This window comes from Camellia sinensis, chromosome 7 (genome assembly GCF_055761805.1).
Source record: "Camellia sinensis isolate YWXY chromosome 7, ASM5576180v1, whole genome shotgun sequence".
NCBI lineage: Eukaryota > Viridiplantae > Streptophyta > Magnoliopsida > Ericales > Theaceae > Camellia > Camellia sinensis.
The window spans coordinates 1,459,023-1,531,111 of NC_138967.1; the positions used below are offsets into that span (position 1 = coordinate 1,459,023).

General features: G+C 37.8%; 4 protein-coding genes and 1 long non-coding RNA gene across 6 annotated transcripts; 4 read left to right on the forward strand and 1 right to left on the reverse strand.

The window, feature by feature from the left end:
- Positions 1-33,023: 33,023 nt before the first annotated feature.
- LOC114257154 (uncharacterized) lies at positions 33,024-36,653 on the forward strand. Its single transcript, XM_028196926.2, has 5 exons — positions 33,024-33,270; positions 33,584-33,832; positions 34,023-34,918; positions 35,073-35,256; positions 35,356-36,653. The coding sequence occupies exons 1-5, from the start codon at positions 33,024-33,026 to the stop codon at positions 36,651-36,653; spliced, it is 2,874 nt and encodes a 957-aa protein (XP_028052727.2).
- A 3,130-nt stretch (positions 36,654-39,783) lies between these two features.
- On the forward strand, positions 39,784-40,633 carry LOC114257110 (ubiquitin-ribosomal protein eS31 fusion protein). Its single transcript, XM_028196842.2, has one exon. The coding sequence runs from the start codon at positions 39,830-39,832 to the stop codon at positions 40,370-40,372; it is 543 nt and encodes a 180-aa protein (XP_028052643.2). The 5' UTR covers positions 39,784-39,829; the 3' UTR covers positions 40,373-40,633.
- A 3,110-nt stretch (positions 40,634-43,743) lies between these two features.
- LOC114257109 (inositol transporter 4) lies at positions 43,744-47,084 on the forward strand. The gene is made up of 6 exons (XM_028196840.2): positions 43,744-43,979; positions 44,151-44,221; positions 44,386-44,721; positions 45,483-45,590; positions 45,702-46,313; positions 46,399-47,084. The coding sequence occupies exons 1-6, from the start codon at positions 43,844-43,846 to the stop codon at positions 46,873-46,875; spliced, it is 1,740 nt and encodes a 579-aa protein (XP_028052641.1). The 5' UTR covers positions 43,744-43,843; the 3' UTR covers positions 46,876-47,084.
- A 35-nt stretch (positions 47,085-47,119) lies between these two features.
- LOC114257111 (uncharacterized) lies at positions 47,120-51,254 on the reverse strand. Of its 2 annotated transcripts, XR_003627467.2 has the most exons (3): positions 50,332-51,044; positions 49,429-49,495; positions 48,430-48,927 (listed from the first exon to the last, which is right to left on the reverse strand). It is a non-coding gene; the product is annotated as an uncharacterized LOC114257111 (long non-coding RNA). The 2 variants fall into 2 exon arrangements; XR_003627466.2 differs by lacking the exons at positions 48,430-48,927; positions 49,429-49,495 and adding an exon at positions 47,120-47,891 and having other exon boundaries at positions 50,332-51,254.
- A 1,218-nt stretch (positions 51,255-52,472) lies between these two features.
- Positions 52,473-52,892, forward strand: LOC114257156 (putative invertase inhibitor). Its single transcript, XM_028196928.1, has one exon. It carries the CDS (start codon positions 52,473-52,475, stop codon positions 52,890-52,892), a length of 420 nt encoding a protein of 139 aa, XP_028052729.1.
- Positions 52,893-72,089: the final 19,197 nt, after the last annotated feature.

Genomic DNA, 72,089 nt, shown 5'->3' on the forward strand with positions numbered 1-72,089 from the left:
GCATGGTGTTTTCGGTAGGCATGATGGAGTCATCATCCCCAGCTAGTTTCAGGTGAACATCGACAGGGACGGAGAACTCCTGCCTAAAGTACTCAAGTTTGGACGGGGTATCAACCCTATGTCTCCACATACCCATAACGTCGGCCTAAAGACAGAAAGCTAGGTTTCATAAAGAAGGTGGTCTTAAGGGGTTATCGGGACCTCGGCAAAACCCTAGGAATATACTGGTAAGGGTTGTTTCAGTTTTCCCTAAAAATTGAAGGTTCTATAGACAATACCCAAAACTAAATCTATGGAGGCAAAGATTGAAAGCAAAAATTAAAGGCAGAAATCTGGAAAACAAGAAACAAAGAACGACGTTTCAGAAACAAAGAACAGAGGTATAGTTCTCAAAAGCGAAAGAAATACAGAAGTAAAACGTCAAAAATAGTGGCAAGAAAAGTATTAAAAACAGTGCAAGTGTTCAAGATATGAGTAAAATCATGGAATAGACACATCCAGATGAGTAGTTCAGCAAATCAAAGGTTTGAACAGCGCAATAAATGGCAGTAATTAAACGAAAGCACATAAAAGAAATTGGGAATAAGAAGAACAGAGGCTTACCAGAACAAATAAAGCCGGAATGAAAGTCGCCGAAGTAAGGCAACGATTGCAGACAAAACGGAACGACGAAAGCTTCATTGGAATGGAAGAATGAAGACAGTTGCAGAGCTTGGAGCTAGAGCAATGGCGGGTTTGAGAAAGTTTAGAGGGACAGAGAGCCAGAAAATCGAATGCAAAAGTAAAGGAATGAGGATGGAAAGGAAAGTTTTATCAAAAACTTGAAACGGCGGCAAAACAGGGCATTTATTGCGCCTGGAGGAACGAATGCGTCAGACGGCGCAGACAGGTGAAAAGGCGGTTTACAAGCGCATCACAGACATGGACCAATAAAGATAAAACACGTAAGGGGAACGGTTGAGAAGAAATGCGTGACAGCTCATGCGCGTGAGGGAATTTGTTTAAGTTCTTGTTCTCCGAAGAGAACACGTCGGCCTGAAATAAATGATCTCGGCTAAACAGTTTTTTTGAGCCAATATGCAGAAAGAAATATCGATATAGGTTCCATCACCTCAGAATGCCGAGGTAATAGAACCTAGAGGGCAGTTGTAGGGATATATTTTCTGAGTACCAACACGTGGCAAGGTGACGCCGACGTGTCAGCCGAGGTGCCACGTGTCTTGGTCGTTGTGCCGAGGTCATCTCGGCTAGGCCGAGGTTGCCTCCGAAGATATCGGAATCCGAGATAAGCGGATAAGGGACAAGAGTCCTAGAATGAAGAGGGAACTCAACTTGGATATGGACAAGAGTCCTAGAGAAAAGAGAAGACTTCTGCTAAGATAAGGATAAAGCTCTTAGGGAGTTTATCTTTATCTCTTGAGGAATCCAAAGTAAGTACTAAATTGGAGTCCACAGAAGTCAGGCTTCTAGTAGGACTTGGATTGAGTAAACTATAAAAGAGAGGCACCCCCGTGGGTCTAAGGTACGCAGTTTTATACTCAAGCTTGTGAGTTTAGCACTTGATTATCTTTGAGAGATATACTGACTTGATTGTCGGAGTGCCCCCGGGTGGAAGAGCCACCGCCGGAACCTTTTCTTTCTGTCGCAGGTTCACTGAAGCCATCTATTCTGCCAGTGCTCTCCAGCTGATTACTAGGTGGGCAGTGTGGTTAGAAAATCACCCACACAAAAACAATGCATAAAACTAGTAGAAATATCTCCTCAATAACTAGTTTGAAATGGTTGATTCAAAGAGAAAATAAAGAAAATGAGAATGTCTTGAGCTTAATCACTTCTTTGAATAACTAAAGTTGAAAGAATAGAGTAAATGAGAAGAGAGATACTTTTATTTTTATTTTTTTGTCTCCTTAAATCCATTTCCAAAAGTGATTAATTTTGGAAACAAAAGAAATCACTTAATACTGTTTAACTTTTTATATTAACTCATCTCAATAAAAAATAAAATTTAAAAAATAACATGAGGTGTGATTAAGATTAATTTGGTGAAACAATCTAAGACTTTATTCTTCTCTCCCCCTCTCCCCTCCCCAAAAAAAAAAAAAAAAAAAATTTGAAAAAGGAAAAAGAGAAGAGTAAAGATTAGTTCCTTCCTATTGCTACCATCGTGGGTTTTTTGGTAACAATGATAGGTGGCCCGAAAATTCATAGCTTGAAACATCCAAGTTTTGACACATTCGAGCCATTTGAGCCACACAAATTTGGGTCACCAAACATTTTTCCTCTATTAATAAGGCAAAAGTGTAAATTAGCTATTTCCGAGGGTAGAACTGAAAATAAATAAAATCAACATTACATTTACATACACGATTCGATTATATATGGGAAATTCTATTTCCACACATCACATTGTCTCTGTCTACATCATTTCTCACTCCACACACTTAACAATTTAATTCTTAGGTATTTATCTTAGTTCACACACCCCACAATCCAAATATACCCATTTAATAAAAGATGTGTGCACAAACAGCTCTCTATTGTATTCTTTGCCTCTTTTGCTTTTTCTAAAAAATTGGAAGTGTTTCTTGAGTCCGGATTTAGCCCTTCATGCTGTAGCATAAAGATTTTGTATAGTGGGTTTCTCCTTTGTTTTTATTTATCACCACTAATGCTTCACCAACTGGGTTTCTCTTTGATCTTTAACGCTATTGGCTTCAGCAGTGTTTTGCAAGGCATAATTGTGTGCTCTTGATGCTGAGGCTCTAGGTGTACGACTTGTGTGCGTCGCTTAGATTTTTCTCTAGCCTATGTTCCCTTTAAGTTACAGGATTTTATTGTCTTCTTCCGAAAAGCAGTGGCGAAGCTAAGAAATTAAATTAGATGGGACACTTATTAATTATAATATTGAAAATTTTTGTTAGACAATCTTCACTGTATTTAAAAAATAAATTTTGTTTGTGTGCAAATTAATTTGTTAAACAAATTTTATGATCAAGTCCAGTGTTTAACACTATATCCTTAAGACAGATTCATCATCTCCACGGTGCTTTTAGATTATGGATGTCTATCTCCTAGGATAAAATTATCAATAGTGAATAGTAGCAGTACTACACACTATTTACACAACGAACATACTTTGTGTATACACTCTTTCTCATAAAAAATTAAGTACACCCTTTCTCATAGAAAATTAATGCAGCAAAGTGCAGAGATGAATGACAGTAGAGAAGAATGAAAATTGGAGTCTGTCAAAATCAAATGAGAGACCTGTCTATTTATAGATGCAGTGGTACCCTTTCAGTTTGAATCAAACAGGTAGCATACCAGTTTCAATCAAACAGGTAGCATACCTGTTTGAATAGGTACTAAACCTGTTGGGTTTAAATTTGAACAGATACGAAACTGTTTGGGTTCAAATTTGAATTCGGACAAATATAAACCTGTACAGAATTCCAACTGAATTTTTGAAACCAACAACCAAACAGATTTTTGAATTTAATTTTCGAAATTCAAATTCCAAAAAATTAGAATTAATTTTAGAAGAATAAAATTCAAATGTTTTTGGCCTAAAAAAATAAGTATTAGGTCGGACAAGCCCAACCCAATATCACACCACGCACCAACGCCCAAGCCCAGCTCGACTGACCGACCAGACAGACGGTCGGCGCGCGCGTGTGTGTTTATTTTTTGGTCCAATGGGTCTAGCCCAATTTGCCTATAACCTCTCACTTCTATAAACTTGGGGTGCCCCTTGGGGCCCTCCCCAAGTTACAAACCCATACCTTATAAACCCACAAAATTCTTCCCACCAAACCAATGTGGGTCAAGCCTTTCTTTAAACCTTAAGGAATTTTCACGAAAAACTCCATTTCTATAGAGCTCGCTTTGGCTTCAATTTCTTATTCACCTGATAATGGTTTTGAGCAACCAAATATCTCACGTGAATCACAACGCAGTATAGAACATGTTACCACTTAGACTCACCAACTTTGGCGCATGGGTCTCACCTAAAAATTAGACTAATATTGAGAAAAAATTCTGTTTTTTCCAAAACTTTCAAAACCCATTTCTAACAATCCCCCACATAAATGGAATTTGATGACAACGGCAATATAACAATATGCAAAATTTGTCGAAAGAGTATAAATCGAAAATATCTTGCATCAGGATAGGTAGGATTCGGCCTCGAACCTTCCCTAGTGATAACCTATCGAACTTACTAGCTAACTAATGGGCGCGATGCCTTAAATTGTTCAACCGTTTGTGTAAGCCAAGACAATAGATTTCACATGAAATATCTTCTGATACATCGTGGTTCTCACGGTTGTGTTCATTTTGGCCTTGAACGTTCCTGGTTTTCATGAGTGCTTCTAGAGAATTTAGCCTCTTTATTCTCATCGAACCGGCCCCAGTTCGACACTCATATAGGTAATTCTTATTGTAAGTACCTCCTATACTCGTCTTGATTTTATGCCTAAATCAAGATATAAGTAATTATTAAAAGCAAAGTTTATCCTTAAAACCCCTACATACAATATATGTTGCAGATATTACTCTCACCATAGGAATGGGTAGGGAATTTTAATCCCTTGGTGATTTCTGGAGAGCCACGCATGACTTAGTTGTCCTTTTGAATTTAGTTCTTGGAATCTCCAATCATTTAAGTAGGGTTACTATTATGATGACTCTTTTGTAATAGGCATTAATCTCATCCCCTTCGATGAACTATACACTTACTCTTTAGTCAAACCTTTTGTTAACGAATCCGCAATATTCTCTTTAGATTTTATATAATCTATTGAGATTATTCCATTTGAGAGCAATTGCGTTACGGTATTATATCGACAACGGATATGTCGTGACTTACCATTATACATATGATTTTGTGCTCTACCTATTGCAGATTAACTATCATAATGAATGCAAATATCTGGCACAGGTTTAAGCCACATTGGAATGTCTTCTAAGAAGTGATGAAGCCATTCTGCTTCTTCTCCTGTTTTGTCTAAGGCAATGAACTCAGATTCCATTGTGGATCATGCGATGCATGTTTGTTTCGTGGATTTCCAAGAAACAGTAGCGCCTCCTAGAGTAAAGACATATCCACTAGTAGATTTTGAATTTTTAGTATCCGATATCCAATTGGTGTCACAATAACCTTCGAGTACTGCAGGATATCGCGTGAAGTTCAAACCATGATCACGGGTAAATCTTAGATATCTAAGAACCCAAATGACCGCTTTCCAATGGTCTTCTCCCGGGTTACTAGTGTACCTATTCAATTTATTGATAGTATAAGCTATATCAGGACGAATACAATTCATCAGGTACATTAGGCTTCCAATGATTTGAGAGTATTTTAACTGAGACACTGCATCACTTTTATTTTTCGATAAATAAAGACTGATGTCTATAGGTGTTCTACCTACATTCATATCATCCTTAATAAATTTACCAAAAAATTTCTCGATATAATGTGATTAAGATAATGCATATCCGTCAGATATTTTAGTAATTTTCATTCCTAATATTACATCTGCGACCCTCATATCTTTCATATCAAATCTTTTGTTCAGCATTTGCGTAGTTGATTTGATCATGTTTTGGCTGCTTCCAATGATAAGCATGTTATCCACATAAAGACAAACTATGACATATCCTAGGTCAGTGTTTTTAACATAGACTTACTTGTCATATTCGTTTATCTTAAACCCATTAGTAAGCATAGCATGATCAAATTTTTCATGCCATTGCTTATGTGCTTGTTTTAATCCATAAAGAGATTTTACAAGCCAACAAACTTTCTTTTCTTGCCCTGGCACTACAACCCCTTCGGGTTGCTCCATATAGATCTCTTCATTTAGATCACCGTTTAAAAAAGCTGTCTTAACATCCATTTAATGTATTTCTAAATTACATAACACTGCTATAACAATACGCATGAGAATGGATGTTATTCTTATCACAGGGAAATATGTGTCAAAATAGTCCAGACCTTTCTTTTGTCTGTAACCTTTTACTACAAGTTTTGCTTTATGCTTGTCTATTGAACTATTTGTTTTCATTTTTCTCTTGAATATCCATTAAATTCCAAAGGTTTAGAACCAGGTAGAAGATCTAGCAATTTCCATATGATTTTGCATAACGGATTCAATTTCATTACTAATAGTCTCTTTCCACAAAGGTGCTTCAGGACCTGTCATTGCTTTCTTAAAGCTTTGAGGTTCATTTTCTAATAAGTATGTCCGAAAATCTGGACCAAAAGATTTTGATGTTCTTGCTCTCTTGCTTCGTCTTGGTTCACCATCAGTTAAATCCTGCTGGTCGAGACCATTACTAGTCTCTTGTGTTTGATTGTAATTAGTCTCTTGACTTTGTGTATAATCATAAATTCTTTTCTATGAACTTAATTCCTATCCTTTCTTGTAAGGAAAGACATGTTCAAAAAACACAGCATTCATTGACTCTATATTAGTGTTCACATTTATATCAGGTATTTCTAATTTATAAGTCAAAAACCGATATGCACTACTATTTTGAGCATAACCAATAAACACACAATCCACTGTTTTTGGTCCTATCTTTGTCTTTTTTGAAATAGGAACTTAAACTTTTGCCAAACATCCTCACACTTTAAGTATTTATAGGAAAGTGGTCGACATTTCCATAATTCATAAGGAGTGTTATTGGTTTTCTTGTGGGGTATTCTATTAAGAACATAATTAGCAGACAATATTGCTTTCCCCCATAAGTTTTGCAGTAAGCCTGAACTTAGTAACATGGCATTTATTATTTCTTTAAGGGTTCTATTATTCCTTTCAGCAATTCCATTTTGCTGTAGAGAATATGGTACTGTAGTTTGGTGAATAATGCCATGTTGTCTACAAAATTCATTTAATGGTGCATCATTTCACCCTATCACTTCTAACCATTTTAATGGTTTTACCAAGTTGATTTTCAACTTCAGTTTTGTAGAGTTTAAACATTTCTAAGGCTTCATCTTTACTTCTAAGTATACATAATAGTATCTTGTGCAATCAACGATAAATGTTATAAAATACTTCTTGCCTCCTCTAGTTTGAACAAATTTAAGATCACACACATCAGTATGAATTAATTCTAGAGGTTCGGTTTTTCTTTCAACCGATTTAAATGGAGCCTTAGTTAGTTTCGCTTTTACACAAATCTCACATTTGTGACTATGATCAATTTCAAATTTTGGTATATAATCCGAACCAATTAATCTACGCAAAGCATCAAAATTTACATGTCCTAATCTACAATGCCAAAAATTCGACTCAAGAATATAAGCAAAAAATGAGTTATTCTTATTAATAGCAAGTTTTGGTACAACCGTCATTACATTCAACTTAAAGAGACTATCACTCATATATCCCTTACCAATATGCATACCACTCTTTGTTAATATAAATTTATCAGACTCAAATACAAGCCTAAAACCATTTTTACTTAACAAAGAATCAGAAACTAAATTCTTCTGAATGTCTGGTACATATAGTACGTTGTTGAGGGTAAGTTCTTTCCCTGATGTCATCTTTAAGATCACCTTTCCTTGTCCAGTCACAATAGAAGTAGAAGAATTTTTCATGAAAATTTGTTCACCATTTGCAGCCTCATTGTAAGTTGTAAACATCTTCTTGGCCGCGCAAATGTGTTGAGTTACCCCAGTGTCAACCCACCATTCTTTGGGATTTCCAACCAAATTAGCCTCAGATACCACAGCTTGTGAGATTTATGTCATTTACCCCATCAGAGATGTAATCTAATTCTGTCACATTGGCTTGATTGGTGGTCTTCTTGCTTGTACTTCCACTATCCTTCTTAGGATATCGACAATCAGAAGCTTGATGTCCGATCTTGCCATAGTTATCATATTTTCCTTTGAACTTCTTATTGCCATTGTTGTCGCCTTATTTAGGACCATCTCCAGCAAACTTCATCTTTTTGTTATGTGGTTTGTGCACTTGCTCAACCACATTAGCCTTGGACTCAATGGGATTTTTATCATTCATCTTTTCAGCCATCCGGTTATCTTCGTCAATTCTCCGTCTTACAATAAGTTCATCCATGGTCATCTTTTTGCGTTTATGTTTTAAATAATTTTTGAAATCCTTCCAAGCCGATGGTAACGTTCCACTAAAGCAACGACTTGAAAAGACTCGCTAAGAGACATACATTCAGAATGAATATCATGTAAAATTAATTGAAAACTTTAAATTTGAGAAATTACCGTATGGGAGTCTACCATAACGAAATCTAAAAATTTACCCACAACAAATTTCTTTGTGCCGGTATCCTCTGTCTTGTATTTTTTCTCTAAAGAATCTCACAATTTTTTTACTATTTTCAGAGGGTTGTAAACATTATACAACATGTTGTCAAGGCCATTGAGGATGTAGTTTCTGCACAGAAAATCAGATGTTTCCAAGCATTTACAGCGGCAACAACTTGCCGATCACTTGCATCCTCTCTAAGGCCAAGTTTGGCAACTTTGAAAAAAGCAAAAAAGTTAAAAAGTTACTCAAAAAATTAAAAAGTTATCACTATTCACCAAAAGTCAAAAATTACGGCTGCACAACTCTCAATCCTAATTTTTCCCTACACACTAATTTATACAATTTTTTAATACACATTTTTTCATAAAAAGTCAAAAAGTTAACCCAAACATCCATATTTTTTTCCTCAATTTTTTAGTCCAAAAAGACAAAAAGTGCACTTATTTAGGACACCCCAAACAACCCCTTAAGTACTGGAGCCTCTTCACGAAGAAACTGGGCCAAATTTAGAGTTGTAAGATAAAACAACATTTTCTGCTGCCGTCTCTTAAACTTAGTGCCATTAAATTTTTTCGGTTTTTCTCCATAATTTATAGGAACTTGAACATGGTTCTGTATAGGAACCGGAGTCATTGTAACGATCAGATTTGCAGTACTACTTTCAGCAGTCATAATATCTTATTACAAAAAATCAGAAAAAACCAAAACACAAATTAATTTTCTAGTTACTAAAACCATAAAATAAATTATAAAATAAAATTATTTTATTTTCCTTATTACTAAAACTAGAAAAATAAAATACCACAATAATTTTTTGTGTCACCAATTAATATTCTGCAATTGTTAATGACATCAGTATATTACTTCCAGTTGTAAAAAAAATAAACAGTATATTACTACTATTTGTCAAATAGTATATTACTACTATTTGTATTTTCCAACCAGAATATGACTTTGTGAAAGCACAGAAAAATAAACACAATGAAGACACCAAAAAATAGTATGTCTTAAGATTGTTGGAAAATTTTCACTGTATTTAAAAAATAAATTCTGTTTTTGTACAAATTAATTTGTTGAACAAATTTTATGATCAAGTCCAGTGTTTAACATTGTGTCCTTAAAACAAATTCGTCATTTCCACGGTACTTTCAGATTGTGAACGTCCATCTCCCAAGATAAAATGATCAACAGTGAATAGTAGCAGCACTATACACTATTCACACAACGAACATACTTTGTGTATACACTCTTTCTTACAGAAAATTAATGCAACAAAATGCAGAGATGAATGACAGCAGAGAAGAACGAAAATTGGAGTCTATCAGAATCAAATAAGAGACCTGCCTATTTATAGATGCAGTGGTACCCTTTCAGTTTGAATTAAACATGTAGCATACTTGTTTGAACAGGTACTGAACCTGTTGGGTTTAAATTTGAACAGATACGTAACTGTTTGGGCTCAAATTTGAATTCGGGCAGATATAAACCTATACAGAATTCCAACCGAATTTTTGAAACCAAAAATCGGACACATTTTTTAATTTAATTTCCAAAATTCAAATTCCAAAAAATTAGAATTTAATTTTAGAAGAATAAAATTCAAATGTTTTTTGCTCAAAAAAATAAATATTGAGCCAAAAAAGCCCAACCACGCACCCATGCCCAAGCCTAACCCGCCTGACTGGACGGACGGCGGTGACTCGCGTGTTTATTTTTGGGTCTAATGCGTCTAGCCTAATTTGCCCATAACATCTCACTTCTACAAACTTGGGGTGCCCCTTAGGGCCTTCCCCAAGATACAAACCCATCCCTTATAAACTCACAAAATTCTTCCCACCAAACCAATGTGGAACAAGCCTTTATTCAAACCTTAAGGAATTTCTACCAAAAACTTCATTTCTGTGGAGCTCACTTTGACTTCTATTTCCCATTCACCCGATAATGGTTTTGAGCAACCAAATATACCACGTGAATCACAACGCGGCATAGAACGCGTTACCACTTAAACCCGCCAACTTTGACGCATGGGTCCCACATAAAAATTAGACCAAAGTTTCTATTTGTTCCAAAACTTTCAAAACCTATTTCTAACAATTTTTACAAAAATATTTCACATAAATTTTTATAATTGATTTCAAGAAAGATAAATATATATATATATATATATATATATATTATTTGTAATTAGTATATCATGGACAATATAAAAAAAGTCATGGATATAAGTTTTAAAATAAATTATATAATGATAAAGTAAATTTTTATAAAAAATTTCAGTAAAAATTCAATATAATATTAATACCACATCATCATTGACATATGATATTACCAACCAATAGTAAAGAAACACAAAGAATGAACCCCACATGTGAAATGTAACTAATAATTTAATAAATTTTATATCTTCATTGAGATTAATTATAATTGTATGTCAATAATGATATATATCACTATTGTATTGAAATTTTCATAGATAATAATGACTTAGCGTAATATCTTCATTTTCAATAAAAAAAATAATTATTATTATTCTTATAATTTTAAAAATATCATTAATATTTTATTCTAAATAATATTTTATAATCTTTTTAATTAAAATATTTTCTTTATGTTTATAAATAAATAAAAAAATTATTCCCAACCCAGGGGGCCACTGTGGCGAAAAGTATTTGAAAACTTGAAGGCTGTTTGTTTTGGGGTACGAGAGAGGAATTGTGATTATGATAGTTGTAGGTTTTATTTAATGTTCTGTTTGTTTATAGAATTGAGGAATGAACTGTTAAGCTGAAGGACTTAGGGTAGGTCTTGTAGACGGAATTCGGATGGGCCTCCAGGACATAGTATTAGAAAAATAGTTCGGCGGACTAGAAATTTTTTATTTTTATTTATTTTTTATTTTATTTTTTACATGTCAAGCATTTTTTTTGAACATTAATGTTTAATTTTTTATATTTTTTATTAAGTAAAAATCATTAATTTATTTATTTTATTTTTTTCTGAAAATTTTTTATTTTATTTTTATTTTTTTAAAATTTTTTTACATGTTGGGCATTTTTTTTTAAACATTAATGTTTAGGTGCCGTTTGGTAACACTTACGTTTTCAGTTTTCTGCTTATATTTACAAAAATTTAAAAAACTCAAATAAAAACTTGTTTGGTAAAATTTTTTATTTATAAATCAGTGGTCTCAGTTTATAAATTTAGCCTAAAAATGAAAACACAAAAAATGTGTTTCCGTTTTGAATTTTCAGTTTTTTTTTTTTTTTACCACCCTCACCCAACACTAGCCACCACCCGCCACCATTTTCCACCACCGTCTTCCGCCACCACCACCCACCCCCACCACCACCTGCCACCACTACTCACTACTCACTACTCACTACCCACCAGCCACCACTACCCACCACCCACCTGCCACCCACTCGCCACCACCACCACCCACCCGCCACCACCCACTACTCGCCACTACCATCCACCTTCCGCCACCACCACCCGCCACCTACTTGTCACCATCACTCACCACTCACTACCCACCTGCCACCACCATCCACCACTTGCCACCACCAGCCACCTGTCATCCATCCGCTACCACCACCCACCACCCACCACCACCACCACCACCCCCACCATCACCCACCACCCATCCGCACCACATCTGCCACCACCACCCACCACTACCACCCACTCGCTACCACCAGCCACCGTCACCCACCCACCCACCACTACCACTACCCGCCACCTACCCTCCACCACCCGCCAACTGCCATCCTCCTACCACCACCACCCGCCACCACCACCACCACCACCACCAACTCCCACCCACCCACCACCTACCACCGTCACCCACCCACCCACCCACCATCACCACCCATCACTCACCCGTCACCAACCACCACCACCTGCTATTCGCCACCCCCACCTGCTATTTGCCACCCACCTGCCACCACCACCCACCACCCGCCACCACCACCACCACCCACTCGCTACCACCCACCACCCGCCACCGTCACCCACCCACCCACCACCACCACCACCCGCCACCTATCCGCGACTACCCACCACCGCCTGTCATCTGCCACCCACCTGCCACCACCACCCACCACTACCACCACCCACTTGCTACCACCCACCACTCACCCGCCACCGTCACCCACCACTCACCCGCCACCACCTACCACCCACCACCACCAGCTACCCACCACCCACCTGCCACCACCCATCACCACCAACTACCCACCACCCACCGTCACCACTTTCCACCAGCGTCTTCCGCCGCTACTTGCCGCCACTTGCCATTTCTTACTATTTTTTATATTTTTAAAATTTTTTAAACATTTTGTCAATTACCAAATGCGTTTGTAGTTTATGTTTTTCTAAAAATAAACAAAAATCAGTTTATAAAATTTTTGTAAATATAAACTAAAAACGTAAACGTTTTTGTATTTTTTTAATTATTTTATATTTATTTTATATAAAAATAATTTAACAATCCCTACACTAACAGTTATCATCAAAACAAACACAATTTTACTTAATCCTTTCATTAATAATCCCCTCACTATTAATCCACTCACTATTAATTCCCTCTATATGAGACCAACTAGTAAAGAAAATTAACGTAAGTAATAGATAGTGGAAGTGTACACAAAACTTTTACAAGAAAAAGATGCGTACAAAAAAAAATTATTTTGGAGGTTTAAGTGTGTAGATAAATATCTAATTTGATCATTTCATTTCTAGCTGCAGCGTGTGGTCGTCATCTATTGATGCTCTGGTGGTGGGTCCCTCACTTGGTGGGGTATTCCTAGCTGGCAATCGGCTACCTCGAAGCTAGGGCCCAATGGGGCCATGATGACACCACAGAGCCCTTTTTTTCCTGATAAAAAAAAAAGTGTGTGTGGATAAATATCTAATTTGATCATTTCATTTAAGAATGAATTTGGAATAAAAATAAAATTCATGTGTACACCAACAATGTGGTGTGTGAAATTGAATTATCATTATATCTATTCTATTATTAAAAGGGAACAGTGATTTTGGTGTCATGAAGCCACATCTCAAAAGCTTTTTCCAATTTTTCCTAAAATGACCTTAATTTCTTACACTTACATCAATTTTAATTAAGGGTAAAATGGTAAATTGAAATAACCAATTTCACTTTCCCACTTCCCACGTCTCCAGTCCTCAGGCAGTTATAGCATCATTGCATTTTCCATTTTGTTCTGAATTCACTGAAATATTCTTAATAACTGCACTGTATTTTGCAAAAAAAATTCTGCAACTTCATAAGACTTGAAAGCAGCCTATGGATATGTGATTGGTTGTATGTTTCTATTTGGTAAGTTCTCTTATGTATGAATCTGTATCTTCACTGCATTTGGTATCTCAATTGTATCTTTCGTTGTAGCTCTCTTCCCCTGTATGAAGGTTTAATCCATTTTCAATCTATAAATGTTAGGTAATGTTGATAATGCCAAGAACGATGGAATGTTGGTAGACAAGGACTGACATAGTTCAGAGAAGTACAACTTTCATGGTTTTGGAATCAGAAAAGTTTAATCTGAATCAGAAAAGTTTAAACTCTATCAAGGCACCCGCTTGCTTCTCCACGAACTTCACCAGAGATTCGAGGTAACGATCTCCAATCACAACCGCCATTTTTATGGCCAAAATTAATATTTATACCAGAAGAAAAACATGTATCCAGAACATAATTCTGAGAGTAAGAATGAGACAGAAAATTCTCTGGATGTGAATTAGGGTTTTGGTAAGAGAAGTGAGAATTTCAAGAAAAAAATGGGGGTTTTAGGGGGGTTGGAAAGGGAGAAACGGCCACGGCTTCTCTGCAAATGGACAGATAGAGAGAGAGACACGTTTTAAGATGGTGGTGAGTGGGCGTTAATAATGATTATGGGTTCTATTGACAGATTAAAAATGGATTTTCTCAGAGGAAGGTGCAATTGTCGCATACACTAAAGAGGTGAGTGTTTGGTTTGGCAAAAGTGACTTTTCGCTGACAGTAGTATGGGAGCATGACTAATAAATCTAATGATTATGCTACTTACGCCCACCCTGGCATTTAAAAGGATAGAATTTACCATTTATTTTTTTGATGGGTTTACATGTATTAATTAATTAGTAATACATTAATATTATTGACTTTATTTATTATACGAATTATAAATATTTGAGGTTCTTAAGCTCTATACTTTGCAATTTGTATGTGTGTGTGTGTGTGTTTTGAAATTGGTTGATTGTAAAGTCATTATTATTGTGAAGTCATTCTTAGACTTTCCAGGTTCATCTTCACATCACCAGTTGCAATGGAGTTCTGAGGAAGAAAAGAAAAGAGATTTGATCTGGTGTGGTAGGATTGTAAATAGATGGTTATGATAAATAGAATTTTGATATGATTTGCTCAAACTTAAAATTATAAATAATAAATAATATTAATTTCAATCATAACAGTATTAAAATTATAAATAAATAAAAAACAGTTTTTCTTTTTTTTTGGGGGGAATTTTTATTATTTTTATTTGTATATATCAAATCTTTTTTTATTGTAAGTGTTCCAAGAGTATGGCTTTCTATTTTGATATTTTGTGTATACACTGCTAAGTATACATTTTATTTTCTTAATTAAAAACGAAAATAAAAAGTTTCATTATGTTATTAGTTTCCTTGGAGAAAAAAATAGACTATTACTTTTCTGAGTTTATATCAAATCTATTTCACTGTAATTGTTACTTTCCTTATGTAAATCCAATCTTTTTTTTTATTGTAAATATTCTTTTTGTGTGTGTGTGTGTGTGTGTGTGTGTGTGTGTGTGTGTGTGTGGCTACTATAAGTATTGTAAGAGTATTAGGTTTGGGTTAAGCTTTTGATTTTACAATCTAGATTGAATGATGCTGATAGTTTATTCTGTAAAATCTACTAAAACGAGTATCCATATACAAAAACTAAGTTTATTGAACAATGAATTCATATAATTGGATTACATCTATCTTATAAAATAAATAAATAAATTACCTATATTAAAAATTGTATTATCCGTTCAATTTTCTAAGAAAAATTTGATCAAATTAATTAAAAGTTTTATACCAACTATTTTGTGGATAAACCCTACAAATGAATGGTTGTTTCAAGAACTAGGTGGGCCTCATAGTGCCAATGTTAATTCAGTAAACCAACCTCCTGCCTTTGTTTGGTAAAAGTTGTGATTTTTTTTTTTTAAAGGTATTATTTGAGTAGTATAAAATGTGATTGTTATAATAGGGATTAAATTGACATATCATGTGCAGTACAGAGACTATTTATATAATTTAACTTCAATTATTTATTATTTTTTATTTCGACAGGAAATTGATAGTTATTTATTTTTTATTTTTTTTATAAATAGGCGTTGGAGTCAATTTATATGGTGAAGTTAAGTATTAGACAAATCATAATGAGTCTTCAAAGAGTAAGATGAATAAATCTGTTTCATAATTCTTTTGCTATTTAATTCTGTAATTTTTAGTTATCTTTATGTACATCAAATATGTTTCAATGTTACTATTTATTTTTCATTATGAGTATTCTAAGTCTCTTGGGTTTGTACCTTTATATTTTGTGTACTTCTGTATATACTTATGCGTAAATAGTTTTGGGGTTTGTCCTGTTTGGTATGTTTTGATTTTGTGTTTTTTTCACTTAATTTTTATTTTATTTTTGTTTCTCCTATTCAATTTTTTGGTTTGGCATAGGTGTGGAGATCTATCATGATCCAAGAGGATATGGTAATTAAGCAAATCAACCTCCTTGCCCATGTTGTGTTATTTTTTGTTTCTCTTATGTGTTTTTTTTAGTAACAACCTCCCATAATTCAGTTTTTAAAAACTTTTGGGCTTTTAGGGGCTTTTTCCCATAATTCAGGGTCCTGCAGATATGTATTTTTGTATTTATTTTAATATTGTTAATTATACTTTCTGTAATACTAAATATTCCAACTAAATCAAACATTATTTTGCGTTGTATCTTTTCGTGTAATAATGTAAATTTTTTTGCAGGTTGCTTTATGAGTTTGTGTTTTTCAGAATAAACAACTTCTCAGGTCATTCTTTATCTACACTTATCTACTTTTACTGTAAGTATTCTAGACTTATTGATGGATTATTGTAGAGTTCCCTCCCCTCCCCCATATAGAGTTGAGTATGCTTTATTTTCGCCCAAAGTTTCTCTCTCAAATTTTCTTTTTATTTTATTTTTTTTTAATTATGATATGTCAATTGTGATGAATCAATTCTTCATTGTTTTGTCCAATTCTTTCTCTCAATTTTTATATATATACATATATATCTATATATATTTCCACAAAAACACACACACACAAATTTAAGAATAAAGAAAAGCCCAAATAAGAAATCCAAATAAAAATAATAGAACATACAATAGATAGACAAGAAGGACACCAAAAGTTATTAAAATTAAAAATAGATATATATTTTTTTCATGATCTTTCTCCGAACATTATTTGAATTGTTCTTAAAAAAAATTAGAAAACAAAACTTACAAATATACTTCAATAAAAATTAAAATTATTTTAATATTATAATTTTTTTTTTTCACTTGCATAAATATGTGCAACATTGTTACAAAGTAATTTACTTATAGGTTTGTATATATAACAAAAGTTACGTACTTTATTTTTTGTCAATTCCATCTTATTTTTTGTAGTTTAATGTTGTCATATATGTATGTCCAAAGTTGCATCAAAACAATTTGAAGAGATTGTTAAACGTGACGTTTGACTGTAAGTATTTTTAAGTTTTTTTATTTAATTGAATGTTTGAAAAATTTATATTCAATTTGTTTTTAAATTATATTTCAAGTTGCACACGCTTTAGCTCATCATTACCAGGCAATCTCTTTCACTTGCAATTTTATTTAATTCTCCACAAAATGAGATTAGTACTTAACCTAATATGCATTATAAAAATATAAAAACAAACATATGAAAACACTTACATAAAGATATAAAGCTTTGTGAGTATCTGAGTGACATCGCAGTTAACAATCTCATAATATATTATTACTGCCTTTTACATAATTACATGTAAATAACTAAAAAATATGAAATTAGTATCTAATGTATAATGTAGGCCCATTTTAAAAATAACTAGATTTCATCTACGTAACACATCTATCTATCTATATCTGTACTATTATTAAAAGGGAACATGAACTTTGGTGTCTTGAAGCCGTTCCTAAAAAACTTTTCTCAATTTCCCCTATACTATTATTAAAAGGGAACATGAACTTTGATGTCTTGAAGCCATTCCTAAAAAACTTTTCTCAATTTTCCCTAAAATGACCTTAACTTCTTACACTTACATCAATTTTAATTAGGGTTAAAATGATAAATTTAAACACTAATTCCACCTCCCACTTCCCACTCTCCACACGTCTGAAGCAGTTCCAACATGTTCCTTCAATTGCATTTTGCATCTTCCTTGGTATTCTTGACAATTTCAAACAATAACCTGGCTTTTCCCAACTCTTTCTTGCAATCGACGATTTAGAAACTAGGGATGATAACCAATCTTGATTTGATTTGATTTTTGCGAACGCGTTGATTCTTTATATTTTCGACTCCAAGGTATCTTCTATATCTATCTTCTATTAGTTTTCCTTTGAATCTTCTTTATTTATTCAAAGTTTGAGAGAGAAGGTAAGAATTAAGGCTTTTGCTCTTTTTTCCTTTTTCTTTCAGATTCATGGTTCAAACAGTTTAAAGTGTTCAATTTTTAGTGTTTAGTAGATACATATATCTATATATATATATATATGCATGATCATTCGGTGCTGGTAAAAAAACAAAATCATTCGGTGGCTTATAATAAGTTAAAAAAATTTTGGGTTTTGGTCAGTTTATATGAATGATCAGTATAAAAATAAAAAATAAAAATCATTCAGTGGCGTGTAATAAGTTAAGAATTTTGGGTTTTGGTCAATTTGTTTGTTTTCAATGATTTTGTTCTGATTTCAATTCTATGTTGAAGGAAAAGGTTATTATTGTTTGGCAGATTTAAATTTTCAATCTTGAAACAACATAGGGTCATTTTAGCTGGACTTAATGTCTGCAAGTTCTTTGGGTTTAGTCAAATTGTTTGGATTTGTATAGATATCATCTTTTGTGCCATTTTCTCTATTTGTAACTATTCTTAAAAAAAAAAAAAAAAAAAAAAAAAAAAAAACCTTTGTTTTTCATATGGTTGTTTTCAACTGTACGAGGAAAGAAGCACCACCACCTCTTTTAAATTTTCTAATTTTAATTAATTATGTTTTTTGTGGTTTCATCTATTGAGAGGGTAATTTTGAGTGAAAATTGGGCCGAGCTATGAGACGGACTTTATGGCCCAAAGTATGACGGACTGAGTAAAAAGGGCCGAAAAGTTACTCAGGCCCAAGGAAGATAAAAGTTACTCCGGCCAAAAGAGATGAAGTTACTTCGGCTCGTGAATTGTTAAGCTACTTCGGTCTGGGAGCAACTTAAAGTTAGACCGGTCTTGAAGGAACATCGTTCTTGAATTTATACCGGCTTTAGAGGTATACCGGTTTTGGAGTTATACCGGTCGAAGAGTCGTTGGTTCGGTCCAAGCACACCATGAGTTGAACAGGTGAGAGCCGAGATAAGGAAATATAAGCGGAAGGGCCGAACTAAGGATAGTTCGGCTTACTTTGTGGCTCAGCATAGCCAGGTTTATCTCGGTCAAATGGTAGTTCGGCCATGGTGAAAACCATCCCACTTGGTTTAAGCAGTGGGGGGGTGTAAAAGGATAAGCATTATCCTTTAGGAGTATGAATCCTAGGAGGACTCTGCATGGAGAAATAAAAGTCCTACTAGGATTGTACCACTCGAAACCTATAAAAGCTCACAAGCATCACCTTGGAGGAGGTAACATAACACAACATACAATTTTTCTTCCTGAACACATTGAGCTTTGTCTATTTGTCAAGTTTTCTGACTTAGGCATCGGAGAGGTTTCCGGCACACACCCGCCGGCTAGCTCACGTTTGTGTTTTCAGGTGACAAAGCGACGTCGTACGAAGGAGCGTGGACTTAGTCAACAGGATTATACGAGGAGAATTATTTCTTCCCCGTACAATTGGCGCCGTCTGTGGGAAATCCAGACAGAACAAAACCTCTTGATTAAAGCTTCTCCCCTTTACAATCAATGGCACACATTGAAGACTTGCCGCAGTCCGCCGTCGACGGACTAACTCCAGAAGGGGGCGCAAGGCGTGAAGGATTACCTTCTGTCCCTCCCATGGCAGACTTAGAGCCCCAAAGACATACCTCCAGGAGGGATGCTAGGGGGAGACGGACTCACAGCCCCCGTCAATCCCATTCTCAAAGTCCCGACAGGCAAAGACGGAGGATTGACCCTCAAGCTCTGGAAGATCGTGTGAAAGAGCAAGATGAATTGATAAAGAAGATGGCGACGGACATGGAAGCCTTGAAGCGCCAGGTGAAGAAAAAAGAAGTGGCGACAGGAGAGGGGCGCAAAAACAAGACGCCCCCTCGCCACTCAGAAAATCGGAGTAGGAATACTACACCCTCGCAAGGAGAGAGCAAAAGCCTCAGAACAGGCGACACTCAATCCTGGTCTTCCAGAACTCGTCACTCCAGGTCTGAGAGGACGAGATCTGAAAGGTCATACACTGAAGGAAGCACATATTGGCCTTCACATTCGCACCAAACTAGATGTAGACAGACAGAATTACCTAGATCATCCGACTTACGAACCGTGCTCAAAGAGAAAGCACGATGCAAGGAGGATGCCAGGGCAAGAGATCCACATAGAGTTTCAGCCTTGCAGCGGTTGGCTCCTCGGACACATGGAAGCGTCGAGGTTGGAATGCCAATACCGCGCCCTGCCTATGAACCGACGGACAAGGCATTAGCAAGACTGCAAACTTCACCGTTTGTTCCAGCAATTGAAAACGCGCCCCTACCATCAGGCTTCCTTCAGCCGAAATTCACCACATATGAAGGGAAGACGGACCCGTACTCACACTTGAGCCACTTTCGCCAAGTCATGGCTGTATACAGGCGAAACAAGGCCTTGATGTGCATACTCTTCCCATCAAGTCTTGGCGACCTCGGCTTGACTTGGTTTGAGAAACTTCCTGAGGGCAGCATAGCCTCTTGGGCGCAATTGGCAGAAGCATTCGTAACAAGGTTCCGAACGAACACTAAAACCCTGGTGGAGATCGACCAGCTTCTCTCCATCGACATGGGTGAAAAAGAAACCCTCAGATCTTACAACAGTCGCTACTGGGAGACATTCAATCAGATTGGGGACTGTCCCACCAATCTCGCCATTGCACAGTATAAAAGAGGCCTTCCAGTTGGGAACAGACTAAGGGACTCAATCACCATGACGCCAACCCTCACTATGGAAGCCCTGATGGAAAGAGTGCATCAGCACATCAGGGTAGAAGAGGATGGCGCACGAGCCAAAGCAAAATCTAGTGCAACCGCAGTACCAGAAAAGAAGACCTCAGCAAAGGTCAATACAGTAGATCGTCAGAGCAAAAACGGACGTGGCAGACAAGATAACGGAGAAGACCCTGATAAAAGATGGTTGAGAATCCGTACTGCCATAACCATGGTGTTCAAGAAACCGATATATCGGATTCTTAGCGAAATAAGAGATGAGCCTTTCGTCAAGTGGCCAGCCAAGCAAGGAGAAGCCCAGAAGGATTATGACGAAAGATCACGGTGCACCTTCCACAAAGAAAAAGGGCACCGCACTGAGAATTGCACGCCATTGAGACAACACTTGGAAGAATTGGTGGCAGCAGGCCACTTGGATAAATATATCGAAGGAGGGACGCAACCAGCCCCCCAAGATCACAATAACCCCAACGGAATGCCAATCGACGCCCCACCTCAAGGCATTATCAATGTAATACATGGAGTCTTTGAACCTGAGCGTGTATGCGAGCTCAGGGGATCAATCAAGAAGGCTGAGCACTTTAGAGAAGTGTTAGGTGCACAACCTGCCATCAAGAAGGGGAAGACAGAGGCAACAAATGTTATGACTTTTTCGGATAAAGACCTGGATCGAATATACTATCCTCACAATGATGCCCTAGTCGTCACTCTCCGAGTCAAGGATTTTGACGTCAAGCGGATTCTGATTGACCAGGGTAGTTCATGTGAAATCATGTACTACGACACATTTAAACAACTGAAGCTACAAGACAAAGACTTGGCGCCTGCAGTTTTTCCCCTAATTGGATTCAACTCCATGCCAGAATGGCCCGTCGGCAAAATAATTCTTCCGGTCAGAGCAGGAAGTGTAACAAAACAAGTGGAGTTCTGGGTATTGAAGGTCCCCTCCACTTACAACATCATCTTGGGCAGAACATGGCTGCATGCCATGCGTTCGGTGGCGTCATCATACCATCAGGTAATGCGGTTCCCCAACGACACCGGTATAATTGAAGAAGTCTATGGAGATCAGATCATGTCAAAACAATGTTTCGCTACGGTAAATGGCAGCCGCGCTGCCAAAGGATATGTTAATTCGGTGGAAGAACCAGAAAGTAATGAACTATTCGCGGACGTCGGTAAAGAGGCTGATCAGAAAGCAGTGGAGGACTTGGTGGAGGTAAAAATAGATGAGAAGAACCCGGATAAGTTCTTCTTGCTTGGCTCATCGTTGTCCAGCGCTGAGAGATTAGAGGTCTTGGAATTCTTGACCTCTAACATCGAAGTGTTTGCTTGGACGCCCTACGACATGCCAGGCATTGATCCAAACTTCATCAGTCACCAACTCAATGTCCACCCATCCGCCAGACCAGTCATTCAACACACACGCAGATTGGCACTTCACCACGCCGAAATAGTGGTAGAAGAAGTAGGCAACCTGCTGGAGGCAGGAGCAATTAGAGAAGTGCACTACCCAAGATGGATCTCCAACACAGTTGTAGTGCCAAAGAAAAATGGCAAATGGCGAGTCTGCGTTAACTACAAAACAGTCAACAAGGCCTGCCCAAAAGATAGTTTTCCTCTACCAAGGATAGATCAACTAGTGGACCTGACGGCAGGGCACAACCGACTTAGCTTTCTGGATGCATACAGAGGCTATCACCAAATCGCCATGCATGAGCCAGACCAGGAGGTCACATCTTTTACAACTCCAAGAGGACTATACTGTTACAAGGTCATGCTCTTTGGCCTGAAGAACGCAGGGGCGACATTCCAACGGATGGTCACCAAGATGTTTGAACCATTGTTAGGCAGAACAATGGAGGCTTACATCGACGACATGGTGGTCAAAAGCAAAGATGAGAATGACCATCTCAAGGACTTGGAAGAAATGTTTGAAGTCTTGAAGAAACACAAGTTGTGCCTCAATGCGTCCAAGTGCGCATTCGGAGTAGGATCTGGTAAATTCTTGGGCTTCCTTGTGACTAACCGGGGTATAGAAGCAGACCCCTCCCAGATCAAAGCAATCCAGGAGTTAAAGAGACCAAACTCAGTCAAAGAGGTGCAGCATCTCACCGGCATGGCGGCTGCGCTCAATCGGTTTATAAGCAGATCATCAGACAGACTACGACCATTCTTTCAAACTCTAAAGGCCAAGTTTGAATGGGATAAAGAATGCGACCAAGCTCTGGAAAGCTTGAAGGAATATATGTCTTCCCTACCACTACTTGTTACCCCAGTACCTGGTGAAGAACTCTTCTTGTACCTGGCAGTCTCTCAGCACGCAGTTAGCGCGGTGTTGGTTCGTGCGGAAGGAATCCAACACCTGCCCATTTATTATGTCAGCAAGACATTGCTGGGAGCCGAAACAAGGTATTTGCCACTGGAAAAACTGGCATTAGCCTTGATGATGGCCTCAAGGAAATTGGCACACTACTTTCATGCCCACACCATAGTTATCCTCACAACTTTTCCACTAAAAGCTTTGTTTGAGAGAGCGAATTTTTCTGGCCGAATCTTGAAGTGGGCAGTAGAATTGGGACAATTCGACATCAAGTTCCAACCCAGAACCGCAGTAAAAGCCCAATCCTTGGCAGACTTCGTCGTAGAATTTACTCCTGGAAGTCATCATATCTGTCCAGTCGACCTGACTGACACAACCGAACTAGGGATGGAAGTTGACGCCAAAATAGCGCAACCCCTAGCAGAAAGCACTCAGTCAGACTCCAAGGCAGACCAGACTAAAAACAGCAAGGAAGAAGCAAACCAAGACTCACCAACAATCCAATCAGATGGCGAGGGGCAAACAACAAGCATGGAAATTGAAGAAAACACCACTCTTGACCCCACGACATCATCTGACCCCACCACTTGCTGGAAGTTGTTCGTTGGAGAGATGTGGAAGCTCTTTGTGGATGGAGCATCCAACCGGCATGGTGCGGGACTTGGCATAGTCCTCATCTCTCCAGACGGCCTGGTTGTAGAGCAAGCAATCAACCTTGGCTTCCCAGCATCCAACAATGAAGCAGAGTATGATACGCTTCTTACAGGACTCAAATCAGCATACTACATGAAGGCCACCGAGCTAATGGTATACAGCGACTCTTTGCTGGTGGTAAACCAAATTTCTGGCGACTACAAAGCAAAGGATGATAGGATGGCCAAGTACCAAGAATTGGTCAGAACAGAGATCAAAAAGTTTGATGTAGTAAGGATAGAACAAATTGGCAGGGAGGAAAACAGTAGAGCAGACGAACTAGCAGGCTTTGCCTCAATGGCAGATGCATCCATCCCTCATCCATTACTCATCGACTACTTACCAAGACCAAGCATAGAAGATCCCGAAGCAGAAGAGGTATGTTGCACAGAATTAGGCCCCTCTTGGATGGATCCCACCATCCTGTTGCTAAAAGACGGCATCTTACCAGAAGAGAAAAAAGAAGTCAACAGAATAAGAGTGAAGTCACAGCGATTTTGGCTATCTCCATTTTTGGCATTATACAAAAAGTCATTCTCAAGGCCCTACCTAAAGTGCGTTCACCCCAGCAAAGTGGAAGCATTCTTGTTCGAAATACACGAAGAGGTGTGCGGAAGCCATCAAGGGGGAAGATCACTAGCTTACAGGGCCATTTCGCAAGGATATTGGTGGCCATATATGCAGGCAGACTCAGAGAAATATGTGAAGAAGTGTGAAAAATGCCAAAAATTCGCGCACCAAATACATCAACCAGCAAGAGAACTCCTACTATTAACTAGCCCATGGCCTTTCGCAATGTGGGGCTTAGACATAGTAGGACCACTTCCAACAGCACCCGGCGGCAGGAAGTTCTTTCTCGCGGCAACAGACTACTTCACAAAGTGGGTTGAAGCAGAAGCATTGGCATCAATCAAGGAAAAAGATGTGAAGAAGTTCGTCTGGCAAAACATCATCACTCGATTTGGCATACCAAAGGCCCTAATCTCAGACAATGGTACTCAATTCGACGGCAGAATCTTCAGAAGCTTTTGTGAAGAGTACAAGATAGAGTTCTACAATTCACACCGACATATCCTCAAGCGAATGGCCAAGCAGAAGCATCAAATAAAGTCATCTTGGATGGACTTAAGAAAAGACTAGAGAAGGCAAAAGGCAAGTGGGCGGACGAACTTCCTCATATTTTATGGGCTTACCGCACCACACCTCGACGATCAACAGGAGAGACACCATTCTCCTTAGCCTATGGAATAGAAGCAGTAATCCCACTGGAAGTTGGCCTCCCCACAATTCGAAGCGAAAACTTTGATCCAGACTTAAATGGAGAAGCCATAACATTGGAACTCAACCTTGCAGAAGAAAGAAGAGAAAAAGCACTGGTTCATATTGCTTCATACCAACAAGAGTTGATTAGAAAATACAACAAAAAGGTGCATCCAAGACAATTCAAGATCGGCGATTGGGTACTGCGCAAGGTCATGGGAAACACTTTAGTACCAGGAGATGGCAAGTTAGGGCCGAACTGGGAAGGTCCTTACAAAGTGGTTGGGTTAGCAGGCAAAGGGGCATACCACCTAGAAGACAAGGACGACAAAGCAATCCCTAGGCCATGGAATACAGCCAATCTCAAGTTGTTTTATTTTTAGCTTTTTCTCTTTCAAACATATGTAATTATCTCTTTCCTCAATAAAACAATCAATTCTTTTTTAGCATGAGTTGTTCTTTGTAAAAGTTAGTTTTAGTGAAGATAGGAATATTACAAACATTGTTCTAAGTTAGCTGGAAAAAACTAACTTAGAGGTTGGCTGGAATAAACCAACACCCTTCCTAAGCCCAGGATAAGGATCCAGGCTGCATGACGTTTGGTCGAAATAACCAAACATTGTTCTAAGTTAGCTAGAAAAAACTAACTTAGAGTTTGGCTGGAATAAACCAACACCCTTCCTAAGCCCAGGATAAGGATCCAGGCTGCAGGACGTTTGGTCAAAATAACCAAACATTGTTCTAAGTTAGCTGGAAAAAACTAACTTAGAGGTTTGCTGGAATAAACCAACTCTTGTTACTCGTCAGCCGAAGCAAGGGTATGGCTGAAGAGTGGTTGGCTGGAATAAACCAACTCTTGTTACTCTTCAGCTGATGCAAGGGTATGGCTGAAGAGTGGTTGGCTGGAATAAACCAACTCTTGGTACTCTTCAGCCGAAGTATGAGTACGGCTGAAGAGTGGTTGGCTGGAATAAACCAACTCTTAGTACTCTTCAGCCGAAGTATGAGTACGGCTGAAGAGTGGTTGGCTGGAATAAACCAACTCTTGTTGCTCTTCAGCCGAAGTAAGGGTATGGCTGAAGAGTGATTGGCTGGAATAAACCAACTCTTTGTACTCTCCAACCGAAGTAAGGGTATGGCTGAAGAGTGGTTGGCTGGAATAAACCAACTCTTTGTACTCTTCAGCCGAAGTAAGGGCATGACTGAAGAATGGTTGGCTGAAATAAACCAACTCCTTGTACTCTTCAGCCGAAGTAGAGGTATGGCTGAAGAATGGTTGACTGGATTAAACAAATTCTGTGTACTCCTCAGCCGAAGTAATTATGTCGGCTAAGGAGTGGTTGGCTGGTAAGCATAGTTTAACCATCTAGAACCGAAATAGCAGTTAGAGTAATAGAAGACATTACAAAGTACAGGCTTACATATCACAACCGGAATAAGCGTTGAAGCAAATTTTTCATTCATTGAAAAGTCATTACAGAGGGGCATAGCCCGGTTACAAAGACAACAACAAAAAAGAGAAAAAATGCAAAATCAAGAAAAAAGATCTTCAATTTCGGCGTCAAAGGCAGCATCGGCATCAACTTGAAGACCTGTTTTAGGCGGAAGGACGTTTTCAGTCACAAGAGTGGTTTCGGTCGGAACCACGGTTTCACTTGGTTGTTCAATAGTTAGATCTTCCACCGTGGGCTCCGACCGAACTACCTGATCTACATTCGCAACCGGAGTATCCTCAGGGGCAGAATCTTCATCAGAGTCTGAGCCCTCAAGAAACTGCTGTTGCATGGCATTGGCGTATTCCATGAGGGAGTTCGGTATGAAGTAGGCTGGAGGGTTGAAAACCTCGGTCTGAGGATCATGACCGAGCTTCTCAACGGCTCCCCTCCAGCCGCACTTAAAGAACAGCTCTTTGGCGGCCTCACATTGTTGGACGTATACATCTTCCCCCTTCTTGAAGCCTCTCTTTTCGGCCTCTTTTGCACTCTCCTTCGCCACTGATATTTCGGCATCTTTCTTCCTTTCCAGCTTCACCAGCTCGCGTAGATACTTGTCTTTCAGAGCAATGGCAGCCTTCTGCTTTTCGGCTTCGGCCGAACTAACCATTCCGGTCAGTCTGCCGACCTCACCCCGTAGTTCGGCCATTTCCTTTCTGGCCTCCTCCAGCTCGGCCGCTTTTGCCTCAGCCTCTGCCGCTGCTTGCCTAGTTACTTTCCTAAGCTCCAGTACTTTCCTATGAGTGATTTGGTTTTTCTGAAGGGCCTGACAAAGCAAAGATTTCCCTTTAAACCGAAGTAGAAGTTGAAAAAAGAATGTAGACAGCAAAACCACCGAAGTTGCTTACCAGAATCATGGATTTAGTCGTAGACCGGATGACCTTCAGTTCGGTGTTTAACTGTTTTTGGTGATGCTCCATGTCTTTGGGCAGACACACACTCTTGGCCAGATTGATGGCCAACATGTGGTCTTTCTCAGCAACAACCGAGTCTGCATCTCGGATGTCTCGGTTGTTGAAAGTTAGTTTTGGGGCCCAATTGCCAGTAGTTCGGTCAGAAGGTTCCGGTTGGGGGCTCGGTGGCAAACTCGGTGGAAGTGCAGGTTCTGCTTCATCAACCAAAATTTGTTCGGTTTCAACAGTCCGGGCGCGCTTGGTTCGGCGGGAAGAGGACGGCTGTTGAGAAGGGAGGGCCACAACAGCAGGTTGCGATTGGCTGGGTGGCGTTACTTCGGGCCTTGTTGTCTCGGTTAAAAGAGCCCTGACTCTGTTCTTTTTCGCCATCTCTTCTTCAGCTGTCAGTGGGATCAGTCTGATCTCGGGTAAGGAGGGGTCCGGTTCTGGGGCGTCTTCAAGAAGAAAGTCGGTCACTCTGGCTTTCCGGCGACCACTATATCGGTAGGTCAGCTCGAATTGTAGCAATTTGGCCCAGCTACGTTCAGGATATCGTAGTATGGCTCGCAAAGTTGCAAGGTTTGGATAACTGTATAGAGAGTAAAGGTGGGCAAAATCTGCGAGAAAAGACAACTGTTAGTCCGGCTGAAATATTAAAACGCCGAAGTAAAAAATGCAAGAAAGAAGACTGAAGTTAAATTACCAGGCTCTCCTTTTTTCCAATTTATAGGTCGGCCAGGAATTTGGGCTTGAAAATCCTCAAAGTTCCCAGAGACCTAGAAAAAATCGTCGTCATTAAGGTCTTTGTTCGGTGTATATTTAACTATCTTCTCTCGGCGGCGGCGAATCCTAAGGTAATAGGCCCACCCATCCTCTTTTGAGCCGATGGAGTATTGATGAAAAATTTTGGCCAGGCCAAGATTTAGTCCGGCTTTTCGGTTTAGTTCGGCTATTCCCATGATGATGCGGTAGGAGTTGGTGGACAGTTGGGTAGGGCATAGTCTGGTCTGCCTAAGAAATTCACAAATCAACGGTTGAACCGGAAACCGTAGTCCGGTTTCTATGATGGATAAAAGGGTGAAGGGGACGAAGCCCTCATTATCCCAGGGAATGACGTCTTTTTCGGCCAAAACCAGTTGGACGTCGTCAGGGATTTGATAGTCTTTCCTGAATTCGGCTAGGCCACCCGAAGTATCTACTAGGTATCTATACTTCCCCATCTATCGTATAATTTAAGAATAAGTTATATCGGTGCAAAAATTATGCTCAGTAGTTCGGTTGAGCGCACGGAGTGACTGGGCAACCTAAGTCTGCAAAGTAGAAAACAAAGGGGTTAAGCACAGATCACTGGACCGTGCTACAAATTAAAAGCATGGTAAAAGAGCCCTACTTCGGTTTTAAAGACAGGTTCTATCTCGGTTCAGCAAAAATGTTTGGGAGCTCGATTTGAGCAAAGTGCTTATTGATCAAATCTTGGAAGACATCTCGGCATACTGGCTTTGGAAACAATTCTTAGACCGGTTCATCGTCTAGGGGCGGCTTTCTGAGTTCGGTCTAAAAAACTAAGAAAGCTGGTTCAGCCCCAAAGGCCTAAGTCGGTTGAACTAGGAGTTTTGTTATTTCGGTTGAGCCTCTAGGGGAAGCTTTCTGAGTTTGGTTTAGAAACTAGGAAAGCTGGCTTAGCCCCAAAGGCTTAGCTCGGTTGAGACCGAGGTTCCTAAATTAAGGAGTTCAAACTTCGTTCGGTGGATTTATCTCGGCTAGAGTGACTTAAGAGTTGATAACCTACTAAAACTGCTGCTATTTCTACAAGTTCTAGTTCGGTTATAATCTAAAGTGATCTACCTATATAGGACAAACAGTGTCCTAGTTCGGTTGCTACTTGATTTTGGATTCAAGACCAGTTTTCTACAAGATAGTTCGTACACGCATGAGTTTTTACTAATTTTTTCATAAGAATACAAGAAGCAAAGCAGAAAATGAAGAACATGTTTTTCGAAAATACAGTAAACAAAATTCCTAGAACATGTGCGAAAGCAAAAACAAGGAAGGAAAATAGATTTACTTACCAGATTGGAGAGAAGGGGACTAGAGATGGAGACAGTAGCTGCAAATGAAGAACACAAACACAGGTTGGAAAGGCAGAGGCACGGAGAGAGAAGAATGTGAAAAGTATGAGTGAATGATTCAAGAATAGAAAGGTTGTTTTGTGAAAAAGGAGAGAGAAAAAGCGGCAAAAAGGGGCAAGACTATTCAAAAAATTCGTAGTACGAGGGCGGCGTGATAACAGCTCACAGCCTATCAGAACCTGCCACGTGTCATTGGAAAGTGAAGCATTACAGTCAGTGATTGAAGAGACGTTTTGACCGAACAAGTAGAGCCGGAGTGAAATAAGCTCGGCTGGAGAGGCTAAAACGATGTTTTAGTTCGGCTGGAAAGGCTTGAAAACGTTTAGCTCGGCTGGACACTTGGTAATCCCAATCATGCTGTGCAGATGGAATTAAGGGGCAATTGAGAGGGTAATTTTGAGTGAAAATTGGGCCGAGCTATGAGACGGACTTTATGGCCCAAAGTATGACGGACTGAGTAAAAAGGGCCGAAAAGTTACTCAGGCCCAAGGAAGATAAAAGTTACTCCGGCCAAAAGAGATGAAGTTACTTCGGCTCGTGAATTGTTAAGCTACTTCGGTCTGGGAGCAACTTAAAGTTAGACCGGTCTTAAAGGAACATCGTTCTTGAATTTATACCGGCTTTAGAGGTATACCGGTTTTGGAGTTATACCGGTCGAAGAGTCGTTGGTTCGGTCCAAGCACACCATGAGTTGACCAGGTGAGAGCCGAGATAAGGAAATATAAGCGGAAGGGCCGAACTAAAGATAGTTCGGCTTACTTTGTGGCTTAGCATAGCCAGGTTTATCTCGGTCGAATGGTAGTTCGGCCATGGTGAAAACCATCCCACTTGGTTTAAGCAGTGGGGGGGGTGTAAAAGGATAAGCATTATCCTTTAGGAGTATGAATCCTAGGAGGACTCTGCATAGAGAAATAAAAGTCCTACTAGGATTGTACCACTCGAAACCTATAAAAGCTCACAAGCATCACCTTGGAGGAGGTAACATAACACAACATACAATTTTTCTTCCTGAACACATTGAGCTTTGTCTATTTGTCAAGTTTTCTGACTTAGGCATCGGAGAGGTTTCCGGCACACACCCGCCGGCTAGCTCACGTTTGTGTTTTCAGGTGACAAAGCGACGTCGTACGGAGGAGCGTGGACTTAGTCAACAGGATTATACGAGGAGAATTATTTCTTCCCCGTACATCTATGATTTGTTGATCTATGAGTAACTATCAACTATATATCCTAAATAATGTATGTGAATTTGTGTTGTCTGGGTTGACTTTATGTTTGTGTTTCTTTGATTACTGCGTCTCTTTTACACTACGTCATGGTGCCAAATTATTCAAAGAAGCTTGCATAAATATGAATTAAGAACCTAAAAATTAATTTAATGAAAATACAAAAAACACTGCTTTTTTTTTTTTGCCCCAAAAATACATACACACAAAATTAAGAACACTGAATTTTTTTATTTTTTTATTTTTTCAAAACACACACAATGAAACTTTTTAATGAATAAAAAAAATACAAAATAGTGTTCTCACAAAAGTAAACAAACAAACAAACAAATCAAATTATAAAAAAGCTGAATTTATACACAAAAAGAAACAATAGCTTAAAAAGTGAAAGAGGAAAAAATCCAAAACTATTTAAGTCTCTAAAAAATTACACATAGGTGTCAAACTGTTTAATTAAAAACCTAAAAATTAAGAACCTATAAATTAATTTGATGAAAATACAGAAAATACCGATTTTTTTTCAAAAACAGACACACACAAAATTATGAGCACTGATTTGTTTTGTTTTTTTTCTCCAAAAACACACACAATGAAAGTTTTTAATGAAGAAAAAAAATACATAATAGTATTCTGAATCAATATATTTTTTTCTCCACAGAACCTAATTACATAATGAAACTTTTTATTGAAGAAAATAAAAATATAATTAACAATACTACACTTACATTGTAGGATAAGCAGTAGATATATATTTCGAATAAAGAGAATCATAAGATTGCAATGTTCTTGAATAGTATTTCTCCCAACAAAAAAGAAATTAATCATTGAACAAATAAAAGGGAAGATTTTATAGTAAATAGAGAGAGAGGTGAAGATGAAAGAATTTTGGTAACATGATACCAGAGATTTTATGCAAGTCGTTATCAATTTAGATTTATGACAATATGGAGCATATTCTTCGGTCTCATGTTACCAAAAGGGGTCAAATATGGTTTCAGAGAGAGGTCTGAATTTTGATATCAACATTTGTGTTTGCGTGTTTACAATTTATGTTTTCAAAAAATAAGGTTGTTTGATTGCTTAATTTTGTGTGTGTGTTTTTCTTAAAAACAATTAAAATGTTCACAAAAATTGTTTTATTTCAAAAAAATTAAAAACACATATGTCTCTTTTTTTTTTGGGTTTATTATTTATTTTTTACTGCAAGTGTTCCAAGAATATGGGTTCCTGTTTTGTTATTTTGTGTATACCATTATTACTTACACTTTTTATTTTCTTCATTAAAAAGTAAAAGAGAAAGAAGTATGTTAATCGATTTGTTGGAGAGAAAAACTGACTATTATTTTCCTTCGTTTATTGATTCAAAAGGTTGCTTTATAACTTTGTGTTGTTTAGAATAAACTTTTCGGATTATTCCCTATCGACACCTAATTGCTTTGATGGTAGGTGTTCTTTTGCTTCAGTTTGTAATGGCTTCAAATATATAACTTCTTTTTCTATGCTTGAAAAAATCAAATATGTAATTTTTTTATTCAATCTTTATTTTTATTTTTATTTATATGAAGTTTTGTTGTATAAGTTTTTAGTTAAAATTCATGAAAGTTTGGCCAAATCTTATGAAATTTGGAAAAAACCATGGGTGGCCAAAATTCAAAGGAAGTTGTAGGTGTCTAATCTTTTTTATTGTAACTTTTCTAAAAAACCCTATGTTTATTCATATGTTTGTTTTGAAGTGTATTTTTTTGATAAGAAAGAATTCAGTGGTCCCAAAATTTCATATGATTTTTTTATATTTATTACGTAATGAGTTTGTGATTGTCAGAACAAATAACTTCTACAGTCGTGTTTTATTAATACTCATCTTCTACTTATTTTTTTACTATAAGTATTTTTAATTCTATTTTTTATTTATTTTTATATTTAATCGAATGTTTGAAAAATTTATATTCAGTTTGTTTTTAAATCATATCTCAAGTTGCACAAGCTTTGGCTCATCATTACTATGTAATCTCTTTCACTTGCAATTTTATTTAATTCTCCAAAAAATGAGATCAGTATTTAAAATAATATGCATTATAAAAATATAAAAACAAACATATGAAAATACTTACATAAAAATATAAAGCTTATTATATTGTGAGTATACGAGTAGCATTGTGAATATACTATAACTGCCTCTTACATAATTTTATATAATGTAGGCACATTTTAAAGATAGCCGGATTTCATCTACGTAAGTGTTAGTTTGCTTACAATCTTAGGAAAAATGAATCACGATTACCCTGACACATCAAATTTGAGACATGTACAACAACAAAATCGTGAACGACGTCGTTTATACCTACAACAGAGGAGGCAACGCTCAGCTTCGAAACCAAATGCTCAAACTGAACAACCACAAAGAGAATTCGAACAGTTACGCCTTCAAAACTTAAGCACTGAACAACGCTCAGCAAGATTGGAGCAATGTCGTCTTGCTCAGCGCAGGCGAAGATTGTTTATTTGCGAAGAAAGTGCGACCTCTAATATGCAATAAAGAGAAATTCAAAGGGAAAGTTGGCGTAATTATGCTAGGCAAAGGAGGGCTGCTTTGAGTATTGAACAACGTGAACAACAACTTGCAAGGCGACGAACAAATTATCGACAAAGAAGGCAAATATCTGAAAATATCGAACAAACTTCTCATCCAAATCAAGTACATAATATGACGAATGCACAAACAAGTAGTAAGTATTCAAATGTTATAAACATTTTTTTTTTTGGTAAGCTTTTACACTTTTGACATTAATATTCATTTAATTTATTATTTATAATTTTAACTGCTAGGATGCATGTTAAACTTTTTCGATGCAATCCCAAGAAGAAATAGAACAGGATGGCGTAGGCCGCGAGCAACAGTTTTGCCAACCATTCACGAAGAAGGCAATTTGGTTGCGACTAATGTTTTTAGACGAGAAAGTAGAATGATTGCACTCGCACGTATCGACTTACCCCGATATGCACCTACTCATTCAACGTATGAGCATGGAAGCACAAGTGGCAACAGACAAGATCTTCGCGAAGTTCAGATGGAAGGTACAAATAATTTATTAGTTTAAGTACTTTTACAAAATAAACAACCTTTACAATAAATGTAAAAAATATGATCATGCAAATATGATATGCAGTACAATTACATTTAATATTCAACATGAAACTCAAACACTTTCAAATAAATACTATTGTGTTAATAATAAACCCATACATCATACATGTACTGTTATAGGAAATATCCCTCATGTCGACGACAATCAGGATGCTTTGAGTGATGAAGATATTCCAGATAATCGATCATTTATCCATAGGAGATATCATAATTGTGCAAGAAATTTTCATGAAAGTGAAAGGTTTCAAAGAATGCAGTTCCCTGCTCCAACTACATGTAGACATTGCAATACAAGATTGTTCCACCGTGAAACATCTATCATGTGTTGTAATAATGGAACAATTATTTTGCCACCAGTAACAGCTCCAAATGACATGATTGATATTTTCTCTGACCAAACAGTGGAAGGTCGTCATTTCAGACAAAATATTCGAGCCTACAATAATGTTTTCTCATTCACTTCAATGGGTGTTCATGTTGATGAAAACTTAGCAACAAGAACTCGAGGTGTGTACACGTTTCGTGCACAAGGAGCCATATATCATAAGATTGGGAGTCTCTTACCAAATTCTAGCAACAGACCGAGATATTTGCAACTATATGTTTATGACACTAACTACAATAATGAGAATCGAATGTCTGAAAATGAAGAATTGCACTTGGATTTGCTTGACAAGATAAAGACTATTTTAAATACTCATAATCCATTTGTACACACGTTTCGCCAATTGGCTCAGCATCCAGACATACATGAATGCAGACTTCAAATCAAAAAGCAACCACGTAATAGGCCCCAATACAACCTTCCTACTGCTCCTGAAGTTGCTGCAGGTTTAGTAGGTGGCGAAAAAGTTGGAAATTTAAAACCAAGAGATATCATTGTCCAATCAACCAGTGGTCACCTTCTAAATATTTCTGATATTGTCGGATACTATGATCTATTACAGTATCCTCTGTTGTTACCCTACAGTTCATATGGATGGGATGTAAATACCAGAAGTAATGATGGCAGAAAAGTAACATGTTGTGATTTCTATTCTTATATGCTACAAGTAACAACGTATACATAATATTAAAAAATTACTTCGTTGAAGTTATTCAATCTATAATTATTTCGTATAAAATCTTTACTTTTAATTATTTATAAGTATTGAAATACTATCAATTCAGATTCGCCCTGGTGATCAATCTTTTTTTCTTCGAGGAGGTCGTCTCTTACAGCAGTATGTTGTAGATAATTACGTGAAGATTGAGTCCAACCAATTAAGATGGATACATACTCATCAGAATCACATTCGAGCAGAGTTTTATCAAGGTCTTCTAGATGCAATACATGCTGGTGAAAATTATGGAGGTACAAATTGTCACGTACGATATTACAATTACATGTATGCATGTTTGTTTATATTCATACATACAATTTCTTTTTTCCCTTTGTGAAATATTTGTTTAGGTAATGTTGGTCGTAGAACAATATTGCCATCGTCATTTGTTGGTAGCCCACGAGACATGTATCAGCGATATCAAGATGCAATGGCTCTGGTCCAAAAGTATGGAAAACTTGATCTTTTCCTTACGATGACCTGCAATCCAAATTGGCCTGAAATTAAAGCTGAGTTGCTACCTGGACAGTCACCACATGATCGTCCTGATTTGCTAGCAAGAATATTTCATTCAAAATTTGATGAGATGAAGACCGACATTCTTACAAAACATGTACTTGGGAAGGTTCTGGCATATGCATATGTTATTGAGTACCAGAAAAGAGGCTTACCACATGCCCACATGGTCATTATTTTGGATGAAAATGATAAGTTACGCACTCCTAATGATTATGATAACATTGTCAGAGCTGAAATTCCAGATAAGAGATTAGAGCCTACATTATACAGTGCAGTTCTGAAACACATGATACATGGCCCATGTGGAATGTACAATGAACGGTCCCCGTGTATGACAAATGGTCGGTGCAAAAGACGTTTCCCAAAGCTATTTTCTTCAATTACTACACTTGGAAACAATTCATATCCTATTTATCGAAGAAGAGAAGGGGAGTCAGTTCTTGTAGAGAGTAATCCAAGCATCTTGGTGGATAATAGTTGGGTCATTCCATACAACCCATGGTTGCTCTTGAAATATGATTGTCATATCAATCTTGAAATTTGCAGTAGTGTTACAAGTGTGAAGTATTTATACAAATATGTTTATAAAGGGCCTGACCGTGTTGCATTAGAAGTTCATCAAGGTCCTAATTATGACGAAGTACAACAGTTCATAGATGGAAAATGGGTTTGTGCTCCAGAAGCATTGTGGAAAATATTCAAATTCTCAATGACCAAAATGACTCCTAACGTAGAACACCTCCAAATACACTTACCAAATAAGCAGCAAGTAAGGCTTTATACGTTCCAAGACATCACAAATGTTTTAGGCGATGAGTATTATTCCAGAACAATGCTTACCCAATTCTTTCAATTAAATGTTGATGATGAAACTGCAAATCGATACTTATATCGAGAGATACCGCAACACTATAGATGGTGCAATAGCGCAAAGATTTGGCAGTTGAGATTGAACCATCAAAGAGTGATTGGTAGAATTTACACAGTTTCGCCATCAGAAGGGGAGAGATTTTACTTGAGAATTTTACTCAATCATATCCGAGGGCCAAAATCATTCGATCATTTGTTAATGGTTAATGGAATTGCGTACCCAACTTTTAAACAAGCATCATGGTTTGTTAGAGCATGATGATAGCATACGACAATGTTTGTTAGAAGCTGCAACCATGCACATGCCATCAACTTTAAGGAGATTGTTCGTTACAATTTTGGTTTACTGTGTGCCAATAGGGGTGTGAAGTTTGTGGGATGAAATTTACCCTTACTTGATTGAAGATTACATATCTTCAAACAGTATGAATAATATGTATATCCTTAACAAAATCTTGCAAGATATAAACCGTCTCCTGCTACAGCATAATAAGAACATATCATAATACGATTTGCCTGAGATGACAATGAATTTGGATGATAATTCAACAGTTCCAAAGGTCATACAAGATGAGTTTTCCATTGTAACTCCTCGAGAAGACTTAAATTCTATTGCCACATTAAATAGTGATCAACACTTAGCATTCAATTCAATCATGGAGGCTGTGGAATGCAATACTGATGCAATCTTCTTTGTGGATGGCCTAGGAGGAACTGGAAAGACATATTTATATCGTGCACTATTGGCCTCAGTGAGAAGTCAAGGGAGAATTGCCATTGCAACAGCAACTTCTGGAATTGCAGCTACACTTTTACCTGGTGGAAGGACAGCCCATTCAAGATTCAAGATCCCCTTAAATCCAGAGGCTTCGTCTGTGTGTTCCATTACTAAATAATTAGATTTGGCAGAACTGATTAGACGTGCAACAGTCATCATTTGGGATGAAGCTACAATGACAAATCGTTATGCTTTTGAAGCCTTGAATCGAACACTCATAGACATCACTGGTGTTGATTATCCATTTGGTGGCAAAATTATGGTGTTTGGTGGTGATTTTCGACAAGTACTTCCAGTTGTTCCTAAAGGTACAAAAGCTGAAACTATTGCTGCATCGATAGTGAAATCACCTCTTTGGAGTCACATTCAAATACTTCGTTTAAAGCAAAACATGCGCTCTATAAATGACCAATAGTTTGGTGAATTTCTTTTGTCTGTTGGAAATGGTGTACAACCTACCATTATAGATGAAATGATCAAAGTACCAACATCGATGGCAATACCATGGAATGGCGAAGAATCAATAGTTCAACTATTAGAAGAAATTTATTCTGATATCATAAACCATTCTTTTGACGCCAAGTATATGGTTAGTAGGGGCATAATAACTCCTCGCAATGAAGATGTCGACAAGCTCAATGAGAAAATCATTCAGAGATTTCCAGGAGAATCAAGAGTGTACCACTCATTTGATAAAGTTGAAAATGATACCCAAAATTTGTATCAACAAGAGTTTTTAAATTCCATTTCACTAGGAGGAATGCCCCCACATGCATTGCATTTGAAAGTTGAAGCCCCAATTATGCTTTTGAGGAATCTTGACCCTTCTTCTGGTTTGTGCAATGGCACAAGGCTACTATGTCGAGCTTTGAACGATAATTTCATAGATTCAGAGATTTTAATAGGACATTTCAAAGGCACAAGAGTTTTCCTACATCGCATTCCATTAAAGGCTCCGGAAAACTTAAAACTTTCATTTGAAATGACTCGCACACAATTTCCAGTTCGCCTTAGTTTTGCTTTGACGATAAATAAATCACAAGGTCAAACAATTCCACATGTGGGAATTTACCTTCCGGATCATGTATTTATTCATGGGCAACTATATGTTGCTTTATCTCGAGGGGTGTCAGATTAAACAACGAAAGTCTTGGTTAAAAGGGGTTCAGTTAATAATGAAGAAGGAGTGTATACCCGTAATGTAGTCTACAAAGACGTTTTGTTACCAAATTATTGATACATAAGGTATGTACTAAATATGTTCTTATTCAGCTTATATTATGTCATTTCTTAAAATCTACAATTAATATACTTATAATATATTTTCATATAATTATTGATTGTAGGAATACTTGAAAAAATAAAGCTACTTCAGCTTTGGGAGAATTATCAAGAGGAAGCAAATATGGTTGCAGATAAGAAAGTTAAAAATCAGGTATTGGCTTCACTTATGTTCAAAAAATAATGTTTGTAAAATTTTTGCTATTTAATCTGACAATATTCGCATATATTTTGAGTTTGACTATACCTTTTAAATTAATGTAGGTCAAACAGTTCTCCATATACAGTCTTGGATAGAAGGTCTCTATTAAAGTTGATAAAAAACAATTGGAAAAATTAATTGTGCGAGAGCTTTTGAGGCAACGATAACATCGGTATGATAATGTATTTGTGACATTTTATATGAATAATTTCAATATGTTACATTTGCTAATAGTTGTTGTAATCTTTTTATAGAAATCCTATCATATCTGATAGAGCAAGTATATGCAGCAAAGACAATATGGACATATATGTGGTAAAAGATCAAGTCTTATAAACTTTACTACTACGCTCCATATATTCATATTTGTGAATTTACAAATTAATTTTAGATTTTATAAATTTATCAAACAATCAACTTACAAGGAAGTGAGATATTTTTCCTCAGTTTTATAGGCAACGAATGATATAAAAATTGAAAGCTTACAAATATATGTGCAACATTGTTACAAGGTAATCTACTTATAGGTTTGTATGTATAACTAAAGTTACGTACTTCATTTTCGATCAATTCCATCTTATTTTTTATAGTTTAATGTTGTCATAGATCTATGGCAAAAATTATATCAAAACAATTTGAAGAGATCATTGAACGCGACATTTGATATGAACGATGTCAATCTATGTCGATATGTAAGTTTTTAATTTTTAGATTTTGTTTACAAAAAATTAATGCAATAATTACCTTTTGTGTCTTTATACATAATAAGCCAATTATAAAACCAAACTTACGTATAATTATGCCGCATAACGTAAAATATAATTTTAATCAATGTATACTATTAGCAATCTTATGATAAATATAACTTATATATATATATATATATATATTACAGGATTTACAAGATCTCCGGTCTCATATTATCAAATTTAGATTTTATATGAATTTTTATTGTATAATTTTTTTAGTTAAAATTAGTAAATATTTTAATTTTTAAAATACATGTACATATTGTAAAGTGTATATATTTTATTTATCAAATATATTAATATCAAATGTTATATTGTACATAATTATTCATATAATTTATATGTATATTATTAAAAAAATAATATCAAAATCATATTATAATTTTAAACGAGTTTACGCATGCATAGCGTGCCCGGCCCCTACCATGTCTATATGTCTGTATGTACCGTGTACCTCTGGAAACCCTAACACTAGCTTCTTCTTCTGCCTTTGGAAGATGCAGATCTTCGTGAAAACCCTAACGGGGAAGACCATAACCCTAGAGGTCGAGTCCTCTGACACAATCGACAATGTCAAAGCCAAGATTCAGGACAAAGAGGGCATACCTCCGGACCAGCAACGCCTCATCTTCGCCGGAAAGCAGCTGGAGGACGGCCGAACCCTAGCGGACTACAACATCCAGAAGGAGTCCACCCTCCACCTGGTGCTCCGCCTCCGCGGCGGCGCAAAGAAGCGGAAGAAGAAGACCTACACCAAGCCCAAGAAGATCAAGCACAAGAAGAAGAAGGTGAAGCTCGCAGTCTTGCAGTTCTACAAGGTCGATGACTCCGGCAAGGTTCAGAGGCTGAGGAAGGAGTGCCCAAACGCCGAGTGTGGTGCTGGAACCTTCATGGCCAATCACTTCGACCGTCACTACTGTGGCAAGTGTGGCCTCACCTACGTTTACCAGAAGGCCGGCGGTGACTGACTGACTGAAAGGCTCTGCTTTCTTTTGCTGCTGCTGATGATATCTATCGACGTTGCTTTGCTGTAGTAATTTTCTTTTCGTCAATTTGAATTTGATTTTTGAGTTATGGAATTGTTTTTCTATGCTTGTGATCCTTTTGACAACAATTTGAAATTTTTATTTCTGTTTTGAGGTTTATTAGAATCATTCTCTTCTCAGCTCAGTTATGTAGGTGGAATAAATTATATATAAGTGTAGTTTGGATTCTCATGGTTTCATTCATTTTATTTCTCTACTTTCTATGGTTTGATAAGTTTGATTCTCTCTAAGCTGTCTGTTCGGATCATGGATTTGGATCCCTCACCTTTTCCTTATCCCTTTCCAAATCTTTACCCAAATCATGATCCAAATACAACAGCCTTTATGTTCTATTTGGTTCACTAGAATGAGTTGGAATGGAATAGTCATTCCAAGCTTGATGGGTATGCAAAGGCTCTGCCTTCTTTCCTCTTATTACCAAGTGATTAATCCACTTCAACTTGTTTGCAATGACCCTAATACTATTTAATGCTTGATGGGTATGCAAAGGCCCTGCCGCTTGATCTTGAACATTAATAAAGGATTTATAGGAATTGTAAGCTTCTCTTTATCAAATGTCTATTTTCCTACTAGTGTTTATTTCTTAACAGAGTTATGTGTGATATCCTTCCATGGCTTTTATTTAGTACAACCAATTGGAGAAACTGATCTTTGTATTTTGAGTAATTGATACAAAGGTTTGTTGAGTTTACTTAGTATTAGTTTAGGTGGTTTCAAATTTTTGTGATCATGTTTTTCCTATGTCTTTGGGGTTATGGTGATTTGGGTTTCTTTGGTTATTGGAAGAACCCTCATCTCTATGAGTCTGACCTAGAGCTTGACTCAAAATCTCTCTTCTGTCCACTGGGCAATTGCTAGTGTTATGGTTTATGTGGGTGCGGTTGTTGAATGTGTTTCTTTCGAACTGGCTTTTGTAAACATGGGTTCAAAGTGATGAGAGGCTCATGGCCACTGTTGTGAATGTAATCTTGGGTGGGGGAGATGCTGGTTAGTGTTCTGTTGTGTGAACGAATGAAGTGAATGGCAATGCTATTTTCATTTTTGCTGATTGTTTCGTCCGGTAGAGACCATGCTAGGGTCAGATGCTCCTCACACCCCTGCTTCCGGATTTTTCTTGATTATTTTTTCCTGAATTAGACTGCATTTGCCCAATCTATCGTGTGGGTTGTCCAAGTTTGAGAATGTTTGTGATGGTAAATTCTGTTAAACATTTGTATTATACATTCCATATTGATGTAGAGACTTCTGAATAAAGGATGTTGTGGGTGATCAAAGAACGAAGGTGGGTATATAAACATATCGGATGGATGTTGTGAACACTGTGCTCTCTTGGTTGTGTGTAGATCAATCGATATTGCATGTTGTGTTTACTCTTAATTGATGGGTTCAATACTTTGTGCCACATCAAAGTCTATGTTAGCATCCTTCACCTCGCTGACCAAGGCCACACCATGCTCATAATGAAGAACAGTACCTCTACCTAGAGCAGCCCTAGCAAGAACAAGGGCTGGCTTTACAACCAGTCTCATCAACATCGTATTTTTTTTTTTGGTACAAAAGGTGCTTCATAGAAGAAAAGTTAACTTTTAACAGGGCAATTTTTATTTTAATACTCTAGCACCATCAAACAGTTGATAAGAGAAATACAATTCGGCATAATGAAGAAGATTATGAGCTCAATGTCTCTGTTAAATTCTTCTTTGGTTAAAGAGGTTAATACCACTTTAACATCTTGAAGCAAACCAAATAAATTATAATCAATCTATTTTTCATGATGAGATTTATTGCAAGGATAATTGAATTTTGGTGCCATTTACTTAAACTTCCATTGAAAGATTAGTGTAAAGATAATTATTGCAGAGAATTCTAATATACTTGGTAATAGAATTGACCCTGGTGATTTGTACCATAATGGAGCTTTTTAAAAGTGTATGTGGTTATTGGCTTGAAATTTAGAATCAAGAGTATGAATTGTATTTGGTTATTGACTTGTACCCTTTGAAGTTTGATGCTCTGGCTCAAGTAACTGGGTTCAATCCCTATATTCTCTTTCCTTAAACTAGGCTAGAGTATGAATTAATTTTTATTAAAAAAGAAAAAGGAGAAAAAAGAAAAAAGAATCAATCGTAATTGGAACCCATAACCACAAGTTAGTCAAGCCGTAGGCATGATCCATCCATGTAAATCATTATCCAACTATAATCCTAACCTAGTACCAAATGCCAGCACATAGGAATTTGACTTTTTGGGTTGACGGATTTTGGGCAATAATCATTTTGTTTTAATATTTAATTTAATTATTGTTTAGTTAGGTAAAACCTGACACCAATATTGCTCAGCCATTCAAAGCTCATTTTTTGTGGGAATAATTTTATCCAAACTTTGTACAGATTTTACCTACCCACTGCAATTTTCTAAGAATAAAAGACAGTAATATACACACTAAATATAGGTTTCTGTGAACCAGAAACTTAGCAACAGACTTCTTTACCCACTTCAAAAAAAAAAAAAAATCTTCAAAAAATAGAGTAAAAAGCACACTAAATATAGATATTTGTGAACCAATATATGCATATAGAGGAAGGCTAATAACACTAACCCTTTGGCCCTTTCATCTAAGTATTGCTTTTCTGTACATAACTAATAAACTAGTTAAATAAGAGAATGCAATCTGGAAAAGGAGAAGAACACAACCAAGAAACTTGAGGTATGTTTTTCTTCTTTCAGTTTCTTTTGATTATCTCTCGTAATGCTGCAGATCCTGAAAAAGTAACTTGAAATATAATCAAAAGATAAAGTGTGTACATCATCAGATTGATTCTGATCGTAATTTGCATCACACATTTTGTTTTCTGATGACTTTTCAAGCTACTGTTTTGATCAAGATACTTTGTTTTCAAATTCCTTTATCCTTTTGTCCTCCTAAAACACTCATTAACTGTCAAATCATTAAAAATCTTAAGGTGGGGTAATCTAATGACATCATATTCATTCGTATTGTGATTCACATCGCACTTGTTTACTGATAACTTTTCAGACTCTTTTTTTTTTGGCTGAAAATTCTTTGCAAATCTCTCTCCCCTGTCCCAAAATATTCATAACCACCAAATTATTGAAAATCTTGAGGTGAGATAATCTCAAGACATGATCCAATAAATGTGAATGTTTTTGGAATAGAGTGATAGAAAGATTTGGGGAACAGAGGATCCCATGCATAATGTGAATGTTCTTCTGGGTATGAAATGAAAATTTTATAATATTTCGTTCTGGATATCCAATTAATTAATATTTCTTTCTGCGATTTTTTTTTTTTTTTTTTTTTTTTCCCTTTCCAGGGAGACAGTTCCATTGGAAATTTAATCTAAGAGTTGGAAAATTAAAGAGAAAAAAAAAATGGAAGAGGGAGGAGTTACAAAAGCAGATAAGACAGAGTTTACAGAATGCTGGAAGACAACATGGAGGACTCCCTACATTATGAGGCTGGCCTTGTCTGCCGGCATGGGAGGTCTCCTGTTCGGCTACGATACAGGTATAACATGCGCAAACATACAATGTTATATTGTCATTGATTTTTGTATTAATTGACATCATATACTTCAAAAAATATATCCACAAAGATTTTGTATCAGTTTTTTTTGTGCTCAGAAAATACTTTCTTACTATACTTAAAAATGGAATTTTTGTTCCTTTGGGCATGTAGGAGTCATTTCTGGTGCTCTCCTTTACATTAAGGAAGACTTCGAGAGTGTTGAGAGGAGCACACTGCTACAGGTAAAAAAAATTACTACTACTAATTGCATTATGCATAGAAACGTGCACGAAATAGAAAGATAGGTACACAAAATATCTGTGCACGTAAGACAACTCTTCTATATATGTTTGTTTTTTTCTTACTAACATGTGTGCATATATATATATATATATATATATAATAGTCAACCATAGTGAGCATGGTTGTGGCTGGCGCTATCGTCGGAGCTGCGATTGGTGGATGGCTGAATGATTTATTGGGGCGAAAAAAATCAATTATAATAGCGGATATCTTGTTCTTTATTGGTTCGGCAATTATGGCCATAGCTCCAGCTCCATGGGTGATCATTGTTGGAAGAATCTTTGTAGGTTTCGGAGTTGGCATGGCTTCCATGACTTCACCTTTGTACATTTCAGAGGCTTCACCTGCTAGGATTAGAGGTGCGCTTGTTAGCACCAATGGCTTGCTCATTACTGGAGGCCAATTCTTGTCCTATCTCGTCAATCTTGCCTTCACCAAGGTAATGTAATGTTTACGCATATCTGTATATCTTTAATTTGAGGTTTTATTTATTTATTTTTCTGTTGTTTGTACAAATTCCACCCTTCAATCTTTATCTGATTTTGACAAGTAAATATTAGGTATAATGATATCAACTTGGTTTCTACTTATTTATGATTTTCTATTAACTGGTAAAACTACATAAGATGTTATCGTTACACTTAATATTTGTTCACTTTTACCTTTTCTTTCCATCTTTTTTTTTTTTTTTGATACAATGGAAATCAATCTACCATTTCATTACAACAATTGAGTTTTGATTTCAACTTGTTTCAAATTTCAATATAGTTCTTCCCTTATCCCCCCGTTTAAAATTTTAGATAGGAAATATTGAGGTTTGGAACCCCTTTCTCTTCGAATGATAAAATCCGAGCATCCACCGAATTGGTAGTTACGAGAGCATGTTTTAAGAGTATTAGAGAGAGAGTATTAGAAAGTGAGGGAGTAAAGTAGGTAGATGTTAAAGAGTAAAAAAGTGTAATTTGTCTGTTCAAATTTTAAATGGTGGATAAACAGAAAAATCAAATTGAAACGGGATTGACTTTTGATGACTCAATTGTTGCTATATGCAATTACAAAGTAAGAGGTAAGGTGAAATAGGATTAAAAATTAGTAGGTGAAAAACGTAAATTACCATAGTGTTTTTGCTTGCTTAATTTTCTTCCTTCTAAGAAGGGAACCAAAGGGTTATCCAACTCTTTTCACTAAATTTGATTTCAGGTACCTGGAACCTGGCGTTGGATGCTTGGTGTTGCCGGACTTCCGGCCATCGTGCAATTCGTGTTAATGATCTCTCTTCCAGAGTCTCCGCGATGGCTCTACCGAAATGTATAGAAAACAATTTAAATTTGCTTTCTTGTGTCTTCCAATATTCTTGCCAATTTTTTTTCTTTTTCTTTTTCTTCTCATATCATACATATATGTGCTAATCTCAACCAGGAAAGAGTAGAGGAAGCAAGAGCCATATTGGAAAGAATCTACTCAGCCGAGGAAGTTGAAGATGAAATGCAAGCCCTGAAATCCTCACTTGAACAAGAAAAGGCCGAGGAAAGCGCCATGGGCGAAACCAGCATGCTTGGAAAAGTGAAGAAAGCATGGAGCGACGACGTGGTCCGACGTGGCCTCTATGCCGGCATCACCGTTCAAGTAGCTCAACAGTTCGTTGGCATCAACACTGTCATGTACTACAGCCCCACAATCGTACAGTTTGCTGGATTTGCTTCCAACAAGACCGCCATAGCACTGTCTCTCATCACATCGGGCCTAAACGCTGTGGGGTCCATCGTCAGCATGTGTTTTGTGGATAGGTATGGAAGAAGGAGGCTGATGATTATATCAATGTTCGGTATTATTTCTTGCCTTCTGGTATTGTCCGGTGTCTTTTACCAAGCTTCTGTCAACGCTCCAAAGATCAGCAAAGCTGAATCCACCGCCTTTGGAAACTCTACCTGTGCGAGCTATCTAACTGCTCTGGATGCGGCGTCTTGGAATTGCATGACTTGCTTGAGAGCTGAATCGGAATGTGGATTCTGTTCAAATGGTGCTAACCCAGTAAGTTTTTTTTTTATAAATTTTTTTGAACTTTCTCACCACCATTTTGAGAAAGTGCACCAAATCACAATTTGCTTTGAAACAGTATTCCCCAGGAGCATGCTTGGTCGATAACAACGACATAAAAAGCGCATGTAAAGCAGAGCACAGAGTATGGTACACCAATGGCTGCCCAAGCAAATTTGGATTCTTAGCAGTCATACTCCTAGGAGCTTACATCATCTCCTACTCCCCTGGAATGGGTACAGTCCCATGGATCATCAACTCCGAGATCTACCCATTGCGATACAGAGGAATCGGCGGAGGAATCGCCGCAGTCTCCAACTGGGTTTCAAATCTCATAGTCAGCGAGACCTTCCTCAGCTTGACAGAGGCTCTCGGTTCCGCCAGCACTTTCCTCCTCTTTGCCCTCTTCTCCTTCATTGGACTCATTGCCATTTATTTGCTCGTACCTGAAACTAAAGGTCTTCAATTTGAAGAGGTTGAGAAGTTGTTGCGAGGAGGATTTAGGGGTGATAAAAACAAGAACAACAATTCCAAAAATGGCGATTCTTCTTATTAAATTAAGTTTGACTGTCTGTCTGTTGATTTGTAATTCATGTATCAAATCCGATCATTGGTTTCACTTTCAAGTGAGATTGTTTGTGTTTTGGTACCTAATGAAATGGTAACGAGTTTGTTTGTAGTTGGTGGTGGGGTGTGGGAGGTTTGTGCTTCATTCACAAAAATGTAATGAGAAGTATGGAATGGAACTGATATGTTCCTCAACAATATCAAGTACTTAGATTCAAATGAGAAAAAAGTCATCCATAAAAAAGGCATTGTGTGATTGAGATTTTATTTTAAGTATTGGGTTCAATTATATAAGAGTTGAATTTGGATCATACATTTACTTTTCCAAGTAAGTTCTTGGGTAGACAAGTTAAGATCTATTTACTCTTAATAGCTTCTCCTAGTATTTTGCAACTTCTCAGACTCCCCAAATTTTCAACCCAATCAGCCATCAATCATTGTTGAAACTGTATAACAACATATCAAGCATGCTCAAGTAGTCTGCAGAGACATTCAACCACCGAGATTTGGCAAAAACAATCAAACTGTAATCCACCCATAAACAGCAGGATGCGTAAATATACGAAACCAGTAGTCAGTCACACACTCAGTTTCAGTAGACCATATGTGCCCAAACAATTTGAAGAACAATTGCAAGTTGTGGGATGAAAACGCATGTTAACTTCATTCTTAACGAACACCCTCGCATCCCGATCTTTGTGCCAGTTGTCTTGAGCTTCTGATGTGAGAGAGTGCCAGTCCCTTTTCTTTCTGACTGTGTGAAAATGCTCTGTTACTAGCTCTATGCCATTCTGGTTTCACTTCCTCCACCAGCAGTCTTGACGGCAATATTGACAGATTTGACATCTTATTTAATCAAGTCTTACCCTATATATATTGTGAGTCCACTTCTAGAACAGCATGTTGAAGTCCACTCCAAATCTAGCCCCTTTGCAAGTGGCAGCCAGGCCACCTACATGATCAACAAACCTTCCACTTTCTAGGTCATCACGGTAACTACAATTCCTGAGCAGTCAACAACCAATCAGTATGTTTGGTTTGAATTTTCTGGTTAAAGTTTTTCAAAAACTGAATTTTTTGATTTTCGTATTCTTTTGTTTTTAGTGAGTATTTTTTCAATTTTAAACATTTTTTTTACTTTTTTAGATGTACCTTAGTTAGATGTATTTAAAAAGTAAAAAATTTGTGAAAAAATATTTTAAAAAATTAATAAATACATAGAATACAAAAAATGTACTGAATTCTTGTATTTTTTTTGTATTTTTGGTATTTATTGAATTTTTAAAAGATTTTTTTTACAATTTTTTTACTTTTTAGGTGTATTTGTGTTAGGTGTGTCTAAAAAGTAAAAAAAATTGCTTAAAATATTAAAAAAATTCAGTAAAAATAAAAAAATACAGAAAATAAGAAAGTAGAATTTTCTGAAAAGTGTTTTCTGAAAAATGAAAACAAGCAAGCTGATTTTTATTCATAAGAAAGCTTTCATCTTGGTTCTCTCTAATAACAGAGAACTGCTTCAGCTTGCACTACCAACCAAACACTATTATCCACCAATAAGAACACAAGTTAAAGTTATCATATATACTACATGCAGACTCTTCATCATGGATGGCCAAGTTAGAAGTACTTGGCAAGTTGGGGAAAACCAAATATAAGGTCACAATTTATCCAACCATGACTAGACAAAAAGAGAGAGACTCAAAAAAAAAAAAAAAAAAAAAAAAAAATTGGAGAAAAAAGCTGCTAGGAATCCACATATCCTGTGACTCACAACGCTCACCATCAAATTTGATCCATGTGAACGGGAACCTATAATCAGGAGATAAACTGGGCAAGCCACTTAGTTTTCTTCACAAAATCCATGAATCATTGAGTCATATTACCAGTATGAGAACCGAGTCTCAGATAGCAGACATAAAAATATTACAACTGTGTCAGCGCTGAGCAGAAACAGCCTATTGAAAGGAACCATAGTGCCCAACAGGCACATCTAGCACTATGACCTCTAGTCTTGACGACTGTTCAACCATACTATAAGATCCTGCAAAGAAGAGGCAAATTGTTGTCCTTTAGTACAAAACAAAATTGGACTCCTAGCTAGAAAAAACTTGGTGAGTCCAGAGCTCTGCTGAAAGTGCCACTAAAGATACTCAGGACACTGACTTATCCTTTAAATTCAAAGTAAGCAATCAGAGTTATGGTTAGCTTTTCTGTGGGAGAGGGGGTTTTTCATTGCAGTAATGGTTCCAATTATGCTTCACAATCTGACATAAGGAATGAATAACCTCAATGGGGAACCATGACGAGTTTCAAAATTTCCAAACTCAATTGACCAATTCCCATGTTCTTTTGCGTAATCATATCCGGTTCCTAAACTATGCCATGTACCTCTCTTTGGAACAAAGTCGAGAAAGTGGTGAGAAGAGAGCTTAGTGGATTTTAAGTGAATGCCTCAAGGTGTGGACTAGGTCACTTTCCATAGGACAATATTTGCCCCTCCATTTATCTGTATTGGTATCCACAAAGTTTAAGGCAAATTTACCTCCACAATACAAATGAAGGCCAGTTAGGCCAGTCTGTATGTGGACCCAAGCTTGCTGCATTATGCCCTGATGCAATCAGGCAAGAATATCAGATACAAGTTTTCCAACATAATTGAATTATATTTATATGATTAATAGAAATTAGGAAGAAAAGAAAAGGGGAGAAAAAAAATTTAAGAAGTCTTTAATCCGCTTTTTATAGGTGAAACATGACCTATTCATATCAATTGCAAATAATTCCATATAACCAAATGAGTGGGCTATTTCTAAAACTTTTTCGAATAGATGTCTCTTTTAATAGACATGTCATTTTGGAGTGAATACATATTTTTACGAACGCACATATCATTCCTCCAATAGGTATATAAAACTCAGCTCTTCAAAAGCTTATGGTTATCAAAGACACCCTTCCCTAGGTGGCAATCATATCATATCACACCCTTGTATTGTACGAATAATTAGGATTGTTTCCTCCCATTGGGTGCCAGTAAAGGTTGCACCTTTTTGAGTCGGCACCATCCAATAATCAAATTTTCCTTTTTTAAAAGACCCAAAGAATAAACGTTTTGATTCTGAAAAAAATAGAGCACTATTTTAAAATAAATAAAAATTTCCCAACAGGCTCAAGACATTTGTGGGATTAAATTAAATAAATGAAAGAGAATCATAGTTGGATTAACTATGATGTGCTAGCTAGTCAGTCTTAATAAGAGTGATAGTAAATGGAAGTGGCAAAACAAGAAGAGAGAAGTACAAGTGGATCTGAAAATGAAACAAAGATGAAGCCATTAAGAACAAATTTTAGATCTGTGTTAAAAAAGATATATAGATATATATATATATATATTATGAAAAGCAAACTTTTTACCAAAGTTTGAAAACGAAAATGAAGAGGCACGCACCTCACATCTTGCTTCTGCTTGCTTTGAATGTTGTGTTGTGCTGGTAGTAATGCGCGTACCAACTACTAATTCGCTTCATTTTTGCATGAGCGGTCTAAGAAAGAAGCTGCCTCCTCCTGTACCCACCAAATCAGATTCTTGGTGATGAGAAAGTGTCCTCTTCCTCAAAAACAAAAAGACTTGCATTTTTTTATAGAATTTTTGGCAACTTGGCGTTGATCTTGAAGAAGAACCAACAACCTTAATTGAAATCTGAAACCTTAATTGGCAACTGGTACATAGATGTATGTTATGTACATATGATATGACCATAGGATTCAGGGTATCCATTAAATTAAACAAGCTATGATTAACAATCTTACTAATTGTTTACAATATCAAACTATTGATGGCTTTGAGAACTCCCAGGACTCTTTCTCACTCACAAAACGATTAGCAAAAACCAAACAAACAAACCCAAAATATATTCTGAAAAAAGGATCATCAACCCAGAACAGATAGATTACCATACCTACCTACCACAGATTTAAAAAATAAAAATAAAATAAAATAAAATATAAAGAGAGAGAGAGAGAGAGAGAGAGAGAGAGATCAGAGAAGCAGAGAGGGATCACTGCACGCAAAAATGAAACAAATTAGATGGTGGGAAGGGAATTGCGACGCCAATAGCACATGCACAGCTTTCTCTCTCCACCATAAAAACAGCACAGCACAGCACAAAAACACTTGTAGGGTATTATTATGCTTTTCGGAGTTTAGCAAATTCCTATTTAGTATTAGAATAATACTATATATTAATTAACCTATCAATTAATAATGTGATATAATTTTAAAAAAAAAAATTAATATCTAAAATTTATATAATGAGGAAAATTAATAATGTTATCATTAATATTAATAGAATAATTAGTGAAAGAAAAGATGCATACATACATACACACAGCTATATATTTAATAATTTTTTTAAGGGAAGGGCAAACCCTAACGGAACCATCCGGTGCAGGCGGGCCCGTTAATTGATTTTTTTTTTTTTTTTTTTTTTTTTTTTTTGACAGTAGTGTGAGTGAGATATTTAAAAGTCAGAACCTCTCACTCACAAAAACCAATCTGATTACATAAAATATTATTTGTTTCAACACTGTTAAATAACATAATTTCTCACGTAAATTTTTTTAGTTTGATTGTTTGATTTTATTTATTTATTTTTTTGATTAATTTAACCAAACTCTGTTTGAGAAGAACTTTTTAATTTTTTTTTTGTGAGAAAAAAATAATATAATTATGATTTAAATATAATATATTTTATCTTATTAATTTATTTAATCTATTTTATCTTTTTTGTATTTTTTAATCTCAATCTAAATTCAACTCACTTGCCAAACGATAACTTAAACTACTTAAGATAAAAATATTTAGCCCTTAATTATGTTTGAGATTTTAAATCAATTTAATTTTTTTTCAGTAGACCTAGAATATTTTAATATGGTCGGTTTCACTATTTATAAAATATTAATTTTATTTTTTTTATATTATTTAGTTACATACCAAACTAACAAAGTAAAAAAAAAATAAATATTTTGTGGGCTTCATCTATAATTAATGCAAACAATGCTACATTTTGTAAAAAAATTATGTGACGGTAGCTTTCTCTTTGTTTATAGAGACTAGGGGTTGTTTGGGATGACCTAAATAAGTGTACTTTTTGTCTTTTTACGAAAAGATGTGCAGAAAAATAGAGAGGTGATGTAATGGAAAAAAGATAAAAAGATGGATTATTTTGATGTTGCCAAACTTGGCCTAGATATAACTTAAGGAGTATAGTTTTGGCCTCCAATTGTGTCGTTTGGGGCACAATAAGAGCAAAAGCACATATTGCATGATATACATAAACCATCATCCATTTCAACATTAACGACTTGTTAGAAACTTGAATGCTGTGCTGTGGATATAAATCAATATATGTTTTTCTTTGCAATGTCTAACTCAATCAACACCCAAAAAGTAAAGATATGGCAATGCCATTCCCCTCAGTAATTGCATTACTTCCAATCTTGTTGTTCTCTTTCTTCTTTCACTCCTCATCGACTTTAGTGATCATTAAGGCATCCGAGAAGCAGATAAATTCAATTTGCTAACAAACCATGAACTACGACTTCTGCAAAACCACTCTTGATCGTCATTCTAGAACTCACAAAGCTAACATGAATGAGCTTGGCATAATCACTCTCCTCGCAGCTATAGCACAAGCAAGGGTGAACAAGTATGTGGTGAATGAGTTGTTCCAGAAGGAAATTGAGCCAATAATGGTGGAACAGCTTGCAAATTGCTTCATTGATTACACAGTGACTCTGGGCAAGTTACAGGGTGCATACAGACTATCATATGAAAAGGATTACAACAGCATGATTCAGTTGGTGAATAATGCAATGAAGATGAGCACAAAATGTGAAAATCGTTTCAGGAAGCCTCCAATTCGCACATCTCCTATAACTGATTATAACCAAAAAATGGTCTGGTTCACCGACATGGCTTCTGTTGTTCTGGAAATGCTTGATAATTAGTTAGAAATCTATGTAACGAGCTCAAAATCTTCTGCTAAATTAAAATATTATTTATATAAAGTTAACACTTTAATTGGTGTGTGAACATAAAAGGTAAAATTGTGTAGCACATAATTTCTAATACCAAAATGGTTCGCATAAAAATTTCGGGAGGGTTATCAATTGTGTTAAAATTAACTGTAATGATCAACAGTAATATAACCATTCCAAATGTTATAATGTCTTAAGCTAGAATTCAATAAAAATTTTCTTATGCCCCAAACTCTCATCTGCATACATAAGTGAGCGCACACACGCAAAGAAAAAGAGAGAAAATTCTTTATGTTGAGAATAAATTTACTTGCCCAGAAAATTCCTCATGTTGAGAAAAATCTTTATGTTGTTGTTGTTGTTGTATTTTTACGCTACCTACCACAAATTTTGCAATGCTCTGCTTTCTGAGCTAAAAAGCATGGCATTGATATATATATATATATATATGCAATCTTGCATCATCATCATATCATATCAGCATAGTTATTACATATTTATATGTATATAAAATTATCTAAAGAAATTTTTACTGATATCTCTCTTTCCATGAAATATTCTATAATATGTAACTTGAAAAAAAGCATCTCATAATTGACCCCCTACTCAAGGAGAATAAAGATGCTTTACTAAGGACTTGAATAGTCCATTAGAGAGACAAAGATAAAAAGGAGAGGAAAGCAAATATATTTATTCTTTCATTCCTTTGCGTACAGTTAAATCATACTCTAAACGAGTCTTATGCATTGAGTTTAACTTTTTTTCTTAAAGATAGTATCTAAGTTGCCATTATACTGAAAAAAAGAAACATTCAATTTGACAATTTTGCCAATGTTAATGGTCGAAAACGAAAATAAGATTGAGTATTGCCAAACAAGTTTATCTTTCTTTGTTGGTTTCTTCTTCTTTTTCTTTTCTTTTTTTTCTCTTTTTTCTTTTCAAGTTTTAATGGCACAATAGTCTACTCTATGTTTTGTTTATTGGAATGGACTAAAATGAAAATAAGTTTTTATTCATTAAAGAATAAATGTTCCATTTTCATAATTGAATCGTTGAATGCATATGTAGATTACCCTTTTGCTGGCCCTGGCCACCACTATCATTAGCATTACCAAAACCAACGTCGCCATAGCCCTTACCACCATAGTATTACCACCACCACAATTACTATAGCACTGCAACCACCACCTTATTATCGCAATGACCACCTTACCACCATCACCACTACCACCACCATCGTATTACTGTCATCGTCACCACCACCACAACTCGTACTACTACTATCACAGCCACTATATCATTATTCATCTACATGTGTTTAATTTGCATGTTACTAATTTGATTATAAAAAAATAAAAAATAAAAAAATCCATTCATTCCACCAACTTAATATGTATATAGCCAAATATAATATTGAGAATTGTCATTTAATGTTGACAATCAAACAGGGAAATAAGAATGAACATTTCATTTCATTCAACTTTGTGTTTTATTCTCACTCTCATTTCATTCAATTCCCAACATGCTAAACATAGGATAATATCAACTTTGTTGTTTTATATGACAGACACACACTTTCTCTTGTACATTAAGATGTATAATCAAATCTTGTTGATGAGCATATACTAAATGGAATACCTTCCAAAATGGTTATAGCTGAAGGCTACTGTGTCCTAGTTTTATTTTTATTTTTTTATTTTAATGAGAATGGCAAACATTAGATGTTATTGCTATGAAAAATATCAATAATATTACAAAAATAGAATTCTTGTTATAAAAAAGTGCACGTTATGTAGTGCTGAAAACATTATATTATCAGTATGGGCTGGTGGAGTAGAAATTGACTCTTATGGCTCTAAGTCTAGATTTATTATTATTTCTAATATGAATCTCCTTATCTATCTATATATCTATAATCAAATAAAAAGAAGAAAAGCTTATCAATCAATCAAATTAAGTAGTTTTTTACCATTCTCAATGAGTAATTGATTGAGCCATTTAAAGAAGTTTTGTGGAAACTTCTTCAAATTTCCAAAAAGATTAGTAAACCTTATCGATTTTTAACACTTGCACCATAATATGAAATGAGTTGATGAAACACAAGTCAAATTTCTAAGATAATAAAATAAGTAGTAAATGCAAAATTTGTGCACACTAAAACATATAAGAATTTTAGAAATCAAATTTTTTTATTTCTAAAAGTACAAATTTTGTTACAAAAAATATTTAGGCACTAATTTCAGTTGTCGCGATGACAGTTGTTAAAAGATCATTTTAAAAAGTTAAAAAATGAGCTTTTAAGTATAAAATTTTGAAAATGTCGCTAACAAATGCACTTTTGTGGGCAAAATAACCTGGTCTTATTTTTTGAGACGGAACATTTGGTCTCAAAAAGTTAATAATTCATCACTATTTATCCAATTTTTTCGCTAAAAATAAAATAATAACACTTTTGGCGAAAAAAATATCTTGTCCCCAAAAAGTGATTTTATTTTTAAAATCTTAATTTCTTGTAGTGACAATATCACATAAGACAATCACAATTTCGATATTTTTTCTCATAGCTGCATTATTTGTACTTTTCTATAAAAAAAAAATAAAAAATTGATGCCTCATTATACCTGTCCTAAAATATTATTTGGTTATTTGCATTTTAAGATTTGTATTTTCTATTTAATTGTTGATTCATAATGTGAGAGCTGAGTACGTAAATTGCTTAATCCGCAAACAATATATAACCAAGCCCATCACTGATAGGCCAAATTTAACTTGGGCCCATTGGGCTCAAGAAGCTCGATGCCGAGTTAACCCAGATAGGTCAAGGCTTGTGCCGAGTACGAAATTTATATAGCCTATTAGCATTAGGCGCCGAGTAATAAAATAAGGTCAGCATGATAGTTCGTTTTATATGGGCCCAAGCCGTTTCGGAGGTGTAGTAGGAGGATGGACCCTGACATAACAATGATTATAAACTACAGGCAAAAATATCTGAGGAAAGATCTCTATAAAAAGAAGGTGATAGCAAGAAAGAATGTATGCTTTAACTACTTAAACCCTGAAAAAATTAAAATAAAAATTTCTTCTCATCCAAAGACTAACTTGTTCATCGGAGTGCTAATTCCGATTCTCCCAACCAAAATATTTTCTTATTTCTGTCATCGGAGTTAGGATATTTCAAGGACTTATTTGGAGCGAAGGAGTATTATAAAACCACCTCTCACATGTAATATTGTCTCTTTTTTTGCTTCATAAGATTGGTATTGTATATATATATATACATATTAGTGTATACCCTTGCTTAAAGGCACGATATAAATAATATTAGGATCAAAACCAAACGACACTAACTAATAGGGAGAAAACAAAAAAAAAAACGACACTAACTAATAGGGAGAAAACAAAAAAAAAAAACAAAAACAAAATCTAAATCAACAACCAACATAAACACTCAATGGTGCGCTTTTGTTACAATAAATCAAAAAACCAACTCCAATTTGACAACAAATTGAACTCATCTTGGTAACCAATGGTGTTCTATACAAGAAAAGAAGTAAAAAAATAACACTCAATGGTGTGGAAAAGGTTGTACACAATTGTCACGACCTAAACCAGCCCCTAAAAGTTTGGCACCGTAACCGGCCAGTAATCCGAAATTACCAAAGGCCTTCCTGTACAAATCATAAATAATCGGGGCTAGCGGAAGCAATATGCAAAACTACCAATGGTCCAATGAGTTGTGCATCTATATGAACAGATATGAACAAACACATACACATATAAACGTTAATTTATCCACTTATCGATACATAACTTATAAAATAATATCTAATACAAAACATATGCACGTGTCAAAAGTATACATCATGAAAGCTTGACCACGGCCTTCCAGGCCTAGCCCCAACTCAGAGGCACACAAAACAACTCTGTAGGCTTCAAAACGGTGGTTCAGCTAAAGACCCCTTCTAGGCTTGCCCTCAAGAACGCTCACCTATACATATATATAAAAACAGTGAGCTAACACATAATCAAAATAGCATTTCAGAAATTATAACTTATCGCATAATAGTGGAAATATAGTTCATATCAACATATTGTAGACACCCCATTTTTTACCGCTCTTAAGACTTGGGCACTACTGATTGTTTACTTGGTGATGAAAGATGTGCAGTGAAAAGGATTGATTTCTTTGGCAAGGAGAGCTTCAAATCCCAACCTTACACCCTATTTTTGGACTAAAACTATATTGATCAAAGATTTTAGACCTTAAAACCCTCTCTTTCAAAACATTTTTGAAAAGAAGTTTCTACGATGTTCCGACGCTCGCATTTTGTTAAATGTTACGCTTTTCGGTAAACCGAGCAAGAACAAAGTGAAAATGAATGAAAGAGAGGTGAAATCTCTGAAAAATATTTCAAAAGACTTTATTTAGGGGTTTGGATTTGAAGAAAAGAGGAGAGGAGGGAAGAAAACTAGCTGAGAAGAAGTTCGGCATAAATTCGAGTAGGATCGAAACTAAGCAGTCTTCACTAAAAGAGGCATATCTTTTTGCACACTTGGAATTTTGATGTGAGACTGCCACCATTGGAAAGAATACTTCAAGGGATTCAATTTAGGCTCAAGAATGACCTGCAAAGAAGTCCAGATGAAGGAGATATGTCCGGTTGAAGTCGGGCCCAAAAAGCAGATTTTTCTGGCCAACCAGAGGTGGAGGATGCTGGCCATAAATGGGCTTTTCTGGCCATGTGCCGGCCATGAATGGCCAATGCCGGCCCCTACCATCCAAGAGTGTTCCTTGCTGGCCAACAACGATTAAGTGTCGGCCATCAATGATGGCTTGCCGGCTATTGATGCAGAAAGTCAGATTTTTGTAGATATTTATCTTCCAACTGTTCCTAGGGGTGTGCGCGGTGCAAGTCGGTACGGTTTGAGAGAAAAATAGAAACCGTATGGCGGGTGGCGGATTGATAAAAGTGTAATTAAAATTTTCCATTTTCCTTATCAAAAACTGATGGTTCGGTTGGCAAATAATGGCGGATTTGCCTTGGCGGTTCGGGCGGATTGACGGTTTATAAAAAATATAATTCAAATTACAAAACTTAAATCAAAGAGTAAAAAAAAGATGAGAGATACCATGATGTTAAGTATCTTGCGAAGCTTTCTTCTAATGTAGCAAGTGTAGCAACAACGTGATAATATCAACGACTATGCCATCAGTTCATTGCAAGCATTTATGGAAGCTACAATGATCAAATACAATACCTAAAATTAATATCATTCAGGGTTTACAATATATTGAAAATGTTTACTGTTGAAAAGTATTTAGATTGAAAAGTGAGCTGATGCAAGTTTGCTACATGGCCAGAAAAAAAAAAAAAAAAAAAAAAAAGATTGAAAACTGAATTGGAATCCAACTTTATTTTAGATTACTGACATCTTGAATTCCCCTCGAGCAGTAATGTAATACTATATTCTAAGGTATAGAACAACAAGCAAACTTAAGTAAAAATGAATTTTTAGAATCTTATAAAACATGATTTAATAGCGGTGCGGGTCAGTGCGGTTTGGAAGAAAAATAGAAACCGGCGGATTGTTAAAAGTGTCACTAGAATTTGCTATTTTTCTTACCAAAAACCGGCGGTTCGATTGGCAAATAATAACGAATTTGCCTTAGCGGTGCGGCTCGGTGCGGTTTCGGCGGTTTCGACGATATTATGCACACCCCTAACTATTCCAGCTGTCCCTTTTGGGATATTTTCGACCTAGAGCCTCCTTCTTCCATATATAGAGAGCTTTCTCTATTGTTTTGAGAGTTAGAACAAATTAGGAAGAAGTTTGGGAGCTTCTCTCTAGATTTCTCTCTCTCTAAAGCTTTTGTGCTTAGAAGCTTACATACATCCATCTTCAACCTATCAACCCTTAACAAAAGTGGTTCATCTTTGGGCTGAGGTTGCTTGAAGCTCTCTTGGAACTCCTTAAGGTGGTTTTGCTTGGTTTTGTTGCCTAAAAGTGTACTTGGCTTCAAGAGGTATAACTATCACCCTTTAAGCTTGTTTTCATACATGTCTTTGCCATCTTTTTGGGCTGGTTTTGAACAAAAAAAAAATCTGTTTTTTAGTCCTAAAAATGGTAGTTTGAGCCTATTTTGTGTTAGGGGGTTGTCTCTCTCTTTTGTCCCTTAGCTTGTGTAGCTTTTTGTGCCATTTTCATCACATTTCAAACCAATTTTTTGGCCCTTTTAACCACTGAATTCCAGGAAAATTTCAATGGTGAAAACCATGTTTTGAGGTCCAAAATAGGAGGGGTTGGCCTCCTCTCCTTGTGTCTTGTTTGTATAAATAGATAGCCTAACATGTGAGCATGTTTTTTTACCATTTTATTACTTGATCTCAGCATGTTTTTGCTACTTTTTTGACCTGCTTTAGCTCTGTTTTGAGCTAGTTTGGCCATCTGAGGCTTGCTTTGTATACTTGTAGTGCAATGGTGCTTAATAGTCTTGTTTATGCTATGTGTTAGCCTTTCGTTCTAGCCTTTTGTAGCTTAATTTAAGCATATTTTAGGCTCTATTTTGACATGTTTCAACTCTGTTTTTGGCTGGTTAAGTCACTTGTTGCTTGCTTCTTGCACTTATAGTGTAATTATGCTTACTAGCCTAGTATGCCTAATGTGTTAGCCTATTATTCTAGCTTGTGTTAGCTTGACTCCAGTACATTTTTGCTAATGTTTTGATATGCTTTAACTCTATTTTGAGTAGTCTTGGTCATATGAGCCATGTATTGCATAGCTATAGTGCAAATGCCTTCACTAGCTTAGTGTTTTAAGGCATCTAACATGTCTTGCTTGTGATGATTGCATGTTGTAGCATCATTTCACATGTAATTTTGGTGCATATATCTTTGTTACACTCTCATGTATTCCACTCTTTCATTGCTTTTGAGAGTCGTGCTTTGAGCCATGTTTGTAGCCTAATACATGAGCATGTTTTTCTTGTTTTTCATGTTACCATCTTAGCTCATTTTGGCCACTGTTTTGGCATGTTTAAACTCTGTCCAGAGTTGGTTTAGTCATTTGTGCTTGATATTGCATGCCTCTAGTCACTTCACTAGCTTTAATGCTTAAGTCCCTCAACATGTTGTACATGAATTATTTGCATATTATAGTTTTGTGTTTCATGCCATTTTAGTACTGAAATTTTGCAACCTCCCCCATTTCTTCACTTTTTAATTTGCTTTGAGGGTTGGTTGGCCTTAAGGTTATGTTTAAGCTTGAGATAGAGCTTGTGCTCAAATGGCTTTAACTCTCTTTTGAGGGTTTCTCCTGGTCAAAGGCATGGTTTCTCTCATGTCTTAAGTCATCTTTTTGATTGACCTCTTTCTCATTAGAGGACTTTCACATTGGACAAATTGGTTAATGAATGGCTTGGTAATGTAAAATGTGTAAACAAGAATTGGACGAGTAAAATATGCCAAGATAAGCATGTTATGTGTGCATTGCATGTGTTCAATCAGACGTTATATTGAACACAAGGTGGTTTGGTCTATTTCATACTCAAAGTGATGAAAATGAGCCAATTCACTTTGTCTCCATTGCCTTTGATCATCCATGATAAGGTAGTGGTCCTAGAGTCTTGTTTGTTTTGCATTTATTGAATGTGTACAAGTTGGATCCTTGGCCATCATGCATTGAAAATGCTTGATTGGTGGCCTTAGACCCAATAGCTCATCTCCTTTGACGTTTTGAGATGATAAGGAGAGGGTGCAGTACCAACATACCCTTGGGAGACCCTCCATTTTTCTCTGTTTGAGCTCTGTTGCAGAATGGTGATGCAGCACACCAGTGGCCAGCAGTGCACCTTGGATGATGCACCTTGGATTACCGAAGGCCTCTGAACTGATTAACATAATTGAGGGACTAGTGGAAGCAAATACATAAATATAATTGTCCAATAAGCTGTGCTGACTTATATGAAACAAAATATTTAAAACTTTATATACATATCCAAAAGTCAGCCTTGCATTATACCCACACACATTAAAGTATCTTAAGTACAGCTAACAAAACAAACAAGTCATATACATAGAGACAAACAAAACTTATAACGCGTGACATTTTAGGAACCTCCATGTGAGGCATAATGGTTGGCAGACAACAGAACACAGATTCAGACGAAAGCCTTCAGGCTCGATCTCTAGAATGCCCACCTATACATATATATACACACAGTAAGCTATGGCCAGTGAATAACATTAAGGTAAAGAGGTTAGTGAACGAATTCTGAATATATCATAAGCATAAAACAGATCATAGCATAAACATTCTCGTATCTGAACATAATAATGGTACATCCCATAGAACACATCACATATCGTCTTCTGACTAGAGTAATCGGTTCCGGATACCAATTAAACACATATCACCACAATGAAGTGGCTAACTGTAGACACCCCATTTTTGACCGTCCTCAAGGCTTGGACGTCATCGTTTGAACACGTGATGATTATCCATGCTTGTGTTTGTTTTGAGTTTCGAAAAGTCTTGGCTGCGCGCCTTGTCTTAGAATCTCTTAACTTCTCTATTTTGTGCTTGGTTGCACCAAGAGCTTGTGGATGTGTTCCTGAGGGAAGGGGGTACCCTGTCGATCAAGTCTCCTACCCACCGGCCACCTTGATTTTCAATCGGCCAAATGTGATGGCCAGCCGGCCAATTTGACTGCCGGTCGACCACTTTTATGGCCGGCCGGCCAAGTGTGGTTTTCAACAGATATTTCTGTAGACAGCTGACAGCTGTCATTCTAGGCCATACCCCAGCCCATGCTTGGACATGGGAGTTCTGAGGAGCTGCAGATTGATATATCTATATCAATCAAGCTCTCTCAAAAGATAACACAAAAAAAAAAAGAAGGAAGGAGAAGAGAGATACAACTTGAAAGGAGATTTTTCCTCTCTCTCTAAAGTTCTCAACTCTCTCCCTATCTCTCTCTTCCAAACCCTTCAAACCCTAAGGTTCTTGCCCCCTTTACACTACCACTCATAGCCTACAACCTCCATACTCCATTCCAGCAACTTGAGGCTGTTTTTCAGAGCTTAGGAACACCATTTCTCGGACCAAAAGTTGCTGGAAGTTTGGACTACAAGGGTGAGCCTCATTTCTCTCTCTTTTTGCTCTATTTTGCATGCAATCTTATCCTTTGTTGCTTACATTTTTGGGCTCCGACCTGAACTATAAATAGTCATATTTTGAGCTCATTTTCATGTTTGATCAAGGACCTCTTGCTGTTTGAGGTCTCTTCCTCCCCCTTTGTGTTTAAACTCTCTTTTAGGCCTATTTTTGCATGATATTTTAGGCTTATTTGTGAGCTGTTTTGGACTTGGTCATAAAGTATGAAGTATATTGTTTTGAACCCCTCTTCAACTTTGTTGAAGGGCTCTCCTCTGTTTGGGGCCAGATGCTGTCCCTTGTCTCTAATCTCTCTTTTAGGGCCATTTTTGCATGATAGATTAGCCTTATTTATGTTCATTTTTTAGACTTTTTATAAACTAGAAAAAGTTTTTTTTAGAGGCCCTCTTGATGTTTGATTAAGGGCATTTTCTTGTTTGAGGTCATCTCGTTCCTTGCATGCCTTATTTCTTCATGTTTTGAGCCATACATGTGAGCATTTGCATTGGCATTGTTTTGGCCTTCTAGCCACTGAAATCCAGTGGATTTTCAGTGGCTGGAACATTGTTTTGAGAGCCAAGAATAGAGGGGGGTGACCCCCTCTCTCCTTCTCTTGTTTGGTGACCTTTTTGGCTTTCCAAAGAGACCCTACCTTGCATGCTTCGAAGTCACTTTCTAGGGTCAATTTGGTGAGTTTTAGGACTACCATATTTGATTTTCATAGTTGTTTATGCCATGCTAAATGTCTACCTTGCATGTGCTTAATAACTCCTTGCATGGCCCTCCAAAGTAACTCATTATTTTTGCATACCATGGTTGCATGTCAGTGGTTATTTGGACCTATTTTCACATGATTTATTCACTGATTTTTGCTAGTTTGGTGAGATTACATTTGCTTCATATACTTTCCATGTAAACCATGATTGCTAGTCAAGATTGCATGCTATTTTGTCCACCATGCTAGCATCTTTTGGCCATGCTTTGAACTGGAAGTGTCCATATTTTGGGACTGCCTTGGCTCTGTCTTCATGCTTCATGATCAAATAATGCATGCTTTGTATAGCTATAAGTCATTCCATGTGCTTAGTTTCGAGTTTCGGGTTTCATCTCATGCATCGGGTGCCATTTTTCCATGTTTTGGGGCTGTTTAGCATCATATTTCAGTGCTGAAATTTGTGAGTTTGCAAGCCATGTTGCATCCCTTGCCATGTCTTGTTAGAGTTACATGTTATGCCTTAGGTTCGGTCCTCAGTTTGCGTGCATGCGTGCACGCATTTCGAGAGTCTCATTTTCACCTAATGGCTACTGATGTGAGTGTGGCTGAGGTCCATTCATGTTAGTGTAAGTCCATCCTGCATTGTGTATGCCATGTTTCAATGCGTTGTGCATGTTATGTTGTAGGCATTGTGTGTGCCATATAGTTGCATTTGATGTTTGTATGTTTGCTTGCATGCTTAGGTCGCATGTGCATCGTTGTGCATTGCCTCACCTCTTGATCAACCATGATTGAGGTTGGGTCCCTTGTATGTTTTCTGTGTATTGCATTTGACATTGAAATACATACTTGACTCTTCGGCCATCATGCATCGAAATGCGCAATTAGTGGCCCGAGGGTCAAGGGCCATGCTCCCTTGAGTCCATTGCATGATAGGGGGTGTGGCCATGCATACATTTGTTTGAAAATTCCATGCCATACACTGCTTGCCCTCTGCTGCTGTCAACTGCAGGTTTCAGTAGGAAGAATTGGCCGGCCGGCAGTTTTGTTTGGCGACCGGAAAAACATGTTTGGCCGAGAGCATAATATTTGGCCGATAATTCCATTTCCACGGCCGGTGGCATTTTGTTCTGGCCGGTGACATTCTAGAGCACTCAGGGAGTGATTCAAAGCAGTTCTGAAAATTTATGTGATCCTCAGAGGGGCAAGACAGTGTAAACAGAGGCAACAGTGGCATGGTACGGATTTTCGGGCAAGACGAGTCAAGCATGCATCATTCACGCATCCCGAGGCGAGGCTGTGGCCACCTTCTTCCTGCATTTAATTTGTTAATTAATTAGAAATTCTGTAATAATTAACTTAGTATTATTTATTCGGACTGTAATATTTATTTGGACCCTCGAGCGAGGGCAATTGTGTAATAAGTGTGCGTGAGTGTGTGTATGTCTTCCAACCCCACGTCTTTCTTCCCTTTTATTTACCCGCTTATGATGGTAGACTAGAGCATATTTAAATACCTTATGCTATGCATGCGTGCATTCATACATTTGTCTTGCATGCACCAGGCTCGGCACATCATGCTAGCTGTATTGTGTTTCAATTCCAAATTGAATACGTGTTAGTTGTAGCATTTCAAATGCCATGTTAAGAATAGTCGAGCCCACTTCTAGTTGCATTTTGCATATGTTGCATTAGTCATCTTAAACTAGGATCATGCATATGATTACTAACTAGTTTCTGTTTTGGCTTCGAGTACTCGGTAAGCATTTATGTTTTAGCATACCGCATGCGTGTGAGTGTTACCATAACAGCATGATTACCATGAGGCTAGCTGCTTATGTGATATAACTGCTTGAATGCCTGTGGGTGGAGGTCGAATTACCTAAATTGGAATAATGCATTAAAACTGTGAGTTTTAAGCCCACTAGATAAATGGCAAAACCATCTTTTCTAAAAGCCCACTTGAGGGTGGAAAAATCTGCATTTCAGCCTACTTGCGAGTAGCAAACCATTTTCAAAACAAGCATGAAATGTTTTGTTCCAATTTAGGCGATTTGGTCTATACTTGTTAGTTGTGCGCACAACATAGTAATTCTAGGCTAATAAATGGAATAAGAACACATAACGTTTTCAAAAACGGATATCACGGTTAGTAGAGGCCGATCTTCGGATCGGGCGAGAGGGGGTGCTCATAGCTGACCTTCCCCAATCGTACCCAAGCTCCCGAGCCGAGGCAACTTTGGTGATGACGGACACGTGGCCTTTGGCACTGAGTCAGGGTTTCTTAAATTCCCCATAAAAAATATTTAGGTGGCGACTCTGTATCTGGCAAAACAGTCCATGTTTGGCACTTCTTTTCAAAAATCTGTTTCTCAAAACGATTTGCCAGATTTGGACTCTTTGGTTCAGATTAAGAACCGTGACAATTTGAGAGTCCTGAACTGTAGTAGACCCAAAAAAAAAAAACGAACAGAACGGGACTCATCCTCCCGGGGCGTTCGGGGACGTCTACAGTTTCTGGCGACTCTACTGGGGATTTAGAGAGCTTGACTCGAACTCGTGATATCCTGTTTTGATTTCATTTATGTGTCTCTTTGCATTGCATGTGCATTGGTGCGCCTAGGACACCGTGTTTGCCATCTGCCATTCCTGAAAGGTTTGCCGGAGGCTTGACTTTGTCAAAGCATGCCATAAGGCTGACTGGTTGTGGGCTCTGACAGTATGGGAACACAAACCCCGATTTTACCGGGGCACCCTTTTCGACCATTCGACCTAGTGCATATCGAAATCTATAGTGACCATTCCAAACTGGGACAGGTTGCTTACCCGATTTTAGGTTGTTTGAAAACTGCTGCGTGCATAGTGAAACCCTAGCTCCTGACAAAAATAGGACAGGGAAACCCTACCCCTCCATAGGGGTGTTTTCACTCTCTTTACTTGCTATGTGCTTTTAGAGTGCATCTCTACAGGGAACGTACATATCAGTTCGCAAATCTGAGTGTCAGGCCTGCGGGCATCAGTGTTTTTGGGAATCAGTCATCTACGGATATCATATTCAGACTTTGGGGCAACGATTTGGAAACAGTGATCAGTGATTAAGGAACAGTACATTCAGCTTGTTGGCAATTTGTTATGATACCCAGCCGTGTGTTGTGTTTATTTTACGTTGTTACGCTGTCCAATTGTCTGTTTATTTATATGCTTTATTTATCTTTTTACTAGGTAGTCGAGCACAATTGCTTCTGACCCAGTAGATATTCCCCAAGCACTCTAGATTAGAGGTCGTCGACTCCATCGATCTGAGGATCTGGTAGACGGACAACCAGTGTACCACTCTCTACCCCCGGTTACTAGACGGAGGACAGCTAGGCAGAGGGTATCAGTTCAGCAGTCAGTACAGAGGGCTTTATCTAACCCTACCTGTGTACAGTAGGGATCAGGATTCTACTTCTCCCACAGAAAAGGGAACATATACCGACAATTCAGTCAGAGCAGAACAGTATGGCCAATTTAGAGGAGATGGTGCGCCAGCTCCAAGAGAGTATGAAAATGATGCAGCAGGATGCTGTCCGACAAGCAAAGTTCGCCAAACAGCAGGCCACGGTTATGAATGAACAAGCAGAGTTAATCGTGAGGTTACAGCAGCAAACTGGAGCATCTGCTTCACAGCAAGTTCCTCCCCCGCCAGGAATTCCAACCCCCGGGGAAACAGCTAATGTTCAAAATAATGCGGACATTCCCACGGGACCACCTCTACCCCCGATCCTACCCCAAATCCAACCCCAGTTATCCAAAACACCCACCAACCTACCGGACTCTCCCTTTGAGTTAGAGACAGATCCCACAGCATTAAAGTTGAGCAAGCTCGAAAAGCTGTTCAAGAGATCCTAGGGAGTCAAGACCATCCCTGACATCGAAGATGGGTATACCGACGCAGCTGTGACGCTGCCTGACAGATTCAAAATGCCGCACATTGATCGATTTGATGGGTCCGGGGACCCCATGGTGCACCTGAGATTGTTTTCAGACATCTTAAGGCCAATGGGCCTCAGCAGACTTCAGAAGCTGTCTCTGTTCGGCCAAACCCTGTCGGGTGTGGCGGCCATATGGTATGCCAAATTAGAAGATGATGTCAAGAGAAACTGGGACGAGATGGCCGAGGCCTTCATTACGCAATACTCATACAATACACAAATCGAGATTATAACCCGTGATCTCGAGACAACAAGGCAAGAGCCTAAAGAGAGTTTCTCAGAATTCGTGACTAGATAGAGGGCCAAGGCTTCGATAATGACCCTAAGGCCTACAGACAAAGACCAGATTCGGATGATTGTGCGCAATCTTTAACTGAAGTTGATGCAAAAGATGATTGTACTCCCCTTCCCTACCTTTTCTGTTCTACATGAAATGGGGGTACAGATTGAGGATGCCTTAAAGCAAGGCTTAATTGATAATGACCGGGAACAACCCCGAAGAACTTTCAACCGCAACACTAATGCAGGCCCGAGCGGAACTACAACTACAAGAGCCTCCGAAGTGAGCATTGTCACCACCAACCCCCCTCCAAGAACCATGGCAGCTGCGCCATTCTCCGGCACGTCCGGAAGCCATACCCAAACAGCCAAATACCCACCCAAAAACACAAGAACCTTCGCTCCACTGTATATGCCCTTATCCAAAGCTCTGGGGGTTTTAATCAGAAAAGGGCATTTGAAGCCCCTAGAACCGCGGCCCCTACCAGAAAGACTTCCCCCTACCCACAACCCAGCCAAATATTGCGCATTTCACCAACAGCACGGTCATGACACCGATCTGTGCTTCCGATTACGTCATGAGATTCAAAATCTCATCGATAACAAGGTGATTCTACCTCCTGAGAAACCCAATGTTACAACAAACCCTCTCCCTACGCATAACCAAGCTCCACCGCCTAAAATGATCAACTTCATCCAAACTGGGGTTGTGCCTTACGATCCTAGCATCTATATCACTTCTTCCCACCTGCCTAAACCGGAGGTACTCCTTCCCGACTGCACCAACTTGTGCATGATGGACATCTCCATGACCCGACCTAAGCCAACGGTGGTGACTATCGAGAACAAGAGAGAGGAGATCCCAAAGGAGAAGAAGGTTGTTGAGTCAAAGTCTGCAGAATCTGGGAGTCGCGTTGAGAAGACATATAGTCTGGGTGACTATATTTCATCAATAGGCCTGGATGGGCCAGATGTGGAATTGCCAACAAGGGGAGAACTGTGTGTGATCCAAGGGGATAGTCTGGGACAGGGAACAGATGATTTAAGGGCTATGGAAGAGGACCTTGCCAGTCTCTAGTTTTACAGTGAGCAAGATCCAGGGGGCGCAGCAGTCAACTGGTTTGATTATAAGGAATCAGCAAAGGCTACTGGGTGGTTGGATGATCAACCAGATGTAGTAGAAGAGTTCCAACCAGGACAGGGTCCGGCAGGGGCACGAATGTCGGTGACAGTCAAGGGAGTCAGAAATCAGAATGCGTTGCCGGGGAGCGCCGGTGCTAAGAATTTCGCTCGGGATCGGAGTATTCTGAATACAGGAATTATTGAGCAGCTGGCTGTGTTGATACGGTCGGAACAGGAAAGATTTGAAGATCCTGCGAGAATCAGAAAGGCAAAGGCCCGTGTGGGGACTGAAACTGCTATGTGCACGGGAACAGAGAATGCTGCAAGCATAAGGATGGAAGGTACCGCGAGTACGAGAACAGTCATACCAGAGCCGGGCAGGTGTCTGTCGGCTGCTGATAGAATGTGGTGGGAGGACGATGATCTATGTCTTGCCCACACAGACGAAGATTGGGGGGACAACCAACTCGATGACACCTGGTACCTTGGAGAAGTCAATCACATGACTAGGAGTGGATGATATTTCAAGCCTCCACACCTAGATCAACCAGAGGCGTCTGGGAAAGATAAGGAAGCTGAGAAGCAAAAAGAGAAACAACTTGAAGAAGAGGTTGTACGAAAGCAGTTAAAAAAGATACAAGCAGACATCTCTATCTAGGGACTGCTTATGGCATCACGAGTGCACAGACAGGCTGTCCTATCAGCCATGGACAAGGCAAAGCTTTCGATAGAAACTACGCCAGAACAGCTAGTAGGCTTAGTTTTTCCGGGAGGAGCTACCCCGATGTTGACCTTTTCTGACAAAGAACTGCCACCTGAGGGTGCGAACCACAACAAGCCACTCTACATCTCCGTGGAGTGTAGAAACAAATGGATACCCGTAGTGCTTGTCGACACAGGGTCCACCATCAATGTATGTCCAGCGAGGACTGCTTATGCAATTGGCTTGAAGACCGCGGACTTTGTGCCAACAGCCCAGGTGATTCGTGCATACGATAACACAAGTAGAGAGGTCATGGGGACGGTGAAAATTTAGACTAAAGTTGGGCCAGGACAGCATGAGATAGATTTCCATGTCTTAGAAGTGCCGGCAACTTTCAACCTGCTTTTGGGGAGGCCGTGGCTGCATCGAGTGAAGGCTGTCTCGTCTACTCTGCATCAGATGGTGAAATACCCCTATGAAAAGGGAGTAGCCATTGTTTTCGGAAATTCATCGATCCACCCACCTCCAGAGGTATCTACACCAGTCTTAGAAATTGAGCACGGCATGGAGGACGTGTTTATATCAGGTTTCACCCTTGCTGAGGCTCGGGTTATACAAAACATCATGGCTGCTAACGAGGGGATATATGTCAGTGCTCAAGCGGTATACTTCATGAACAAACTCCAACACATCCCCGGGATGGGGTTAGGAAAGAGCGGCCGGAAGGGCATCGCAGCATTGGCCGAAGTGCCACATAACCCTCATACCTTTGGCCTGGGTTATCTTCCCACCAAGGAAGATTGGGTAAGGAAAGGAAAGGAAAGGAAATGGCTGGAAGAGCCAAAGCGAAATAGATGAGGAAGCCTTTTGAATTGATGCACCGGCCCATCCAGGATACCCTAAACGGATGCTTCGTCCAGGAGGGGGAGGATTTTTCATTCTGTGGTTTTCCGGAGCCGTGGCTAAACGCGGAAAGGAAACACGTACCGGGATTCGAGATTTTCTTTGACCTACAATTATCTGGGGATGATGTTGCCAGGAAGCAGATAGACCCAACAGTCGAAGCTGAGCATACTGGGGAAATGGAGTCTGAGGACACCGAACTTTAGATGGGGGTAGCACTGGCATGTCTACTTTCAGATCCTGAGATCGACCAGAAGTGCTTGGGGGATAACTTCTCGGCGTCCATGATCGGAAATGAAACGGCTGCGGGCCTACCATCAACTATTTTGGATGCATCCATCGCACCCTCTCTCGTTTGGCAATACGAAGAGGGATTTTTATCAAGCAGCACCGGGTCAGGTAGTGAGCCGGAATCTGATTCCACCGAGTCTTGTGAGTCGGAATCAGGTTCCAGCTCAACTGAGTCTGAGTCCGGTATTCCTGGGGATGATAACCCGGATGCCACAGTCCTGTCCATGTCGTCTTTTTCTTTCTCCTTTGAGTCTGTTGTAACAGAAGAATTGGACGGTTTGGAAGTACTTAATGAGAATAATGTGAATGTGATTTCCGAGTACTTTTCTGTGCCTTTGATATATTACTTAAATCAGGACTTTCAAAATTTTGACGAAAACGACGTGGAAGAAATTCCTCCGGCTTTGCAATGATTAATTGATCAAGAGCAGGAAAGATTTGTTAAACCTTTAGTTGATGAAATCACTACTGTGAATATTGGTACTGAGAAGGACCCGCGGCTGGTCCAGATCGGGTCCACGTTGTCTTCGGAGGAACGCGAGCGCTTAGTCGCTTTATTAAAAGATTTCAAAGATGTTTTCGCGTGGTCCTACGAAGACATGCCTGGAATCGATCCTGAGATTGTACAGCACCGGATCCCTCTTGACCCTGAGGCCCGACCTGTCAAACAGAAACTCAGAAGGATTCGTCCGGACTAGGCCATCAAGATTAAGAAAGAGGTCACCAAACAAATCGATGCAGGCTTCCTGTGGGTATCCTAATACCCGACTTGGTTAGCCAACATTGTTCCAGTGCCGAAGAAAGATGGCAGGATCCGAGTATGCGTGGACTTCAGGGATTTGAACAGAGCTAGTCCAAAGGACGACTTCCCCTTGCCACATATTGATGAGTTGGTGGATTTCACAACAGGTCATGCTTTGCTTTCATTTATGGATGGCTTCTCAAGATACAATCAGATAGTGATGGCACCAGAAGACCGAGAAAAGACTGCATTCACCACCCCATGGGGGACATACTGCTACAGAGTAATGCCGTTTGGGTTGAAGAATGCTGGAGCTACATATCAACGGGCTGCGACCACAATATTGCATGACATGATCCACAAAGAGGTTGAGGTGTACGTGGACGACATGATTGTCAAGCCCAAAGAAAGGGAGGGCCACTACACCGCCTTGCAAAAGTTCTTCCAAAGGATCAGAGAATTTCGGCTGCGGCTGAATCCTCAGAAGTGTACGTTCGGTGTTACAGCGGGAAAAATGCTAGGGTTTTTGATTACACAAAGGGGCATCGAAGTCGACCCTTCCAAAATCAAGGCCATCCTAGAAATGCCACCACCAAGGACTGAAAAGGAGGTGCGAGGCTTTTTGGGTAAAGTACAATTCATAAGACGGTTTATCTCAAAATTAACCTTGACTTGTGAACCACTTTTTGGTCTTTTGAAGAAAGGAAAGAAATTCCAATGGGACGGCCAATGCCAAGCTGCTTTTGAACAGATCAAGGAATACTTACAGAACTCGCCTGTGTTGTCACCACCAGAGCCGGGGAGACCATTGATATTGTATCTTTCGGTAACCGAGACCACAATAGGCTGCATGCTCGCGCAAGAATCAGAGGACAAAGTGGAAAGAGCCATCTACTATCTGAGCAAGAAGATGCTAGAGTATGAGACTCGCTACACAACGTTGGAGAAAGCTTGCTTAGCTTTGGTATGGGCTACCAGGAAGCTGCGGCACTACCTTTTAGCTCACTCCGTAATGTTGGTTTCACGACTCGATCCCATCAAATATCTTTTCGAGAAATCGGCACTTACGGGTAGGCTAGCTCGTTGGTTGCTGTTGCTTTCCGAATTCGATCTAAAATATGTGGCGCGCAAGTCAGTCAAGCGAAGAGCAGTGGCAGAGTTCTTAGCCGATCATCCAGTGGAAGGGGGTGAAGCAGTTGAGTACTTATTCCCAGACGAGGCCATTTGGCACATCGAAGATGAAACTTGGACGATGTATTTTGACGGAGCGTTAAACCAGTACAGG

What these genes read in the sequence shown, in the direction of transcription:
- LOC114257154 (XM_028196926.2), top strand. Translation starts at nt 33,024, where the DNA reads ATGAATCACGATTACCCTGACACATCAAATTTGAGACATGTACAACAA. An exon ending in GAAGTAATGATGGCAGAAAA is followed by an intron (nt 34,919 to 35,072) that starts GTAACATGTTGT and finishes CTATCAATTCAG; the next exon opens with ATTCGCCCTGGTGATCAATC. An exon ending in TGCTGGTGAAAATTATGGAG is followed by an intron (nt 35,257 to 35,355) that starts GTACAAATTGTC and finishes ATATTTGTTTAG; the next exon opens with GTAATGTTGGTCGTAGAACA.
- LOC114257110 (XM_028196842.2), top strand. Translation starts at nt 39,830, where the DNA reads ATGTCTATATGTCTGTATGTACCGTGTACCTCTGGAAACCCTAACACT.
- LOC114257109 (XM_028196840.2), top strand. Translation starts at nt 43,844, where the DNA reads ATGGAAGAGGGAGGAGTTACAAAAGCAGATAAGACAGAGTTTACAGAA. An exon ending in CCTGTTCGGCTACGATACAG is followed by an intron (nt 43,980 to 44,150) that starts GTATAACATGCG and finishes TTGGGCATGTAG; the next exon opens with GAGTCATTTCTGGTGCTCTC. An exon ending in AGAGGAGCACACTGCTACAG is followed by an intron (nt 44,222 to 44,385) that starts GTAAAAAAAATT and finishes TATATATAATAG; the next exon opens with TCAACCATAGTGAGCATGGT.
- LOC114257156 (XM_028196928.1), top strand. Translation starts at nt 52,473, where the DNA reads ATGAACTACGACTTCTGCAAAACCACTCTTGATCGTCATTCTAGAACT.